This window comes from Procambarus clarkii, chromosome 90, assembly GCF_040958095.1.
Source record: "Procambarus clarkii isolate CNS0578487 chromosome 90, FALCON_Pclarkii_2.0, whole genome shotgun sequence".
Lineage (NCBI taxonomy): Eukaryota > Metazoa > Arthropoda > Malacostraca > Decapoda > Cambaridae > Procambarus > Procambarus clarkii.
The window spans coordinates 13,242,382-13,314,470 of NC_091239.1; the positions used below are offsets into that span (position 1 = coordinate 13,242,382).

Sequence of the window (72,089 nt, forward strand, 5' to 3'; positions counted from 1 at the left end):
TCTCTTACCCCTACCCTAGCACTACTCCCTGCCCATTTCCCCCCCTCCCTTCCCTCCCCAAACCCCATGCTCCCCCTTCCCCACTTCTCACACATCATCTACCTTCCCCTCCCTCATTAAACCCCCTCCCTTCCTTACCCCAGCACGGTAATTTTGATATGAAAGGTAGTGAATGATTTCACGTTCAACTCGTTCTCAGACCAGTGGGTGCTGGGTCAGTACCAGTGGGTGCTGGGTCAGTACCAGTGGGTGCTGGGTCAGTACCAGTGGGTGCTGGGTCAGTACCAGTGGCTGCTGGGTCAGTCTTACAGATACCTTGGTGTCCCCATTAACGACCCTGGGTACCATTAACGACCCTGGGTACCATTAACGCCCCTGGGTACCTTTCGTCTCTCAGGAGGAGACTTTGGGAGAGATTAAAGCCCTTGCGGGTCCTTGTTGGTGTCAATCATGGACTTAACGTGAGACTTGCTAGAATGTTTTATGTATCATTTATACGCTCTGTGATTGACTACAATGCTCTACATCTCACACTGTATACTGACAAAGAGCTGAAATCTCTTGAAACCTTGCAAAATGAAGCTATGCGTCTCATCCTTGGGGCTCCAAAGTCCACGAGAATAGTTAATGTGAGAGCAGAGTTAAAATTACCTACCATAAGTGAGAGAATTTTGTCTATTAGCACAGTTTTCGGCGTGAAGGCATTGAGTAGATCTAGACAACACATGAAGTTTCAAGCTAAACTTTCTAATATGCTACACTCACCTGAGGTCTATAGAAGAAGAACGAAATCTTATTATGTATATTGGTTCTACAAGGTAGCCAACTCCATCAAAATATTAAATATGTACCCAACTCGACTAATGATTAATCAGCCAATTACTCCATGGGATAACTGGGATCTATCAGTTGATTTTGTAAATGCGCCCAAGAAAGATAGTGTGCACTCTACATTATTAAAACAGTTAACACTGAAAAGCATCACTGAAAGTACTCAGAGTATGGGTAACGATGTTTATCAGTGCTATACCGACGGCTCTGTAGAAGAAGGTGGACGATGTACCGGATGTGCATGTAACATATTTGAACAATCTTCTCTCGTACATACAGCAATGAAGCGCGTCAATGACTGGGCAAGTACAACTCAAACCGAACTTGCAGGCATATACCTTGCCACTGAATTTTTTAAAGACAAAGGCAGTGGACTTATATACTGTGACTCGCAGAGTGCACTCCTGGCACTGAACGCACATAGTTGTGACACCCAGAAAATAGTCAGTGATATTCGAATGAATGTTTTAGCTGCTAAAGAAAACAGATTTGAGATTAAATTCCTATGGATACCATCACATGTTGGCATCTCAAGGCATGACACTGTTGATATGCTTGCTAAGTCAGCCTGCAGAAAACCAGTGGTACAAATTGATATGGGTGTTTCATTAGCAGTGACAAAGAGAATACTTAAACAAATATCTAATGAAAATCTCACCGACCTAACAAATTCACAAAGACCTGAAAGTTGTAGCATTAAATATTATGATAGATATCGTGAGGAGACATTCACATATGGGACTAATAGAACAAGAACCCGGCAATGTGATGTTATAGTGGCCAGAATACGCCTGGGATATAGACGTATCTGGCAGCTTTCTCATAACCCAAATGTCGAGTACACAATGTGTCAACTTTGTGAAAGAGAAAACATGCACTCTCTTGAACATTATATTGTAGAATGTCCTATATTGACTGACTTTCGCCCTCCTGGGCTAAGGTATGCTGAACTGTGTAGTTACTATATGAGTACTGGAACACTTGATGATATATTGGACTTGTACCCAAGATTGACCATGTAATGTATCAATTATACAATGTATATATATGATGTAATTATATAACCTGAGCTTGTAAAAGCACCTTAATCACCTTCAGTGATTAAGTGCTTAATTGCACACTAGTTTCTCTGTCAGCTATCTCACCCTGTCAGAGTAAAAGAGACAAATGTATGTGAATGCATGTGTGTATATATGTATGTATATATATGTATATGTACGTATATGTGTGTGTGTATGTATATGTATGTGTATAAAGTATATATGGAAGCTGATCAGAATTGCATTTCACCTTTGTAAATGCACATTAATGACACATCAAACACTTTATGTAGGGCATACGTAAATCTGTGTATCTATGTATTTACGTATGTAGGTTAGCTTAGCATTTTAAAAGCACCGAATCACCTTCTGTGGTTGATTGTTCAATAAACCCTTGAACTATATGTTTAACCCATCTCTAACCCTGTCCATGGAGGACAGAAGAAAATGTATATATTCTGGTTAGCATTGTAAATGTCTGGCCACGTCTGTGGTAGAAAATAATAATAATAAAAAAACGAGTCCATTCCATCCAGCGGTCGACCCCAAAAGGCTCATTCATCAATTTTAACATGATGTTCATTCGAAATAGTAATTTTCTCAAATATAAATTAATATTATAATATATTAGCATATTGTGCATATATAGACATAGGTTAGGTTAGGTGTTTAGGTTCTGTTGGCGATTATTTGTATTTGTAGTACGTGGGTGAAGCATTTACAGCGTTGTGGTTCGAACACAAGTCGTCAGTGAAGCACTTGTTCCGGAAGTGTTCGAACGTCATCAGTTGTGAGTCGTGTGTAAACCGTTTTTCATTCATAAACAGCAGGGAGGGGTTTGGTGGGTGGATGAAATGGACTTTGGATCCTTGTTTAAAGGCCGGGCTGTCACATGAGCTTCAACAATCTGTGTATCAGTAATCACCTTGTTAGAGTGATCATTGCGAGCAATATATCATAATAGAACGTTATCTTGGTGGTAGTTATCATAACTACCCCCAATTAGGGGGGGGAGAGGTTAGCAGATTGACCTCGTAACTAAATTCATTGAAATTCATTGAGTAAGGTTTCCACAGTGATCTAGATCAACCAGTCTGTGGTAAGATGTAGATTTATAATCGGGTGCTAAGCCTTCCAGTTTAGGATCCTATGATTTGCTAGTTAGCGAAAGCTGCTATATTTAGCGAGGCGCTCCTGCTAAACTACCAGTGCTAGGTTAACGAGCTGCTATAGTTAGCGCTCAGCCGGTCTCACTATAATATACGACCTGGATGGATACGAGGACAAGGAGTGAGAGATCACATGTAAGAGAGTTGGATCCCATGTAAGAGAGTTGGATCCCATGTAAGAGAGAGTTGGATCACATGTAAGAGAGAGTTGGATCCCATGTAAGAGAGAGTTGGATCCCATATAAGAGAGAGTTGGATCCCATGTAAGAGAGTTGGATCCCATGTAAGAGAGAGTTGGATCACGTGTAAGAGAGAGTTGGATCCCATGTAAGAGAGAGTTGGATCCCATGTAAGAGAGAGTTGGATCCCATGTAAGAGAGAGAGTTGGATCCCATGTAAGAGAGAGTTAGATCCCATGTAGGAGAGAGTTGGATCCCATATAAGAGAGAGTTGGATCCCATATAAGAGAGAGAGTTGGATCCCATGTAAGAGAGAGTTAGATCCCATGTAGGAGAGAGTTGGATCCCATATAAGAGAGAGTTGGATCCCATATAAGAGAGAGAGTTGGATCCCATGTAAGAGAGAGAGTTGGATCCCATGTAAGAGAGAGTTAGATCCCATGTAGGAGAGAGTTGGATCCCATATAAGAGAGAGTTGGATCCCATATAAGAGAGAGGTGGACCACATATGAGATAGTTAACTCCCCCCAACGCACTGAAGGAAATCAAACATCACATTGCTGTTCAAATTTAAACTCATCATCCTCCTATATACATATATTTCCCCTAATCCCTTGCCCCAACATAGGTGCCTAGGAGGCTGGGAGCTAGGCTACTTAGCATGTTTGCAAACCTACATATAATCCTAGCAATTTGTGTGACATATATATGGCGACTCTCCCTATTTGCAAACGTTCATCGCCGTTCAAAAATTCAAATTTCCGCTACTGGTCACGGCGTCTATCGAAAGTGCCACATTTAGCTTTCGATCCTCTTAAGTAATTGCCAGTGGGTGGCAATTTGCTTATAACCACAGTACGCGGTTACTGGAAGCATGTATAGAATTGATGATAAGTGAACGCGCGGCCGCAAACAACTGACTGACGGCCCATTCATGCAAAACAAGTGAAAGTCTTCAGCACTGACCGCTGACACGTGAGGGTCACGTGACTCCGGAGAAATGACGTCATCAAATGGTTGTCGCTATGAATTATTAATAATATCAAGAATAAGAACCTCGCATCAGTTGCTTTAAAAAAACATAAGCTAACAAGTTTAAAGTAGGAGTTATATACGATATAGTATATAATAATATAAATAAACAAATTATCTTGGCACATTTCAATAAAATAGATGTAGGAAAATACACATCTGGCAACACTGTGCGTCCAGTTGCTCACTGGAAGATTTCGCGCCAAATTGAGACGGAAGTTGGTTAGTAATGCTGGGAATAATTTGCCGCCAATATTGATCGCCGTGTTGTTATGACCCGACGCCCGCGGGCTGCGTGGGAAAAAAAAAACGAAGCTGTTTGTCAGTCTAGCCACTTGGGGTGGACGGTAGAGCGACGGTCTCGCTTCATGCAGGTCGGCGTTCAATCCCCCGACCGTCCACAAGTGGTTGCGCACCATTCCTTTCCCTCCGTCCCATCCCAAATGCTTATCCTAACCCCTACCCAGTGCTATATAGTCGTAATAGCTTGGCGCTTTCCCCTGGTAGTACCATTCCCGTTTCTTTACGAATGGCGGATTCATTTCTATATCTTCCCGCCATTTCTGTGTTTACACTCTGGTGTAATTGTTCCATTATATTTCAAAATGGCGCCCAAAACAAATAAAAAATCGAATTTATATTGTCATTTAACTTATAACTTTTCTTCCATAAGAAGAGGTAATTTGTATGGTGATTTGTTAACAGGCCTTAATAACCCTCCAGAGGTTGATAGGCCTTAATAACCCTCCAGAGGTTGATAGGCCTTAATAACCCTCCAGAGGTTGATAGGTCTTAATAACCCTCCAGAGGTTGATAGGCCTTAATAACCCTCCAGAGGTTGATAGGCCTTAATAACCTTCCAGAGGTTGATAGGTCTTAATAACCTTCCAGAGGTTGATAGGTCTTAATAACCCTCCAGAGGTTGATAGGTCTTAATAACCCTCCAGAGGTTGATAGGCCTTAATAACCCTCCAGAGGTTGATAGGCCTTAATAACCCTCCAGAGGTTGATAGGTCTTAATAACCCTCCAGAGGTTGATAGGCCTTAATAACCCTCCAGAGGTTGATAGGCCTTAATAACCCTCCAGAGGTTGATAGGCCTTAATAACCCTCCAGAGGTTGATAGGCCTTAATAACCCTCCAGAGGTTGATAGGCCTTAATAACCCTCCAGAGGTTGATAGGTCTTAATAACCCTCCAGAGGTTGATAGGTCTTAATAACCCTCCAGAGGTTGATAGGCCTTAATAACCCTCCAGAGGTTGATAGGCCTTAATAACCCTCCAGAGGTTGATAGGCCTTAATAACCCTCCAGAGGTTGATAGGCCTTAATAACCCTCCAGAGGTTGATAGGCCTTAATAACCCTCCAGAGGTTGATAGGTCTTAATAACCCTCCAGAGGTTGATAGGTCTTAATAACCCTCCAGAGGTTGATAGGCCTTAATAACCCTCCAGAGGTTGATAGGTCTTAATAACCCTCCAGAGGTTGATAGGTCTTAATAACCCTCCAGAGGTTGATAGGCCTTAATAACCCTCCAGAGGTTGATAGGCCTTAATAACCCTCAAGAGGTTGATAGGTCTTAATAACCCTCCAGAGGTTGATAGGTCTTAATAACCCTCCAGAGGTTGATAGGTCTTAATAACCCTCCAGAGGTTGATAGGCCTTAATAACCCTCCAGAGGTTGATAGGCCCTAATAACCCTCCAGAGGTTGATAGGCCTTAATAACCCTCCAGAGGTTGATAGGCCTTAATAACCCTCCAGAGGTTGATAGGCCTTAATAACCCTCCAGAGGTTGATAGGCCTTAATAACCTTCCAGAGGTTGATAGGCCTTAATAACCCTCCAGAGGTTGATAGGCCTTAATAACCCTCCAGAGGTTGATAGGCCTTAATAACCCTCCAGAGGTTGATAGGCCTTAATAACCCTCCAGAGGTTGATAGGCCTTAATAACCCTCCAGAGGTTGATAGGCCTTAATAACCCTCCAGAGGTTGATAGGCCTTAATAACCCTCCAGAGGTTGATAGGTCTTAATAACCCTCCAGAGGTTGAGAGGCCTTAATAACCCTCCAGAGGTTGATAGGCCTTAATAACCCTCCAGAGGCTGATAGGCCTTAATAACCCTCCAGAGGTTGATAGGCCTTAATAACCCTCCAGAGGTTGATAGGCCTTAATAACCCTCCAGAGGCTGATAGGCCTTAATAACCCTCCAGAGGTTGATAGGCCTTAATAACCCTCCAGAGGTTGATAGGCCTTAATAACCCTCCAGAGGTTAATAGGCCTTAATAAACCTCCAGAGGTTGATAGGCCTTAATAACCCTCCAGAGGTTGATGGGCCTTAATAACCCTCCAGAGGTTGATAGGCCTTAATAACCCTCCAGAGGTTGATAGGCCTTAATAACCCTCCAGAGGTTGATAGGCTACAAGCCCAACACCAAACAAGTGAAAAAGGAAATAGCCTCGTTAATTTTCAATACGTACAAACGTTACAGAAATAATACCTTATATATATTTTTTAAGAGCTTCTGGAAGTTTCTTTCCTCTCCCCCCCCCCCATCAAGGAGTCCATATCTTGTCAAGCATAAGCCTAAACTGGAGAAGGTTAGGTTAGGTTAGCCACCAGACTAGTACCCGAGCTGAGAGGTATGAGCTACGAGGAGAGACTACGGGAACTAAACCTCACGTCGCTGGAAGACAGAAGAGTTAGGGGGGGACATGATCACCACATACAAGATTCTCATAGGAATTGACTGGGTAGATAGAGACTTTATTTAACACAAGGGGCACACGCACTAGGGGACACAGGTGGAAATTGAGAGTCCAAATGAGCCATAGAGATATTAGAAAGAACTTTTTCAGTGTCAGAGTTGTTAACAAATGGAATGCATTAGGCAGTGATGTGGTGGAGGCTGACTCCATACACAGTTTCAAGTGTAGATATGATAGAGCCCAATAGGCTCAGGAACCTGTACACCTGTTGATTGACGGTTGAGAGGCGGGACCAAAGAGCCAGAGCTCAACCCCCACAAGCACAACTAGGTGAGTACACTTATATCAGAGAACACAAAAAGGTCTGGAAGAAAAGAGGGTGAAGCGAAGTCCAGAGACCCCTCTGTTGGGGAGAGAGAGAGAGAGAGAGAGAGAGAGAGAGAGAGAGAGAGAGAGAGAGAGAGAGAGAGAGAGAGAGAGAGAGAGAGAGAGAGAGAGAGAGAGAGAGAGAGAGAGAGAAACAGAGAAAGAGAGAGAGAGAGAGAGAGAGAGAGAGAGAGAGAGAGAGAGAAAGAGAGAGAGAGAGAGAGAGAGAGAGAGAGAGAGAGAGAGAGAGAGAGAGAGAGAGAGAGAGAGAGAGAGAGAGTTGAAATCGAACACCGAGTAACTCTCTCTCTCTCTCTCTCTCTCTCTCTCTCTCTCTCTCTCTCTCTCTCTCTCTCTCTCTCTCCACACCCCCTCTTTCACCTCTTTCTCCTTTCACCCCCCTCCCCCCCATTTCCCCCCACCTTCCCCCCCCCCCAACACAATCAGTTTTTTTTTTTTTTACACAATCAGTGAAGGTGGTGTCAAGGTCACCGTCTAACGACCCATAATTGGCAGTTAAGTACAAACCAGCTGCTGGTCAGCTCTGTTGCTTTATTGAACCTTTCACACTTACACCAAGAAATTTTTAATATATATATATATATATATATATATATATATATATATATATATATATATATATATATATATATATGTCGTACCTAGTAGCCAGAACTCACTTTTCAGCCTACAATGCAAGGCCCGATTTGCCTAATAAGCCAAGTTTTCATGAATTAATATATTTTCTCTAATTTTTTTCTTATGAAATGATAAAGCAACCCATTTCATTATGTAAGAGGTCAATTTTTTTTAATTGGAGTTAAAATTAACGTAGAAATATGACCAAACCTAACCAACCCTACCTAACCTAACCTAACCTATCTCTATAGGTTAGGTTCGGTTAGGTAGCCGAAAAAGTTAGGTTAGGTTAGGTTAGGTAGGTTAGGTAGTCGAAAAGCAATTAATTCATGAAAACTTGGCTTATTAGGCAAATCGGGCCTTGCATAGTAGGCTCAGAAGTGAGTTCTGGCTACTAGGTACGACATATATATATATATATATATATATATATATATATATATATATATATATATATATATATATATATATATGTCGTACCTAGTAGCCAGAACTCACTTCTCAGCCTACTATTCAAGGCCCGATTTGCCTAATAAGCCAAGTTTTCATGAATTAATGTTTTTTCGTTTACCTAACCTACCTAACCTAACCTAACCTAGCTTTTTTGGCTACCTAACCTAACCTTACCTATAAATATAGGTTAGGTTAGGTTAGGTAGGGTTGGTTAGGTTCGGTCATATATCTACGTTAATTTTAACTCCAATAAAAAAAATTTGACCTCATACATAGAGAAAAGGGTTGCTTTATCATTTCATAAGAAAAAAATTATAGTAAATATATTAATTCAGGAAAACTTGGCTTATTAGGCAAATCGGGCCTTGAATAGTAGGCTGAGAAGTGAGTTCTGGCTACTAGGTACGACATATATATATATATATATATATATATATATATATATATATATATATATATATATATATATATATATATATATATATATATATATATATATATATATATATATATATATATATATATATATATATAAATGCGAAAGTATATTGTCTGGAAAGCATTTAAACACCGTCGGATTTATATTAAATTTATATATAGCAGGATGGCCGGAAGGGTCTTAGAAGAGTAGATCGTAAGATGAGGTTTCATCACAGATCGTAAGACCTGAGAGGCCGTATTAATGTACGATATTACGATACTGAAGGTCAGGGTGGACCCCGCGGGCACCGGACCTTATCCGGATCAACAAAAGCCGTTTTAACGGGTTCCCCCTTAAAGGAACCACGAGATAATGGATAGGAGTGAATTTTTTTACTACATTATCTTCACTAGGACATATTGCAGGCTTCCTGTCCCCCGTCGAGGCTAGTGAAGAGGTGAAACGGATAGGCGCTATCCGGAAGCGAAGGCGTTTTCCAGCAGAGCGCAGACGGCCTTCTGCAGTGTACCGGAGATCAGGGCGTGGAGCTCCCCTACCAGTGTGTTCGCCAGTAGGTTGTACAAGGGCGTGTCCAAAGGTCCCGCTCCCTTCTCCTTGAAGTGTACGGGTCTGTAGGGCGGCATGAGGAGCGGTTATCACGGTATAAGGGTGAGTTATCGTGTTATCATGTATACACACACACTCATGTTTCACATCCACACCTCTATAATCACCTTTGTTCTCAACCTATTTCCCATTTACCAACTTCCACTGATGCCCCAAATACCCCCCCCCCCCCCACTCCCCATCTCCACCCCATGCTCTCATACTGCCCACAACCTCCATACCCCTCACTTACATCTCCACTCTCTCTCTCTCTCTCCCTCACACGCTTTTCTGCTAACCCCTATCACCCAATCCCTATCCATCCACGTGCACCCACTACCCGTCCACCTCCACTACCTACCCCAACTCGGAGATGTTACAGTAGGCGAAGGTCAGCTCTGACTGGTGGAGGAAGACATCAGTCTCGAAGCTCAAGTGGACGAAAGCCATCTTCAGAACGTACTCCAACTCCTTCCCGAAGAGCGCCAACCACAGACGGAATGAGTATTCCACCTGAAGTGGGAATTAAAATGGGTTAGGCTTCCTTAGCTTCCACCTCCTGGCTTGAACCCCGTAGTTTGGACGTCCTGGCTTCCTCAGACGTGGCTTCCCCGCCGTGCTGTGGGGCGGCGTTGAGCAAGGGCGCTGTAGTAGGGAACTGCGATAAGTGCCAACAATTCACAACACATTAGGACCGTGCGTCAATAAATTCAAGCGTAATTGACGCCGGTGTTATGTATTTGACGCCCAATTGTCGCCTGATCGCGCGTCAGGGCGTATTCACTTCGATAAAACGAACGCGGATCGGATTATCGGACGACTGGATCGTAAACAAAGATCGAAATCTACATGAACGCCGCGTTCGTGTAAGGAGATGTTGAATCCGGATGTGAATCCAAACTCACAGCGGCTTGTATGTGTATGTTGATGGGTGAGTATAGCGGGTCCGTTCGGCTTGATGAGGTTTCCGTGAGTTGTACTCATCTGTGTGCGGTGAGTTACGACCCATCAAGCTTCCGGTCTATGCGACAATATATAGAAATTGGCAAAAATTTATTCATTACGTGAATAAAAATGTAGCAATCACCTCGCTATTGCGAACACCGCCACGATTCAGGGGATCCGTTCAAGCCCTTCTTAGGGTTAGATAAACATTAGATATTTTAGGATAGAGTTTCAGACGCCAGCGGTCAGATCAGAGCCTGAAAATGACTCCTTCAGAGAAGTCAAGTCACCGTCTGAACGCGCCCATAGGCGCCAAATGACCGCGCTCACGACGGACCGTTCAGAGCGATCAAAGAAAATGAGGGTTTGACACGATTTTGATTTAGACATTTATTGACGCTATTGTTAACTCTAACTGGCCATTTTACCCACAGCCAAACCACCCGGCATCACTTATGGAAGCCAGGAATCATATACACCCTCGTTCAACTGCTAATATCGCCTTTATTGCAGAGTTTCCAAATGTGAAAAGAAAATGCAGTAATAGATTGCTTTAGTAATAGATGTAGTCACGTAAGCACGTTCAAACCGCTCAATAATGACAGTTATAATTGCGTAACGATTTGGTTTTTATAATATTTGGAATTATTTTTGATTATTATTTTTTGGGGTTTTGTAACATTTGCAAATTTCTCGCTCAAAGGTAATGGTCAATTAGGCCTACCTGTAGGTCAATTAGGCCTACCTGTAGGTCAATTAGGCCTACCTGTAGGTCAATGAGACCCTACCTGTAGGTCAATTAGGCCTACCTGTAGGTCAATGAGCCCTACCTGTAGGTCAATTAGGGTTGCCTGTAGGTCAATGAGCCCTACCTGTAGGTCAATTAGGCCTGCCTGTAGGTCAATGAGACCCTACCTGTAGGTCAATGAGACCCTACCTGTAGGTCAATGAGACCCTACCTGTAGGTCAATGAGACCCTACCTGTAGGTCAATGAGACCTACATGTAGGTCAATGAGACCTACCTTGAAGATTGTACCTGCTCAGATTGTATTCTGGGATCCATATTTCACCATCAAGGTAGTCCTTTGTGTGAGTTTCCGTTAGGGCTGCAAACATTGACCTACCTGTAGGTCAATGAGACCCTACCTGTAGGTCAATGAGACCCTACCTGTAGGTCAATGAGACCTACCTGTAGGTCAATGAGCCCCTACCTGTAGGTCAATGAGCCCTACCTGTAGGTCAATGAGACCCTACCTGTAGGTCAATGAGACCCTACCTGTAGGTCAATGAGACCCTACCTGTAGGTCAATGAGACCTACCTGTAGGTCAATGAGACCTACCTGTAGGTCAATGAGACCCTACCTGTAGGTCAATGAGACCCTACCTGTAGGTCAATGAGACCTACCTGTAGGTCAATGAGACCCTACCTGTAGGTCAATGAGACCCTACCTGTAGGTCAATGAGACCTACCTGTAGGTCAATGAGCCCCTACCTGTAGGTCAATGAGACCTACCTGTAGGTCAATGAGCCCTACCTGTAGGTCAATGAGACCTACCTGTAGGTCAATGAGACCTACCTGTAGGTCAATGAGACCCTACCTGTAGGTCAATGAGACCCTACCTGTAGGTCAATGAGACCTACCTGTAGGTCAATGAGACCCTACCTGTAGGTCAATGAGACCCTACCTGTAGGTCAATGAGACCCTACCTGTAGGTCAATGAGACCCTACCTGTAGGTCAATGAGACCCTACCTGTAGGTCAATGAGACCTACCTGTAGGTCAATGAGACCGACTTCGCCTCTCCAAACGGCTTCGTCCTCGTCCCCAACATACAGGAGCGTCATGTTCCCTGCTCGGTGGATAGTTGACAGACCTCCCAGTCGACCCCCGTCCACCTCTATCTGTCCTTCCAACGTTGTGTTGAAGAGCTGCAGAGATAAGGTGACATGAGAGACAATCAGAGACAGAGAGACAGACAGACAGAGACCGACAGAGAGAGAGAGACAGAGAGAGAGAGACAGAGAGAGAGAGAGAGACAGAGAGAGACAGAGACAGAATGCCTTCCCGGAAATCCGATTAGCCACCAACATCATAATTGACTGATCGTGTTGTCAAGTGGCTTGACAAGTGTCAGTGGCTTGACAGGTAGGTCTCTGTCGGTCTCTGTCTTGTCAGTGGCTTGACAAGTGTCAAGCGGCTTGACAAGTGTCAGTGGCTTGACAAGTGTCATGTCACGAGTCTCTCGTTATCAAGATACTTGCTGTCAAATTCCAATATCAGGAATTGGTAATATCTGCTTTACATGTGGACTAAGAGACCAGCAGACTCGTGGACTAGCAGACTCCCACAAGTTAACTCCCGGGTACCTATTTACTACTAGGTGAACAGGGACCATTAGGTGATAGGAAACGCGTCCAACCATGTCTATCCAGCCGGGGATTCGAGCCCGGAATTCCCGATTTGAGAGTCGAGAGCGAACCCCACTTTTTAACTGGGACCCCGGGACCCGAAGACGTCCCTTACACATATAGGTAAACTCTATGTGTTTGACAAAACTGTTGTGTTAGTAACTTTGCAAAGATATAACAATTATTTGGCTAAATTTGTATTAACACAATCCAATTTAACAACTTTATATTGAACGAAAAAAGTAATACAAACTAGCTGCGGTACGATGACCAGACCACACACTAGAAGGTGAAGGGACGACGACGTTTCGGTCCGTCCTGGACCATTCCCAAGTCGACCCCGGGCACAATCGACTTGAGAATGGTCCAGGACGGACCGAAACGTCGTCGTCCCTTCACCTTCTAGTGTGTGATCTGGTCATCATACTTCAGCCACGTTATTGTGACTCCTCGCTAGCTGCGGTACCTGGCGGTGCCCGGGTCGACCCCCAAGAGATGAACTTACGGAAACAGTGAAGTTACCGCTGTCGCCTGGCAGGCCCAGAGGATCTTCGCCGTTTTCTATGATTTGGCGACGCATATTAGCGAAAACGTAATCAAAATATTCGTTAACTGAGTCATCCTTGAAGTTCTTTCTCCTGTGGAGAATTATGTATATATATATATTACTTAAATATATGTAAAGCGTCAAGAAAACATATTAAAAAGCAGAAAAAAGACCCATGAAACCCCCCTCCTACCCGCCAAAGCCTTGAATGCAAAGACATTTGTCTCAAATTCAAAATCTAATTCGTGGTAAAAAATCCACAGGAACATTAGGAGGAATACAGCGACCTTTGACAAGTCTCTGTATTCCTGTCCCCTGTCCTGGCCACTAGAGGGATAATTAACCCGCGGGTAAATTTGTGTCAATTTACATCAGTTTTGGGTTTTTGAAAAAACTCGTTCGTTTAAATGTCATGAAATATTTCATGAGCAAATATATATAAAATCATTTAATAATTAATAATTGAATAATAATAAACATATAATATAAAAAGGGTAGGAGAGAGAGAGAGAGAGAGAGAGAGAGAGAGAGAGAGAGAGAGAGAGAGAGAGAGAGGAGAGAGAGGAGAGAGAGAGAGAGGAGAGAGAGAGAGAGGAGAGAGAGAGAGAGGAGAGAGAGGAGAGAGAGAGAGAGGAGAGAGAGAGAGAGGAGAGAGAGAGAGAGGAGAGAGAGAGAGAGAGAGAGAGAGAGAGAGAGAGAGAGAGAGAGAGAGAGAGAGAGAGAGAGAGAGAGAGAGAGAGAGAGAGAGAGAGAGAGAGAGAGAGAGAGAGAGAGAGAGAGAGAGAGAGAGAGAGACAGAGAGACAGAGAAAGGGACAGAGAGACAGAGAAAGGGACAGAGAGACAGAGAAAGGGACAGAGAGACAGAGAAAGGGACAGAGAGACAGAGAAAGGGACAGAGAGACAGAGAAAGGGACAGAGAGACTGAAAGAGACAGAGAGAGAAAGAGAGAGTGAAAGAGAGAAAAAAAAAGAAAGACAGACAGGCACACAGACAGACAGACAAACAAGTCAACACAACCCCCACCCTCCATGAAGGATGGTGTTAATCTCGTGCTTGAGGGCCTCTTCCATCAGCGGCATGTACTCGTCCTCCAAGGCCCTCAGAATATCGGGCGCCAGCGAACTCAACACCCCATTGACGAAGTCCGCCATGTTCCCGCCCCCCATAACGTTCTCGAAGTCCACCTGACGAACCAACAAGACACAAACCCATAAGATTTCTTTTAAATAATTGACGATTTTCTATGCTACAATCTGTATTTACCTTTGTAACAGAGAGCTATGTACCGTGTGTATATATATATGTGGAGTTGAGATATATTAAAAGCAACAGAGAGTCTTATGCGATAATTTTAGCAAAATATGTTCAGTAATTGGCAGCTGTTTTGTTGTTAATTAAATTATATTTCTCGATGAATGGTGTAGATGATGAGTCCACACGGGAGACATCTCCCGTCACGCAGGGTGCAGTCGCACCTCCACAGATCTCCAGTATCATCTATTGATACTGGAAATGGCTCAAAAGGGCCACCACTTATGGGCTATTCATGCCCATGCCACCTTTTGGGTGGCTTAATCTTCATCATCATAATCAGATGATGAGTCGAGGGACTCAGGTCAGCACTACTCACCTCAGTGGTGTTAAAGTCTGCGTAGATGGTGAGTTCTGAGACGCCCAATTCATCGTATTCATCAACGCCCAGCGCCACTTCGATGCTCAAGTTCGAGTCGAAAGCGTCCAGCCTGTAGGCGAGAAGTCTGTATCTGAAGTACTACCTGGCACTGCCCAAACGCTTCCTGGTCCCTTACACACACTACATACCACCTTCCCTACGTATGGGGCCTGACGGCTGAGTGGACAGCGCTCGGGATTCGTAGTCCTAAGGCTCCGGGTTCGATCCCAAGTGGAAACGGAAACAAACGGGCAGAGTTTCTTTCACCCAGATGCCCATGATCACCTAGCAGTAAATAGGTACCTGGGAGTTAGACAACTGCTACGGGCTGCTTCCTGGGGGGTGTGTAACAAAAAAGGAGGCCTGGTCGAGGACCGGGCCGCGGGGACGCTAAGCCCCGAAATCTAAACCATGTCTAAACTACGAGCTCCAAGTGGGATTTATTTTTTGTTAGCTATAAATTGCAACATGATCTGGTTTCTTGTTCTTTATTTAGGACTATTGTCCTATATGGGTTACTCTGTGGGGCTACAGGCTATGAAGGGGCTGTTCTGATAGGTCACAGAGTGTAGGTTATGTACTCTGTGAGGACAACAGAGCCCCAATGGGGCTCTACACTAAACGAGGCTCTCTGCGGGGGCTAAAGGCTATCAGTTCGCTACACTGTCGGTTTAGGCTACAGGCTGTAGGATACAGGCTGTAGGCTACAGGCTGTAGGCTACAGGCTGTAGGCTACAGGCTGTAGGCTACAGACTCTGGCGAGATTCTACAGGGGTCTCGGTGTATAGGTGGGGCTACGCTCTGTCTCTACACTCAATTGATCTGATACTCTGTGGTATTATATTCTGTGAGTAAGGCATATGATGTTTAACTACAAGTTGTGCGCCTTCTGATTCTCTACTGTCTCTTCCATCTCTATCCCCTTTTCCCCCTTTCCTTTTCCCCTCTTCTACCTCCCATCTTTCTTCTGCATTCCTGTCCTTTCAACAGTTCCATTTTCTCTCTTCTTCCATTATTAGGAAGAGGATTCACATCCATTATTTTCCCCCCATTATCTTTTGCTCTCTTATCTTCGTATCAGATATTCTACCTTTCTCTCCCTCTTCTATTTCCTTCTGTGCATCTCTCCCTCTCTCACCTGAATGGTCCGTCGCCGAAGATAGGGAAGATCCCAATAGCTCCGAAGATATCGTAAGCGCCATCGATGTCGAGGAGCTGGAGGCCGAGAACGATGTCAACCTTGAGGAAGAGCAGGTTACTGTCGACCAGATCGATGCTGAAGTTGGACAGGTTTTTGATCGAAACCTCAGTCAGGTTCCCGTAGAAGCTGCCCGGACGAAACAGAGTAAGAAGAGGATGGGACACACGTCACTGCTGATTAGTTTATGAGTTCACTGTGCACAAAGAATTATATGAGTCTGCTTACTTAGTCTCCCCTGAGGTGATGTTTAGGGGCAGGCTAGCCAGGAGGAAGGGGTCGAGGGGCGGTATCCCTAGGTCCGGCCATCCGATGCTCATCTGTTCTCTGAAGTTTTCCAGCGCCTCGACGATCTGGTCGTCGATCACGTTCCCGGGCGAAGGGAGGGAGTCGACAGCGCTCGAATCCCACGGTAAGAAGATCAAGTCATCCTGTATCGATGCTTGAACTCCTGGAGGGACAAGCGCCTCATGAAAACATTGAGTTCCCAACGCGTAAGTCAAACACTGTATTACTAAGTCAGTATTTGACTAAAAGTCCGGTTGACCAGATTCGAAACGATGACCCGAAACGTGCTTCGTTCTTTCTCCATTCTACACTGCCTATATTTTCCTTAGTTAGGCCTATGTATAAGCCCCCAATACATAACTACATTAAATTGAAATTGAGAAAAGAATTTCTCATACTGAATGGAAGATTTATCCTTCCATTTCTACGAAGATTCATCCTAGGAGACTCGAACCGCTCCCCCCCCCCCACGGGCGTGAAGCAGAAACTCTACCACTGAGCTATTCACGTAGCCACAATATGAAAGATTTCAGAGGCAGCAAACTGCTGCCCAACTGAAATCTTGTATTCCCCGGCTCCTATACCCACGCCCATCCCGTGGGCGGAAGTGGAAAGACTTACAGGGGTAAACAATGAGTTCAGGAACTAAATCCAATGATTCATTTAGCTAAACAAGGTACAGTCTTCATGAACCTGTTAGGTTAATGTATATACCGACAATGGGTTCAAGAGCCGGAGCTCAACAGACTGTAAGCCACACCTCACTGTTGTGGACAGTTACTTGACGGTCAGCAGCAGGAGTTGACAGTTAATATTGGCCTAATTAGAAAAATTGACAGTTAATATTGGCCTAATTAGAAAAATTGACAGTTAATATTGGCCTAATTAGAAAAATTGACAGTTAATATTGGCCTAATTAGAAAAATTGACAGTTAATATTGGCCTAATTAGAAAAATTGACAGTTAATATTGGCCTAATTAGAAAAATTGACAGTTAATATTGGCCTAATTAGAAAAATTGACAGTTAATATTGGCCTAATTAGAAAAGGAATTAATTCTTATTGATCCCCACTAGTACAGAGCTAGGAAATAACTCCATCTTAACAATGGTAATCATCTAATTTGATTTATTCATTATTAACTCATAATTCCCATTTTCTTTTCAGGGATATTCCTGCGCGGGCCCCTAGGCCTATATAATTCCCATTAACGGGGTTAGGAACTAGCTTCTAGCTTAGAGATGTCCCCCCCCCCTAGAATACAACCCCACAACAGTTGGCTAACTCCCTGGTACTTATTCTCTGCTAGGTGAACAGGTGCATGAGGTGACAGGAACACCTTGCAAGAACAATTACCCCAGAACTAAGTCTTTCGGAACGGTTAAGGGTCTCAGGGTTGACAATACTGCGAACCTAACATGTTCTCAACCTGTCTTCTCATCCCGCTTTCCCATCCTCATCCTGTCTACCTGTCCCCAAGTATGGGAAACAAAATTAGGGCATATCTCACCACAACCAGAGGACGCCAATGCTGACAAAAGCCACACCACCAAACGTGCAGCCATTGTCGCTGATTTGAACACACTGGACCTCTCGTCTAATGCATTCCCCCCTCTCCATAACCCCCCTCCTCACTCACAACTCCTCCCCCCACCCCACAACACCATCCCCACCCCTCTCCACCCAATAAAAGACTCCTAATATACCCGCAAAAACCACCTACGAAACGCCAGGTTTAAGAGAAAACCTACGCGCGTTTAAAAGAAAACGGAGGAGTATTTGGGAAAGCCTAAACATAACATATTGAATAATATATATATTATATATATATAATATATAATTGAAAGTTGTGGCAGTATATCAAATGAGTGTGGGAACACTTGCCAGTCCCAGATGCACCTGGCTGAGCCATGTGGACCTGCTCTCACGAACGCCAAGCGCGGATTCTCACACTCCTGATAGCACAGCACCTTAAATTGAAAACAAACTATACGTGACTTAATACAATATACTGTATTCAAAATACAACTGCCACCTTGCACCAACTGACACATATAACTGCAACACAGCACATATAATAAATTGTATACTGTTACGGATATAGATTCTTTATTCTGTTGTATTATTCTGTATGAAGGAATACAGTATGTTGTATTATCCACCCAGAGTATTACTGCTTAGAAATACAACTTCATCCGTTTAATTCTATCATTTTATGTTTAGGTAGTTATCAAGTGAATTCAAATTTTGCTGCAATGTGCATTTTAAATTATATTTTATATATATATATATATATATATATATATATATATATATATATATATATATATATATATATATATATATATATATATATATATATATATGTCGTACCTAGTAGCCAGAACGCACTTCTCAGCCTACTATGCAAGGCCCGATTTGCCTAATAAGCCAAGTTTTCCTGAATTAATATATTTTCTCTAATTTTTTCTTATGAAATGATAAAGCTACCCATTTTATTATGTATGAGGTCAAATTTTTTTTATTGGAGTTAAAATTAACGTAGATATATGACCGAACGTAACCAACCCTACCTAACCTAACCTAACCTATCTTTATAGGTTAGGTTAGGTTAGGGAGCCGAAAAAGTTAGGTTAGGTTAGGTTATGTAGGTTAGGTAGTCGAAAAAACATTAATTCATGAAAACTTGGCTTATTAGGCAAATCGGGCCTTGCATAGTAGGCTGAGAAGTGCGTTCTGGCTACTAGGTACGACATATATATATATATATATATATATATATATATATATATATATATATATATATATATATATATATATATATATATATATATATATATATATATTGGGTTTATGAGAGAACATAGCATTGATGTTTTTACATGGTTGTAAAGCCTCTGTCTAGAACAGTGTTTCGGGCAGGTCCTTAATTCATTCATTTATTCATTTTATTCATTTAATCTAACAGATAATATTAAGTAGGTAATTTGTACCAAAATTGAAGACTGTTATCAGGTACATTTTAAGAAATTTTGAAGAAAATTAATTGGTTTCATTATACTAAAATTTGAGGATTATCAATAGGTACATTGTAGTATAATATCATTCGATATATATTGATATGTATATCAATGTTGATATATTAGCATATTTTGGTAGCAGTCTTTCCTGTAGAGATATATTATTAAATATGACAGAAAAAGTAAGATTAATAATTCTAACACGAATTTTTCTCTATCTTTCTTACGTTTCTTTTCACTGTTGATGGTAATTCAAAAATTACTTTGAAAATGTAATAAGTTTTACGAAACGCGCTCAAGTGTCGCGTCAGACTAGAAATAAAAATGAATTTTGGAGAATTGATCTTTGAATTACCACCAACAGTGAAAAGAAACGTAAGAAAGATAGAGAAAATTCGTGTTAGAATTATTAATCTTACTTTTTCGGTCATATTTAACAATGTTGATATGTATATCTATAATGATATGTATACATATCTATAATGATATGTATACATATCTATGTTGATATATATACATCTATCAGCTTGAGCACCTGCCCGAAACGTTATGTGTGACCTGTTTTTACATAACCACCAACATATTTACCTGAGTTTACCTGAGAGCCATTAACACTAGTGGCCTCGACGAGGACAGGAAGCCGGTGGCTTGTCAAAGGTCCCCCCCACCCCTATAAGTGCTTTAACAACCCATTGGGTCGTCTGGTATATTTACCTGAATTTACCTGAGTGCTACTATCTCACTAATAGCCTCGACGAGGACAGGAAGCCGATGGCTTGTCATGGGTCCTCCCATTCGACCTGATGATGTTATCTATTTGAATCTTATTAAATCAAATAAATAGTTCAAGATAAAATTGTGGATAGAGGGGGAGCCGGTCGGCCGAGCGGACAGCACGCTGTACTTGTGATCCTGTGGTCCCGGGTTGGATCCCAGGCGCCGGCGAGAAACAATGGGCAGAGTTTCTTTCACCCTATGCCCCTGTTACCTAGCAGTAAAATAGGTACCTGGGTGTTAGTTAGCTGTCAAAGCTGCTTCCTGGGGGTGGAGGCCTGGTCGAGGACCGGGCCGCGGGGATACTAAAGCCCCGAAATCATCTCAAGATAACCTCAAGATAACCTCAAGATAGAGCACAAGAATATCGTCCAATATTCTTGAGTGTATTAAGTAGTAACTGAACTCAAAGAATGTCATACTATTTGGAGCCCAACCACTTGGGCTGGACGGTAGAGCGACGGTCTCGCTTCATGCAGGTCGGCGTTCAATCCCCCGACCGTCCATACAAGTGGTTGGGGCACCATTCCTTTCCCTCCGTCCCACCCCAAATCCTTATCCTGACCCCTTCCCAGTGCTATATAGTCGTAATGGCTTGGCGCTTTCCCCCCTGGTAATTCCCTTCCCTTCATGCTATTTGGCCTGAAACCATCGCTAACAAGTCAATCACAAATTGTTGGAGTGAGTCCTTGTTCAAGTTTATTGAGACAAGAAAAAAATACATCTCAAAGGAATAGAGTAGCTTAGGCTATTTCTACCCCCCCCCCCCCTGAGTCCTTGGGCCAGATTCAGGAAGCAGTTACGCAAGTACTTACGAACGTGTACATCTTTCCTCAATCTTTGACGGCTTTGGTTACATTTATTAAACAGTTTACGAACATGAAAACTTGCCAATCAACTGTTATTATTGTTATAAACAGCCTCCTGGTGCTTCGGAGCTCATTAACTGTTTAATAATTGTAAACAAAGCCGCCAAAGATTGAGAATAGATGTACAGGTTCGTAAATGCTTGCGTAAGTACCTTCGTGAATCTGGCCCCTTGTCTTGTTCGGCAAGCAAGCTTATTTCAATTTCAATTTCAAGGTTCGGCAAGCTTACAATCTGATGAGTTCAGTACTGAGGGATTCATCACCTGCAGCCACCTGCCGCAGGTGATGAATCAACACAGCCTAATTTGGCAATTAGAATGTCACACACTCAATATTAGGCAATTTTGCAGCCTAATTCTGGCAATTAGAATGTCACACTCTCTGGTGATTGTTAAGTCTTTAACACTAAGCGTAGTTATCGTTTCTAAACATATCATAACCCTTCATAACACCCTTTCAGAGTCTGTGATATCCTCGTTTTCTAATTCCCTGAAACAGTGTGATTTTGACGCCATATTGGAATTCCTAGATCCTGTTCAATTTCAACTTTGTCACAGGCATTTTTAGCATCCTTACCCGTATAATTACGCTTCTCAACACCTTATATGAGATGGAATCAATACAAATGAGATTCTGAAACTCTGTCCACCAATCATGGCGATAAATATGGGTGTTACAGCATTCTTAATACCTATTTTGCATGTTGGGTTTCAAGGGCTTGAAGAGCTGACTTGGAATTACAGAATCCATACATACTACAGTATGTTTCAGTGTGTTAGTGACGATTTATTGTGTAGATAATTCTGTATGTGTGAAGCTACAAGTCTAACACTGGAAATCTGTGTATATCTTTTGTCTTTGTATATCTTAACTTTTAGGGAACAATGTTGCTACAATGTTTCCTGTTATCGTACAGTGTACTGGGATAACGACACGTGTTATCTCCCACGCTCAGCTTCATTGTATATCCTCAGGGATAGCATGTATACCTTCCAACTCTGTGTTTGGGCTGGAGTACTGTTTACAAGAATTTACCTGAGGTCCGACATCTCTGATTTACCAGATTTACCTGGTTTCTAACTTGGTAAATCTGGTAAATCATAGATATCTCTAGTGGTTTCGATCGGGAGAGTCGAATCACTAAAATTATTTATTTTGATTCAAAGGCGGCGCCCAGGAGATAGAATTCGTTCCTTGCTATTATAGGATACTTAATATATTGCCGATTTATACACACGAAAATAAAAAAAATCATATTTTTCGAATCAAATCAAATCAATTTTTCAAGTCAATGACATCATCAAGAGAAGTCTGGCTACAGCTGGGTGTCCAGCACAAAGAGAACCCCAGTTGTGCAGACCTGACAACAGCCAAAAACGCCCAGATGGAGTCACCTTGCAGCCATGGAGGGAAGGTAAACAGGTCGTATGGGACTACACCTGTGCATCTACATTGGCTGATACCTATCTACCTTACAGCACAGCTGAGGGAGGCGGGGCGGCCACCTTCAGAGAGACCCAGAAAACCAACAAGTACAGAGACCTAGAACGTTGTTACAGGTTCGTGCCGATAGGCTCTGAGACTCTGGGCGCCTGGGGGTAAATGTGCACTTAAGTTCCTAAAGGAGGTGGGTGAGGAACTCATTGGGTAAACTAGAGACTCAAGAGCGGCCAGTTTCTTGTTCCAGCGCCTGAGTGTCGCGATCCAGAGAGGAAATGCGTGCTGTATCTTGGGCACGCACCCAACCTCCGAAGAACTGTATAAGTTCTTCCCACATTGATTGCTATATGTGTGTGTTCTATAAACTGTAACATAATGTAATAAAATTGATATAAAAGTCATATTATATATATAAAAAAATAGGAATGGTAGGAGAAAATATTAAAGTGTTCAGTGAGAATCCACAAGGTCTTCTTTGGATACTCTTTATTTTCTTCTCCGAGGCTATGGGTCCCCCTGCATATTTATAAGATATTCAATATTTTATAATAAGGAACATTTGTATTTATTTTTTGTAATCCCTTAGTGTATAAGTTTGCTTTAGTAATTGATATATATATATATATAGGGGGGTACCACCACTGGTGTAATTATAGGGACCCACAGCCTCAGAGAAGGGAACACAGAGCACTCAGGGAAAAACTTGACATTTAACTCTGAATACGAAAGAGTGTATATATATATATATATATATATATATATATATATATATATATATATATATATATGTATATATATATATTAGTATATTTTGGTAGCAGTCTTTCCTGTAGACATATATTATTAAATATGACCGATAAAGTAAGATTAATAATTCTAACACGAATTTTCTCAATCTTTCGTACATTACGCTTCACTGTTGGAGGTAAATCAAAAATCACTTCTCCAAAATTCATTTTTATTTCTAGTCTGACGCGACACGGGCGCGTTTCGTAAAACTTATTACATTTTCAAAGACTTCACAAATACACAACTGATTAGAACTTGCGTTTCCCTGATTTTATATCTACATTTGAGCGAGGTGGGAAGGGTGATGTGGCATTACATTTGAGTGAGGTGGGAAGGGTGATGTGGCATTAACACAAGACAGAACACTAGGGGATATTAATAGGGTATTAAAAGTATCAACACAAGACAGAACAGAAACAATGGGTATTGAATAGAAGTGTTTGTAGAAAGCCTATTGGTCCATATTTCTTGATGCTTCTATATTGGAGCGGAGTCTTGAGGAGCGGAGCGGAGCCTATTAATATCCCCTAGTGTTCTGTCTTGTGTTAATGCCACATCATCCTTCCCACCTCACTCAAATGTAATGCCACATCACCCTTCCCACCTCACTCAAATGTAGATATAAAATCAGGGAAACGCAAGTTCTAATCAGTTGTGTATTTGTGAAGTCTTTGAAAATGTAATAAGTTTTACGAAACGCGCCCGTGTCGCGTCAGACTAGAAATAAAAATGAATTTTGGAGAAGTGATTTTTGATTTACCTCCAACAGTGAAGCGTAATGTACGAAAGATTGAGAAAATTCGTGTTAGAATTATTAATTTTACTTTTTCGGTCATATTTAATAATAATATATATATATATATATATATATATATATATATATATATATATATATATATATATATATATATATATATATATATATATATATATATATATATGTATATATATATATATATATGTATAGGGGGAGGCATATATTAAAAGGTGGGAGGGAGGCGGAAATGTACAGGAAGTAGTCTTAGGGGGTCGATGCTCTCTCACTCTCACCTCTGGTATCATGATATATATACCATATTTATTATATATACAATATATAAATATAACCTGTGCATGTTCTTTAAACGGGAGGGGGCGGAGGCTCGCGCAGCAGCGGCACTACAGCTGTATAATTGAGTGTATAATACATTATAGACGGTCAATGGACAAGGGAGGTACGGACCAATCGACCATGCCTGTCATACTCAAGTCCCCCCCTACCCCTCCACACTGATATATAACCATATATCCTGCCATATATGGTATATTTGGTCAACCTAGCTAGCCCGCGACATACTCTACACTACAAACCACTATATAAACCAGAGTAGCCATACCTTGTTGCTAAATTAACCTTGTTATCCATTCAAATGAAAATGCCTTCCTTGGGCGTTTAAACTTCCCGCGTTAAACCAAGCCTCGATATCTTCCCGGCCTTTAAACCCAATTTCAGCCCAAACTACATATATTCCAAGCGAGAATTCATTTGAATAATATTCTTCAGCTAAATATACATTTTTATTGGAGCAAATTGGCCGGAATGATGGATTTTTGAAGTTTATTTTCCATTGTGAACGCTGAGGATGTTTGTTTACAAGCTGTTGTGGCCGCCAGCACTCTTATATATTCTTCGATTTTCAATGATTTAGCCATTTTTTTTTCAGCCTTTTTGTACTTTTCTCTAACAGATCATAGAGCTGGTGAGTTTCTGGAGCAGCGGGAGGCCGCAGGGTTGGCGTATATTGTGAAAAAGGCAGCTTATTGGTGCTTTTTTTTCATGGGGGTCGTATTAAGGGGATGAAAATGTGGTGTCAAAGCTTACTTAATATTTACATGACTGGTTCTCACTCGTAAACAATTTACACACTTTTTTACGCCTGTTTACAACGTTCTCTGAGAAATTCGACTCGATGGAATGGGAAATGCCTCGGGTTCAGTCATAAATATGTTATTGAACTAAATTATCTGATTAGTTGTAATGTATTGATCTAATTTCCCCTAGGGGCTAGGTAAGAAAAATCTATGTGTTGTTTAGACTGGCCTCAATATCCCCTTTTAACACCGGAGATGGAACAGGATGAAGGCTTGCTGTTTTAAGTGATCAAACTACATTCTGAAATACCTTCCTGAAGGGACAATAATGTTGTTCTACCAAAGTTTACCGGAGAGCCGCTATCACTAGTGACCTCGACGAGGATGAGAACCCGGCGGCTTATCGAAGGTTCCCCCCTCCCCCATGTGCTTTGATGATCAAAATGATATGATGATCATACTGTTGTTTTAAACAATAGAACAGAACAGAATAGAGAGAGCACTAAGTCACTATGACTATATAATACTTAGAAGGGGGTAGAATGGGGGGGGGGAAGGAATGGTGCCAAATTACTTGGACAGTCGGGGATCGAACGCCGTCCTGAAAGAAGTGAGATTGTTATTGTACCGTCCAGCCCAAGTGGTTTCAAAGCATGATGGAATAATCCCTAAAAGCGGACAGATAAACTATAATTCAGTTTGATTATCAGTCTGGCTTTTATTTTTTTAAAAGATGTGGTCTTATATGAACAATACAATGTTCAGTGATTGAACAATATCCAACTTGTATGAACAGTACAATGTTTTGCCTGAAACACTTTGCATAATAGTGGCTTCATTAGTTTGTGTAACTCTTGTCTCCGCAATTGTACATTACTCTTATGTTCTTTCTATACACATTTTTTTTAATACAAATTTGAATTTGACCTTGAATTTTTGAACAATAACATTGCTGTGAAATTTACACTATGTTAATCTTGTTTCATTGAGAGCTGTTTATCCCTGAAGTCTGTATTCATTGGCTGTTTTGCCTTGCCACGGGTCAGTTTGCCCTACCCCGAGTCTACATTTTATTTTCATTTGTGAATCTTTAAGTAATTGCATCATATAAATAAAGATATGTTGAGAATCAGTGTTGTATGTTATTTTGATTGAAAATACTGAAGGGAAAATATAGCCTTGTTTACTCGAAGTGTTGTGTGCAGTTTATGGTGTATGGGCCTGCAGTCCCTGAGAACATTTTAAGAGCTCTGGCAGCCTTGAAAGTTAATACACAAGCACCATTAGGTATAAGGTGTCTTTACAATGATACCTTTTAAGGTCCAAGCACTGGATCAGTAAGTCAGATGTGTCAATTTCATTAGGAGGGAGATGCCCAGTTTTCTTGTGCTCTTCTTGAGTTTTAGCATCCAGGCTGGAAAGGGCTCGGGTGTTGTATGTCAGGTATCCCCCTTCCCAGTTTGAGCTAGATATCTCCTCAGGTTCTCCCCCACATTGCTTTCTGTTGCTCCATGTGACAGGGGCAGACATACTCGTGCTCCACTGGGTTTTTGTTCTCTCATTCTAATTATCTCATTCCTTCTCTCTAACTCTCCTCCTTCCTGCCTACCTTCTGCTTAGACTAGGTGGGATTTGTTATTTCTGCTGCAAGATAGGGACTATGCATCTAATCTGGATTTCAAGGCCCAATCTGTACTCACCTAATTGTGCTTGCGGGGGTTGAGCTTTGGCTCTTTGGTCCCGCCTCTCAACTGTCAATCAACTGGTGTACAGGTTCCTGAGCCTACTGGGCTCTATCATATCTACATTTGAAACTGTGTATGGAGTCAGCCTCCACCACATCACTTCCTAGTGCATTCCATTTATTAACTACTCTGACACTGAAAAAATGCTTGCCAATGTTTGTAAACTTGTGCTTGCATCGAAGCTGTTTACTCTTCAACTGTGGTCTTAGTTTTCCATCCTGGGCATGGATTCCTTGCCAACCTTGATGTTTCTCTATCTGCCAGCAGCATCTTCATCTAAGTTGTTTGTTCTCCCTATTTTAGTTGGATGTGGTGTATGACTACCTTGCAATGTACATTGCCTGTGGGTGTTCCATGTTGGGCAATTTCCAGGAATTTGCTTCGTCTCTTCTCATTGGTGGTGGCCATTCCTGTTCTCTGAGAAGAATGTGAATCATTTTGAATTTTGCATACGTGCCATTCCAATCTTGTAACTTAATGGGTAAGGATTACTCCACTTTCCATGTTGTTTGATCGAATGGAGCAAACATCTGTTGAGAGATATTGTTAGGACCGTTGTATCAGTTTCTATCGGCACTCTTCTTTGACAGCATAGCGGGGAATATCTGGGCGCCTTTTAGCAGGCATAGATTAGGGTTGCTTAAGCTCTCTGGTTTTCAAAGGCCTCAATTTGGGCTCAGTTCCCTAGCAGCTCCTCAAGTGTCCCTGCATCCTGCCCAGCTATTCTCTCCACATCCATGTGATCTTAGCCAGGAGTGTAATAGTCATTGATATAGTTATAAGTTCTATATGTAGCATAGCCGTGCTACAGTCTTGGTGGGGGTCTTGTACCTTTTTCTGGTGGCCGTGCCAGACACACCCAATCTCAAGATTATTCTCGATCTCATGTGAGCCAATTTTCCCCTTCCCTTACCCAAGATTCTGAATGACCACCAGGTCCTTGGTTTGCCAGGAGGTTGCAGGCCAGTCTTGGATCATTTTCCTGAACCTCAAGGACACCTGCTGACATGTTCTCATCCATTCAAAATTAAGGAATGAGCTGATGTCTTGGGTGATGCATACAGTGTATCACTTTCTGGCTCTTCCCTTTAGGTTTAACCTGGCAACTCCCAAGAATGTTTGCCAAGTTCCACAAGTAGTTCTTTGGAAGCCCTCACTCTTGGATTCCAAGTCCTGGCCTGTATTGATTGGTAGGTTGGTTGGTTTTGATCTCCCAGTCATCAGTTTTCTGTTTATAGTTTGGGTGATATGCATATGTTTGGTTTTCTGGAGAATCGTCTCTTGTCCTAGCTTTCATCCATACAGTTCTGTTGATATTTGGGTGTGAATCAAGATACCATGTCAGCCTCTTTCTCCTTCTTTTGAATGCTCACCAGCTTACTTTCTGTCTCTGTTAGACTGACTTGTTGAGATCTTGAATGTCTGCTTGGAGGCCTGGTCAGAGACCGAGCCACAGGGACATCGATTCCTGGAACTATCACAAGGTAGTTGGCTGACTGAACTGCACCTGAGTTGCTTAACCACTTTGGCTGTAGGCACACAACCACATTCTGCATTGGTCAGTTCTTCATTGGATCGAGGGCCACTGGGCCTTTGGTTTCATTTACTTTGGCATTTTCCTGTTCGGGTCTTTCAGGGGTTCAGTTCTGTGGTGGCCTCTAGTTCTGATGTTTGCCCTGTTTCTTTGTCTGACAGAATGGTGTTTGTCTCCGGTCTTGGCTATGCATAGGAAAGCTTTCAAGAACTCCTCTTCTGTGGGGCTCAGTGATGAGGATATACAGTTCAACTTTGATTATCCTGACCAGTGGAATCAATCATAATTTTTTCTATAAGATCTTTAACAAACATCTATGTTGTTTTACTTTATTTGTGGTGTCATTGAACACCAGGTTACCTTAGCTTACTGGTGTTGAACACAACTTACTCAACATGCAGTCTCCGTGGTGTAGTGGTAAGACACTCGCCTGGCGTTCCGCGAGCGCTATGTCATGGGTTCGTATCCTGGCCGGGGAGGATTTACTGGCCGCAAATCCTTAACTGTAGCCTCTGTTTAACGCAACAGTAAAATGTGTACTTGGATGAAAAAACGATTCTTCGCGGCGGGGATCGTATTCCAGGGACCATAGGATTAAGGACTTGCCCGAAACGCTACGCGTACTAGTGGCTGTACAAGAATGTAACAACTCTTGTATATATCTCAAAAAAAAAAAAAAAAAAAAAAAAAAAAATCAAGCAAGTACAACATAAAGGTGGGAAATGATTGTACATTCATTGAAGATGATTATATGCTCATTGCTTTATGTGATATCAGATAGCAATTGCTTCTTATCTAAGTTGCCTAAAAATATATACTACCAGATATCTTTTAGGATTTTGTATTGAGTGCTTCTGTTGTTGACTTTAGAAAATAGAGGCCCCAAAAAACTGATTCTCAAGAGTATCATAACCTCAACTCTAGTTATCTTCTAGGTTGGGAATTACTCTACCTACATTGGCTGACCAGGAGTTGGTGCAAAAGGAAAAATATGGAACCTTCGGAGGCAAATTTGCGGATACCAGCTGTGCTTATGCCTTCATATCTCAGTGTTATAGGTAAGTCAATTTTTGTTGCTTTACTTTAGCACAATGGTTTACATCCTTGGTTTACAACTGAAGGACCAGGGTTCAATGCCCAAAAGGCAGAAATGGTTGGGCATGTTTTTTTTCACCAGATGTCTCTTGAAATAAGTTTATTGAGGTAAAATACACACAAAGGGATGAGGTAGCTCAAGCTATTCTCACCCCGTTCAGTACATCGTGTTAATACATACATAGACACACATCACAAACAATAAACGTATTACCGAACATTCTGAGAGATAAACATATACATTCCCTGGATGTCTCTTCACTGAGCAGTAAAACAGGTACCCAGGATTTAAGCGACTGTTGTGGTATGCATCCTGTGGGAGGTCAGCAGTTTGCATGGGGAAGAGCTCGACAAACCTAAGTACTGTACTGTTGACCAGACCACACACTAGAAGGTGAAAGGACGACGACGTTTCATCGACTTGAGAATGGTCCAGGACGGACCGAAACGTCGTCGTCGTCCATTCACCTTCTAGTGTGTGGTCTGGTTAACTTACTTCACCCACGTTATTGTGACTCAATGCCTGCATTAGTACTGTTCTGTATAGGTTTCCTGTCCCCAATAATGGGATTTATATATATGTCATAAATTTCTTAATTTAGTTACCCATTATTGAAGACAAGAAACTTGTTATATTTATCTAATCCCATTAGGCCAACAACAGACCTTCCCCATTTTAGCTGCCTTATAACTGTCAACTTGCAAATAAAACTAAATAGTAACAGCTGAACAAATATCACAAACATTTCTTACTGGTAATTAACTATTCAGTATAACTTGTCATAAAAAAAATACAATTTGATTGTATGAAGTTTCACACACGCATGAGACATTATCAAACAGTAGACCTTGAAGATGGCTGGAACAACCCTCGATTCACAGGTTATCTCATCTCCGGAGGACTTCAACCATGCAGGCTTCGAAGGCTTTGGTGCCAAGAAAATAAGAGTAAAATATAAAACAGCATCTTGCTTATGTTTTGGAATAATATCCCCAGAATTGATCACAGGTATTCTTAAGAGGCAAGCAAATCATTGTGATATTTCAGTAAGCCTAACAGATACAGTGACAAAAAATTTCAAGACAATCTCCCTCCCTCAATTTCCCTGAAATTTCAAAAATTTCAGGGAAATTTTGAAGGCATATGATGGGATCAAACTCGCCTCCCTGGTCTCTCATTATATGGCCTCAGTATTTTTCGATAGATACATCACAGAGGCCAAGAAAAAACTAGGGCACCAATGATTGGCCACTCGAATCCAAATGTAACTCAGTTCAGTGAACTGCAAGAAAAGGCTGAGGCAGAAAGCAATCGAAGGCAAGCAGGCTCAATCCAGAGGTCACTGATATAACTGGGAAATGTGTTAGGATCAAGGAAAACCCTCTTGCTCCAACACATGCTACGGGGGGCCTCGTAGCCTGGTGGATAGCGCGCAGGACTCGTAATTCTGTGGCGTGGGTTCGATTCCCACACGAGGCAGAAACAAATGGGCAAAGTTTCTTTCACCCTGAATGCCCCTGTTACCTAGCAGTAAATAGGTACCTGGGAGTTAGTCAGCTGTCATGGGCTGCTTCCTGGTGTGTGTGTGTGTGTGGTGTGGGAAAAAAAAAGTAGTTAGTAAAACAGTTGATTGACAGTTGAGAGGTGGGCCGAAAGAGCAAAGCTCAACCCCCGTAAACACAACAAGGTGAATACATATTCAAGGCATACCCAAATTTATTCTAATTCAGCCACCGATAGGACAAGATGAGAGAGAGAGAGAGAGCAATACGGGGAGCTGAAAACACGGCAGGGCCATAAATAACATAAAATAACAATGCATATATCAGGTGTTGCCAAACTAAACCCAATAGATACTAAACAAAGACAAGGCAAGGGCAGGAAACAGCTGGAGGCATGAGGGCTAAATGCAGGTAGTGTCGCTCTGCAGACTTAAATGATCCTCATGTCGAGGACACGGCGAATCTTTCCTTGAGAAGGGGACGCACTGATTGGTTTGTGTTCAGAAACTGCTTTTCACATTTACTCAAAGTTGTATTTTTTTTTAAGTCCAGAGGTTTGGAGATACAGTATTTACATTTTCACAAAATAATTTTACTTGCAGGTACAGAAGAAGGAAAAGCCGCCTCAAAAAGAGTAAGAGTTAATTGTGGAATTTGCAAGGAAACTCGGTACTATTCAATCCACAGAGGAGTAACGCGTATGGGTGGAACTGTGGTAGCGTGTGAGGCGTGCCGACATTGCTATCAGAAGTTCAAAAGGCAGCCATTTATATTACGTTGTAAAGAAGACTGCAGGTGTGCATTGCCAGAATATTTGTATTTTGAATGCTTTGATTATGGACTGTATTACATTAAGTTGAAAGTAGGGTGTGTTTAGTGTTTGGCAATTTGTGCACTAATTTCAGGTTAGTAGGTTAGAAAGTGCTTATATAACACTTCTTGGGATAGATTGTGAAACTTGTTATAGTCACTCTTGGGACTGCCAAAGTGGTTAATTTGTAGAGATTGCCAGTTATTCTAAGCATTAAACCAGGATGTAAGAATTTTCCCCCTTCACCAGAGTCACTGTGCTTACCCTGTTACTTTAATAAATGATGTCCATGCCTCCACTTGTTCTGACGTCTCCCAAACGACATTACCCTCAGTTGGCAGCTCATCTTCAAGCACTTATGAACTATTTCTTTCCATTATTATCTCATTCATCATAACTATCCAGCTTTTCTATAGTCTATCCTTCAAGCTTATTCTTCTTGGTCATATGGAAGTCTTTTTCTCATAACATATTAACATCATGAATAAATCTTGAAGCTGTATGAGGTATGAACCTGATCACAAGCCGGTCGGCCGAGCGGACAGCACGCTGGACTTGTGATCCTGTGGTCTCGGGTTCGATCCCAGGCGCCAGCGAGAAACAATGGGCAGAGTTTCTTTCACCCTATGCCCCTGTTACCTAGCAGTAAAATAGGTACCTGGGTGTTGGTCAGCTGTCACGGGCTGCTTCCTGGGGGTGGAGGCCTGGTCGAGGACCGGGCTGCGGGGACACTAAAAAAGCCCCAAAATCATCTCAAGATAACCTCAAGATAACATAAGGCACATGAACTACCGACTGGACTATGACGGGCTTAAGCGCATCTCAATCAAAAGTACTGTACTACTTGTATGAAGTTTGAAAGGCACCATCCAGTACCACAAGTCAAGTTTTACGAAATCACTATCGACACTTGAGTGTGGGCAAGGTATCTCATATACCTTGGCTTGTGGTACCAGACAGTGCCTTCCAAACATCGTATAAGTCAAGTAGTCTATCTGGTTGAGATCCGCTTAAGCCCATCGTAGTACGTAGTAAGTGTGCCTTATGTAATCAGAGTCGTGGGTTCGATACCCTCATATAGCCTCAATATTTATTCATTTTTCATCACACTGTTGTGATTTTCATTGCGTATTAACACTTCTGCTGCCCAATGACGTCATTATGCAGGAATTAGGAATATCTAGTTCTATTTTTTTAATTTGATATTATATCTTGTAATTATAGATTTACTTGCTTAATGGACTTATTTTGCCTCCATCTGTTCACTTTATCACCCCAACTGACTCATTCTTTTACTGTATATAAAAACCTTTTAATGTGCTGTGAACATTTTCTTATTTTCAGTTGTTATGTGCTTGGAGATAACTCCAAAAACAGGTGCAAAGCTTGTTGGATTGCATATATTCTTGGTCGTTGTCCCGTAGGAGAAGACTTGTATCACCATCTTGTAAATCATCTGCCCCCAAAACTCAAAGTAAGTTTTAGTGATGTGTCAGTGCCAGGGATTGGACCAACTAATCTTGGATATCCTCTAAAATATTTTTTTTTCAGCATGTGCTCTCCATGTTCCTCTGATAAGAATAGAAATTAAAGCCATAAAACGGAATCGAACTCGCACCTCTAAACTCTGGCACCGCACTGTCATTGTCCAGTTGATAGTGCATGTGCTTGCTTGATGAGTTTAGGGACGTGGATTTAATAAAATCACAGAATCTTCAATAAGATTCTTGGATTTTATCACTGAGTTTGTGTTCTCCATTAATGTGCAATCAAGTGTTGCATATAGTAAGTTCTCATCGAATCTGTCTTCTCCATTACCATGCATATCAAGGGGCTGTTGAAGTTTTATTTAATAAGATACATATTTTTAGATACATGTTTAATTGCTATAATTTTGCAGGCAAAGATGCCTGAGAAAGCTCCAGTATCAGAAGAAGTGCCTGAGAGTGAGCGTGGAGCACTAGGCCTCGAGGTAATGAAAGACGATGAGTGGGTGGACATGACGCAAGTACCCGAAGTCAAACCTTCTCCACATTGCAGTGAAGATGAGGAGGACAGTAATGTTTATGAACAAGAATTTGGCGCATCACTGGAAAATGAGGAACATTTGGAGCAATTTGAGGTGGGTTTTGCTTATATTATAGCAGCATGTCTCCTACGCTAAATTTAACTGAATATCAGTCGATTAAAAACAAATACTGTACTATAATTGCCAAATCCCTTTGTCTGCCATATGCCATGCCTTGTAGTCTGCAGTGTGCAAGGGTAGGATTTAGTACCAGCAGACATTGAGCAATCGTGTTGTTGAGCGCTAAAGTAATATGTCAATGAGTCGATAAAATGAACACACACTCTTAAATGATGTTGAGTAATGTTAACCCAATATTGGATCAGTGTTTGCCATGAAGAGATCACAGCAAGGCATTTTGCCTTGATATGCGTGTAAACAGTGTGATATGCAAGTAATATATGTCTGTATATTACTTCCTATTGGCTGCAGTGTTTTTATATACAGTATTGTATTCTCATTCTAATAATTCATTGTTCTTATGTTCTGATTTTTTTTTCAGCTGAATGTACATATTTTATTATACATTTTTTCTCTTGTAGATGGCTCACACGTCAGATACATATGATGAATATACGTCTGATTACACCGAGAACAGAGATACAGCACCTCAGAATGCAAATGGACTTACCAGAGAGGAAAAGGAAAACGTGCTTGATCAACAAGTGTGTACCTGATCTTTCCTTGTCGTTCATCAAATAAATAAGTATACAGTATCCAAATCATCTCAAGATAACCTCAAGTATGCACAAAAAAATCACAAAAATGTGACATATATGTGAGATAATATTGAATCTGCATGAAGAGATCAACATTGAGGTTACCTTGAGGTGCTTCCGGGGCTTAGCGTCCCCGCGGCCCAGTCGTCGACCAGGCCTCCCTGCATTCATGTACTCCTCAGGAACACCCACTACCAACTGGACCATAATGGCCTCATAAGTATTTCAACCAGAAGTAGAGATACTTTCAGACCATCATGGTTCATTCGGTAGTGCATGTGCCTGAGGAGTTTAGGGATACAGGTTCAATCCCATTATATAAATGTATACATTATAGGAATGCACAAAATATTTGTTAATGTTATATTACATATAGTCCAGTTGTTCTATTGGTTAAGCAGAGTGCAAAGTTAGTATAAAAAAAGGCACAAATAAAATAATTGACATTTTTTTTGCATTTTCTCTGCTCTTGCTGAGCGGAGAGCCTGCAAGATGACACTCTAGACGTCAACTGGTAACAGCAGGTGTACCTGTTATTTTGATCTGGGTAGTGGTCAACATGTCTGACGTTCATCAGCATTACATTATGATTGGAGACAAGATTAAATTATTTTTTCCATGTGATATATAATCACAAGTAAGGAGTATATGTGCAAAAGTAAAAAGAATGCCAGAATAAATTTGTACGGTACAGAAAAGATCTTTATGTGGGCCCCAGGTAAATGCTACGATCGTATTATTAGAGACCAGGGGCCAGATTCACACAAGCACTTACGAACCTGTACATCTTTTCTGAATCTTTGGCGGCTTTGTTTCCAATTATTAAACAGTTAATGAGCTCCGAAGCACCAGGAAGCTGTTTATAACAATAACAACAGTTGAATGGGATGTTTTCATGCTTGTAAACTGTTTAATAAATGTAACCAAAGCGGTCAAAGATTGAGGAAAGATGTACACGTTCGTAAGTACTTGCGTAAGTGCTTTCATGAATCTGGGGTCAGGAACTGAAATCCAACTCCAAATTGTTTCTTGACATACTCGTGACTCCTCAGAGACACCACTAAGGGATTGGGACCATGTGGGCAGCAATGGTATTTGAACATTTATGAAGACTATTGGCAAGATGAGCAACACGTGGTGATGACCACACTTTCAGGGTTATATCTTGAGGTTATCTTGAGTTGATTTCGGGGCTTTGTTTTTAGTGTCCCCGCGGCCCGGTCCTCGACGAGGCCTCCACCCCCAGGAAGCAGCCCGTGACAGCTGACTAACACCCAGGTACCTATTTACTGCTAGGTAACAGGGGCATAGGGTGAAAGAAACTCTGCCCATCGTTTCTCGCTGGCACCCGGGATCGAACCCGGGACCACAGGATCGCAAGTCCAGTGTGCTGTCCGCTCGGCCGGCCGGCTCCCTAAGGAAATCCCTAAGGGTTAAGGAAATCTTTATATATATACATTCTGTACCACATTGTAACAGCATTCTTCACACCTATTCAATAAAACCATTTTAAGCATAATTAAGGATATGAAATGCCTGTTACGATGGTAGTAAAGATTACTCTTTAGTCGTTTCTTGATTAGAATTCCACTCTGTTATTCTGTACTTACTATAAATCAACTTCTCAGACGGTGCGATGGTGGATGCAACCGGAAACTAGCTCAACTTACACCGTCCTACAAAATGACAGTGGTCAGTCATACTTCAATATGTAAGTTATCAATTATTTTGCATTAAAGTAAGCATCTTTATTGATCTCTTTAAATGCCAACTACTACATTTGAATAATGAGTGTGAAAATCTGAGCACTTTCAGATTGTCTTTAATCATTTGACAAAAGATTGGAGACAATCTCAGATCAAGCTCTTTCTCTCAGATCTGACAGACAAGCTCTCAGATCTTCACACTAATTTTTCAAATGTAGTAGTCAGCATATTAGATATATATTTGATTGTATACTGTATACACAGTTCATGTTTCTAAGACCCATTGGTCGCACCCCTTGGCAAGTCTCACCTCAATATGTGAATCTGATGTTTGCAGCTTTCAGGAGTGGTCTTTTTTTCTTTTTTTTTGCCTTGACGGTCACTCATGTTGACTCCAACATACCTCTTGTTGGGTCCAAGGTCTTTCACCTGCAGAACAGTGCAGGAGTGTGATGTTTGTTAATGGCAGATGTCAACTTTAAGTGAGCCTTCATCCCGGAGAGCTTATGTGGCAGCATCTCGTATGCATTCCTCTGTACCAAGAACCGACCTTCCCAAAAATGCAACCCAGAACAGTTGCCTAGCTCCCAGGTACCTAGTACTGACGCTTCTCAGGATGCAAGCCACAACAGTTGTTTAACTCACAGATATCTCTTTACTGCTAGGTGAACAGAGGCAATCAGGTGTAGGTTAATGTGCCCATATAAATACAGTATTTGTACTTTAGTGCTATTTGGTTTTATTCCTATTTCAAGATGGGTGGGTATGTAATTGTAGCCACTAGAAGCTATTCATTTAATAAGTCTTGATTAAAAACATGAATTTTCAAGATTGTCTTTGGTGTTAGACCAAAAATATATTGAAAAATATAATTTAACACTTCATCATTGTATTGTGTAGGATAACACAAAATATTGTGTTGTGTAGGATAACACGAGATATTGTATCTGTTGAATACAGAATTATTCTCTCGGGTTTTCTCAATCACAGGTGGGTAAAGATTTCTTATACCAATGTTGAAATAAAAAAGGTTCAATGGTTTAAAGTTTAAACCAATTTCCCTCAGGGATGCTGTCAACCCTTCAGATGGGCTGACGGCCCTGACGCCCATGCAACCGGCCCAGCCTGTCGACGCCTTTACCACCTTGACACCTATGCAGGTTGCCCCAGTCCACCAAAACCACCATAATGGCTTCCACGATTCAGAAATAGCATTACTTGGGTAAGTTTTGTAATTTCTCCATTTTTAACATGTACTCAGTGGGCATAATATTCAAGAATGCCCTTAGTTTGACACTAAATTAAGGTTGAAAACATTTATTCCGTGTTGAATTAATGTTGATTTGACATTGAATTTGGGTTATTCATAGATATTGTGCCCACTGGGTATCCTTGTAAGTAGAAGATAGTTTTTATTTGTTGAGGTAATGGAAGACGAAAGTCTCACTATGCAGAGAGGGAGCTACAATAATATGGCTGAAAATTGATAACCCAACTCATGCATATGAAATGAAAGTGATAGTGTTTAGGTTCACCCTGGACCCTTATCACCTTATCACATTCTATGGACGTGATTTTCATCCAGGATGGCCTGAAACATCATTGTGTGATTAGGATTCAGGATGGCCCAAAATGTCATCACTGTCCTGTCTTTTTATGTGTGGATTAAGTCATTATTTTCAACAGTTTAGATTATATCACTGTCCACTTTATGCTTGTGTTCATATTTAAATCCTTGTGGAAACACCATCCCACAGTGGTCGGGTAACCTAGAGGTTATCTCCCTACCCAACATGAACCTTAGTCCTGCTTTGTTGCTGTTGACTCTTCCCTTTCCCAGTACATACAGTACTCAAATGTTTTAAACTTTCTAACAAACGTGACCTAACATAAGCCTACCTATCGTTTTTTCTCTTCTTACGTTCCCATTCTTACTCCTATTATTACCCCTTACACCATTTATTTTACCTATCCCTTCCATACCTTTTGCCTTGCTCTTACCTTCCTCTAAGGTCTCCTCCTCCTTACCTCTCTTGGCTTACTTATACCCGTGCCTCCCTCGTCTCATCACAATCAACCTGATAATGGTCCAGGACGAACTGAAACGTCAGCGTCTTTTCATCTTCTAGTGTGTGGTTTGGTTAACAATCTAGAGGTTATTTTAACCCTTAAATGTAAGTACCTCCTGTGCTCGAAACCCCCCAATGACATTTTGTGTACCTTCATTTGTTACCAGGTAAGTATCCTTATTCATGTGTGACTTTATCTGTGCCATTTAAGGATTAATGCATGTGAGATCATGTCAAGAGACATGGTTTATTCCAGTTAATAAACCATGAAGTTTTGACTGGATTATCCATACACTATATCCTGATTGTAAATATAGATTCACTTACCCAGGGGTCAATCCAAATTTACTCTACTAGTATACAGTTTTCATAATAGAGTTTTCAATTTATGTTTTGTCATATTTCATAACCCAAATGTGTGTGTGTGTCTCATTCTCGTTTCTCATTTAACAGCGTAAAGCAAGAGAAGTGTGACTGGCAAGATGGGGTGAGTCAGGAAGCAAAACTGTTTCAAAATATCTGCGTTAAACAAGAGTATTATCCTCAACACGAGCAAGTTGATCTTCGGATGCATACTAGTCCGTACTTTGGTCATGGCGATGTTGGTAATCAACTAAATATTGCAATGTTTGGTCAAGGTCATGGTCTTATGAATGGGGCTGGAGGCTGGAAGGTTGAGGGCCACTCTATGGATGGTATTGACAGAGGCTCGCCACTGCAGGAAAATGCAGACGTTTCCAAAGTCAAGAAAAAACGAAAGCCGAGAATCAAGCGTGAGGGCGACGAGTGAGTTAATCATTTTGTTATTTGTACTTTATTTCATCGCTTTGGCTGAAATAGTTTAGAGTTATTCTCAAGGGGGTTTCAGTTTGTCTGCAGACAGTAGTTGATTGGTGGGATTACCCATTTCATAGTCACTAAAAAAATATATTGAATAGCTTTTTCTGTGTGTGGATGGTTAGTGCACCCAATCAACCAGACTATGATTCATACATCAGGCTGTGAGCAGCTGTATCCAACAGTCTGGTTGACCAGACCACCAACTGGTCACAGACTGGGCCGCAGGGATGTTGATCCTTTGAACCAACACAAGGTAACCTGTATCCTATACCTGGCTGCTTATGACTCATACTCATTAGATGCTATTTAGGCAAATTAATACTTCTGGTTTACTTACAACCAATTAAAAAAGAAACCTGCACTATGCACCTGTTTTATGTAACAACTTCCTTGGGCCAGGGTTAATTATTTACTAAAATTAACTAAAATTTAAAAAAAAAAATAAAAATGTCATATTGTTAACTCAAGATTTTTCATTTCAAATCACAAAGAATGAAAAAACATTAAGAAAACATAAAAATATTGCTAAATTCAAAAATATTTTGCACTACCTGTCAAATGCCTTAAGGTGCTATATCACTGTAGGGGTTAGAGAACTCATTTGTAAACTTTTTGATACCAAATTTATAGTTATAACCCAAGAAATAACTTAGAAAACATGAAATGATTGTAAAAAAGTTTTCACATCACTGAATGGCCCCCAAAACCCAGGAAATTTACGGTGTGGAACATATGGAGAGGCCAGACTTCCATATTGTTAAAATACATGGCTGTTTGGCTATGTGGAGCAAACTTGATCATGAAATGTACCACATCCCACAACACTCTTGACTCACATAAGTCAAGCCTGGTCTCGGGGCGGGCTTGGGGAGTAGAAGAGCTCCCAGAACCCCATCAACCAGGTAACAATGACGCCGGTCTCCTGTATACTGTGCACCACTGGAAAGACGTGATTTAAGACCCTTTTGTGGGGTCTTAAATCCCCATTTAAGACCCCTAAATCCCTAAATTAAGACCCTTAGCTACCAATGCTAAGCTAATATTTAGCATTTGTTACTCGAGTGATTTCACAGCAATTTTAATTTTGAGAATTTGTTTTAATCCCACAATACTGTATACAGAACTGATATAAATGCAGAAAATGTGAATCTGAAATATCAAATGAATACATAATACAATACTGTAAAGAAGTTATATGCATATGGAAATAATAAATCATATTTTTTAGAAATGGCAACTTATCAATTTTTGCAGATTAAAATCAAGTAAAAAATCACCGGGTGAAAAAAACAAGAGGTCTGCACCTGAAATAGGACCCGATGGTTTACCTCTTCCGTCTCCTCAAAAGCAGAGAAAGAAGGTGGAGCGTTTTGATGGCTTACCTGAGGAGGAAGTAGCCAAAAAGACCTTACCTGACCATTTGGGACCCAATATGGACATACTCATTGTAAGTTGTCATAACACTTTACTTTTAAATTATATATTCCCCAGTTCTATGATATACCGTACAGTATAGTTAATCTGGTATTCAACCCATCCTCGGGAAATGACAGCATATATAGCAAGTATTAGTGATAGCCATTATGGTGGTTTTGGTGGACTGGGGCAACCTGCATAGGTGTCAAGGTGGTAAAGGCGTCGACAGGCTGGGCCGGTTGCATGGGCGTCAGGGCCGTCAGCCCATCTGAAGGGTTGACAGCATCAACCAGTCCGTACAGCAACGGACTGTTGCAGATAACAATGATTATGAACTATTAGTTTTGTAGTGGGCAAAAAAACAGAAATCCTTCATGAACTTTAGTACAACAATGTGCCATGTTGAGCTTAAATTAGGCCTAAGATAATAAATAGTAGGCCTTGGACAGGTTAGGTTCTTTAGCTTTTGTTCCATTTAGCATATTATGTGGGGTAATTCAGTAGTGCAAAACATAAACATTTTTTGGGCCCAACTGTTTGTTGTTTGACAACTGTTCTATGTTTGGTCAAATTGTTGTTATAAGTACACTACTATTGTTGTTGGAAGATGGGCTGTAGTGTTATATGTGGCTGTATTGCAAACAAAGTGATGATAATTCAAATGATAACTTTTCTGAAATTTTGTTGTTCAGGAACAACAACAAATGTGAAAATAATTAAAGATGATTGTAGAGTGTTTGTGGTATTTACTTATAGATTAGATCTGTTCTGAACTCCATGTTCCTAGTACTATTTATAATTTATAATTATTATTATTGATGATAATTGATGTATAATTTGCCAAAGTAGTTACAATACCACACTGTACATTGAAGTGTCGACTGTGTTCCTAGATTGGCATAAATCCAGGGCTTTTCGCGGCTCACAAGGGACATCATTATGCTGGACCTGGCAACCATTTCTGTGAGTACCATCAACTTTTAAGTAAAATATGTAATACATGATATAATAATGATAAATAATACCTAATATGAAAAAATAAGTTTTTATGTAAATGTGTTCATGCAAAATTGTTAATGTTGAACTGCTCCTGATGATGTTTGGTCACTGAAAAATGCCCTACGAGTCTCAAAATATATCTGAAGCAAAATTGTACCTATTTGTGTCACACCATTTAACAGTAAAGCGTTTAGACGCGTAACCCACAAAGCTGAAAATAAAGTAAGTGATGATGTTTTGATGTCCAAACCACACACCAGATGAAGAGATGACGACGTTTTGGTCCATCCTGGACCATTATCAAGCCTATTGTGATAATGGTCCAGGACGGACCAAAACATGGTCTCTTCATCTTTTGGTGTGTGGTTTAGTCATCGTATCTTCAGCCACATTAATGTGACTCATTGTCTGCCGATGATGTTTTGGTCCATCCTGGACCGTTATTAAGTGGTATAAAGAAAGAGTGGCAAAGTCATTATATAAGGTAAAAATATGAGGTGAAAGGCAAAAAGGTTGAAGTAACTTTCTTACCTCATAAAATGACTTTCTTTACTGCTCATTCTTTTACATAACTTGGTCTAAGATGGGCTGAAACATTGTCACGTTCTTTATATTCAGATTTGCAGGTTGTCTAAATTTTCAGCCGAGTTATTGTGACATACATTATGCGACGCTGTTTTAATGTTTCTGTTCCCATCAACTCATTATCATGGTTTATGTGCATGATTTAAGAAAATCTTTTATAATTATTGTTGAGGAAATTTTTTTTAGTCTGTATTTTCCATAAAGCTAATTTGAATCCATATTCTTCATAAATGCCAGATTTTTTAAAGTATATAGTTACAGTATGTGTAAATAATTTGTGTGACTTGCTTACCATCAACTGTAACTTCTTTACCTCACATTTATTATTATTATTTTTTCAGGGAAGTGCATGTATTTATCAGGACTCATCCCAGAACCCTTCAACGCATATGATGACTTTCGGTTACTGGAATATGGTATTGGTTTTACAAACATGGTCGCTCGCACAACAAAAGGCTCTGCGGATCTTTCACGCCAAGAGATCAAAGAAGGTTTGCTGCTTATATTTTTGTTTAGTTCTAAATTTGTGGAAAAAGACATTAGTAAGATGAATCGGGAAGGAATAGTATAATCAGAAATCAGTTTTTATGACGTGTTAGAAAGTTGTTACAACTTGCTAGATACTTGTTACTACTTGTTAAAAGGTGTTTACAAGCTGTTCGAACACTGTAGCAATGTCATAGTTTTGGTGGGAGTATGACAAGTTTGTTGAAGAAAAGTTGTTTTGAAAGGGAATAGCATATGGCTTAAAGCAGTACCTGACTCAATTTTTTTTATTTAACGAACATGTTGACTGTTGTTTAGAATTATGAAATTCACATTTAATTAAACTATTTTTCTTAAAAAGTAAATGTTTGTTGTATAGGTTGTTACCTACTAATGTTTCTGATTATGATAATAACAATGTTTAGATGTCAAAGTAGAATAAATTTACCATGTATTCTGCTCTGTAGGAAATGTATCAAATGAACATTAATCCTGTAATTTTTGTTTTTGTTTGCAGGTGGCAAGATTTTGCGAGCCAAGTTAAAGAAATATAAGCCTCTTATAGCCGTGTTTAATGGGAAAGGTATATACGAAATATATTCTGGTAAGAAGCAGTTCTGCTTTGGAAAGCAACCGGAAAAGGTTGAAGGAACTAATACTGTGAGTTATATGGTTTTTGTTTTTTCCTTTATTATAATATTATAGTATAGTTGTCAATTGCACTTTGTAAAGATGGGAATTCACAAAGTTTATCTTACAGTTTTGGCTAACCTTATCACTGCTTCGGTCCCTATCTGAAATTTCCTCTTGTGCTCCAGTCATTATCTGAAATTTCCTCCTTGTGTTTCAATCACTATCTGAAATTTTTTCTTGTGTTCCAATCACTATCTGCAATTTCCTCTTGTGTTCCAATCACTAACTGCAATTTCCTGCAAATTGCACTAACTACAATTTGATTTTGATTTGCCTAGTGTTATGGCAAATAGTGTTTGAGGTGAAGAAAAAGTTCTCATATAATTTGCAGATGCAAATGACCAGATAATGAGAGTGTGAGTGATTTACTGTAATGTTAAACCAGTTCATGTGTATGCAGCACAATGAAATTACGAAAATGGGATGAATCTTTGAGAATTATTGAAGCTGCATAATGGGATCGTACCCATGTCCGTGTCCTCGGGCATGTGGCCGAGGAGTTCAGGAATGCGGGTTCAGTCTCATTGTACAGCTTCAGTACAATGTTTAATGTTTATCAAAGTATATCAAAGAGTATGTGTATTCTGTGTTTTAAGATCACTTCTATCTCTTTACAGCATATATGGGTCATGCCGTCTTCATCAGCTAGATGTGCTCAGTTACCAAGAGCTTTAGACAAAGTCCCGTTCTATTCAGCTCTCCGCAAATTTCGCGACTATCTTAAGGGTATTCTCACAGAACTAGATGATGAAGAAGTTGTGTTTACTCATGTAAAACTTACAAATTACAAGTCTCCTACCAAAGCTGAACCCAAAACAGAGCCTAAAACAGAGCCCACTGACGGCATCTCTGAATCAGCTCATGTGGTTAAACCTGCCAGAAGGAAATTAGAAAGTGAGCGGACAAAGGGGCAGAAATCATCACCAAAGAAAAAATAACATCTGTGAAAACTGAAAAAGGGTCTTAATATTATTTGTTTTTGTAAAGTGTAATTTTAATATGCAGTAGGCATTGGCTAGTGCACTTGGTTATGTTCCTGGACCTGCCTTGTACTTTGGATTCGTATAAAGGTGTTACATTTGTTAAGGAACTTAAGGGGGAAGAATATATAGTGGAACCTTTGGGATCTCTTCCCCACCTCATCATACAGTCATTGTACCAAATGTCAGTGTGTGTACAATGGAATCTAAAGTTCTAGTGTTAACAATTACCTCCTGGCAATTGGCTATCATATTGGAGATAAGGTTATTTCATTTTTGACTGCTTCCTGGTACCTTATGCAGGCCTCCAGAAAAGTCTACAGCCTACCTTGAGGTTACCTTGAGGTGCTTCCGTGGGCTTAGCGTCCCCGCGGCCCGGTCGTCGACCAGGCCTCCTGGTTGCTGGACTGATCAACCAGGCTGTTGGACGCGGCTGCTCGCAGCCTGACGTACGAGTCACAGCCTGGTTTGATCAGGTATCCTTTGGAGGTGCTTATCCAGTTCTCTCTTGAACACTGTGAGGGGTCGGCCAGCCTGCTGATATTATTAAATACCACAGATACACATCTGATGTGGGCTGTTGCCTGCTAGTCCAGTTTACCCGTATTTTCCTTTATACCAGAAATGCCAGATTGGTTCTTACTGGTGTTAAGTGGACATATTTAAGCTTTCAAAAACAGCATGAAGGTAAGGTAATTATTAGGAGAATGCACTAAGTCAGTACAGCTATATAGCAAAAATGGCAGAAAGGTAAGGCACAAAACATGGAGTGATTACCATTATTTAAGCATATATCGAGCAGTGTTCAGTGCATGACAAATACTCGAGTGAGCATGTAGACGACAGACGAAGGTCTTGAAGGCATGATACTGGGAACTAAGATAACAATATTAATTTAAGTAACTGTACTAGGCAATTCATGAACAGCGGATGCAATATACTAGCTAGTGTCTACTCTATTGCTAAAATTTAGTATTATAAATTAATAATTTATTAAAGGATATAATTATTCATGCGTATGATGTATAAACCAATTATTTACTCCAGCAATCATAAATATTCTTATGTTGTTTGAAAGTATTACATGGTTGTATGAGCATTTTAGATTTTGAAAGAATTACCAATTTTCTGTGAAAAATGGATGATACCCCAATTGTCTAGTAATCTTACTCATGAAACTGATTTAATTCAGTTTTAACTCTCAATGCTTCAAACATTTATTTTGTTGCATTTTCCCAGATAGTGTTATTGTTTAAATATTATTTGCTTTTCAGCTAACATATCTGCGTGGCTGTGGGTATGAATCAATCGTTATCTATTACAAGAAAGGACCAGCAAGGGTGACACATGGTATCCTACCAAACAACGTAATACAAGAAGAGGACAAGAAGATCTTCACCACTAACTTCTTTTTGTGTAAGTAGTTCACATAATATATAAATATATCACCACCTATTATTTTCTCTCATATATATATATATATATACATATGTATATATATATATATATATATACATATGTATATATATATATATATATATATATATATATATATATATATATATATATATATATATATATATATATATGTATATATATATATATGTATATATATATATATATATATATATATATATATATATATATATATATATATATATATATATATATATATATATATATATAATTTCAATTCAATCATCTCTGTCGTTGATGTATATGGCAAAAAGTGTGTGGCCCAATACAGCACTATGTCTTAACGTAATGGGTCCAAGGGCCCATAAGGTCTCGACAGCATTAAGGGCCCTTTGGCAAACCAGTGTGCTGGTGCCCCTATGACACCCATGACGTCTTTGTATCATTTCAAGTTTGTACATGTACTTCTTAAGATATGGGCACCATACAACTGCTGCATATTCTAGCTTTTGTCTAAAAAAATCATGAACAATTTATTTATTATTTATCCATGAATGCCAGAACTAAACCCTGTGGTACTCCACTCGTGACATTTCTCCAGTCCAATACATTGCCTCTGATTACTGCCCTCATTTTTCTATCAGTTTGAAATTTTTTAATCCATGTTAGAAGCTTACCTGTCACCCCTCCAATATGTTCCAGTTTCCAGAACAAACTCTTATGTGGAATTCTATTGAATGCCTCTTTTAGGTCCAGATAGACCAACCCAACCATATCTTTCCTGTAAAATTTCTGCGGCTCGATCATAGTAACTGATTAAATTTGTTACACAGGATCTTCCATTTCAAAATTTTTTATTTTTTATTTTTATTTTTTTCCAGCACGCACAAGGAAGCTTGATGCAGATAATCTTACATTAGGATCAGAAGGTGATAGCGATAATGCCCTGGAAAAAAATCCTGACGAGCTACAAGTGCAGCAGGTGCATAAAGTCCAAAAAGTACCGCAGGTGCAAGAAATTCAACAATTACAAAAAGTTCCGCAGGTGGAACATTTACAAAAAGTTCCGCCGGTGCAACAAGGGCTACCATTAGCAATCCTTCAGAAACAGCAAGAAGTACAAGTAGTAAAATTTGAACCACAGGGAACTACACCAGGAAAACAGTGTAGTAACAACGGAATGGGAATTTTAAAATACCTGAGGAAACAGGTAAAAAAGGACAAACAATAGAAATGGTTCCTTACACATTATTTGGTAGTTTATAGGTATTTTACTTATAATACTTTATATTATGTCTACAGTTTATAATTTAGTTTACAGTTAATTTACTTTTCAACTTCCATATCTTACATGAAGGATTTTTACTGTTTTTCATTTTTAAAACCTTATTAGTATCATTTATAGTTTAGTGTCAATTCACTTATAATACAATATATGGAATAATTTACTAAATTCATTTAACTATAATAAATTTAAATAAACATTTTTACCCCAGGATGAGTTTCAGTCACCCTACCCAAAAAATTAATGTTTCTTTATTACTAATCTTGTGAGAGGTAGCTTATTGTGCAGCCCATACTCATTCTGTGAGTGTTAGTTTATTGTGCACCCCATAGTCATCATGTCACCCAAGCCTGCTGCAGCTGCACCTGAGGGGTGGTGTAGGGAACCATTAGTGTACTATTATGATTTGAGAGAGAGAATGCTCTGTGGACAGAGCATCAATATGGCTTAAGGCATTGAGCTTTGCCTCAAGATGAAGCTTGGGCTGATCTCTGATTTGCTTCTTGGGAGTCTTCATTTACGTGCACCCCATACTCAACCACTTTGTAGTAATTAATTGTGCAACCCATACTCATCCTGTTACCAGTAGTTTGTGCAACCCATACTTATCCTGTGATCCCTATCCCTCTACTTCAAGTCCCTCAAGGGGCGCACGAATTCAGTTTGGCATACTGCATCCTGCCTTCCCATCCCTAGCTACTGACCCATCACAATATTTTATTTTATTTTATTTATATATATACAAGTAGGTACATTGGGGTTGTGAGAATACATTGAATAGTACAGTATTTACAATCTTGTAAAGCCACTAGTATGCGCAGCGTTTCAGGCAGGTCCTTAATCTAACAGATAATTTTAAGTAGGTAATTTCTATCAGAATTGATAAATGATAATAAATACATTGTTTACATACATACATTACAAATACATACATATAAGCTCAAAAGCTTCATTGAAGGTTGTAACAGAACCCATGAGCACCACACCAGAAAAAAATACAGTTTTGATATTCCAAGAATACGACTTAATCAAACTAGAAATGCTCTACAAATCAAGGGACCCAGAATGTGGAATGATCTTCCCAACCATGTTAAAGACTGTACCTCTCTCAACCAGTTTAAGATAAAAACTAAACACTACCTAATAAATTCACTAACCTACCTTACCCCTCTATTGTCAACCCATGTCTGTTATTTTTTTTTTTTTTTAATCAACACTGTTTGTCAACCTATTGTATTTGTGCTGCTTTTTCAGTCATGTTCCCTCTTTTTTTTATCTTTATTTGTATTTGTTCTCAACACATTTTATTCTTTATGCTCAATTAGTATTAAGTTCTAGATATTAATGTTTTTCCTGCCCGAAACGCGTTGCGTAATAGTGGCTTTAGGCATTGTATGTACTAGCTCTATCTATATATCGATCCATTAATGTAACATTACTTGTATGTATGTACCTTACCTGAATAAACATATTTATTTATTTATTTATACAAGTTTAACTCTGGGGATATCAAAGAGATATTTATTTCTGGTGTGGTGATAATGGGTCCTATTACATCTGTCCAGGAAGAGTTTCAGAGCAGGATTTGCATTTAAGAACAGGGTTTTGTAAATGTAGTTGACACAAGAGAATTTATGGAGTGAGATTATGTTTAGCATGTTTAGGGAGTTAAACAAGGGGGCTGTGTGTTGTCTGAAAGCAGAATTTGATATTATTCTGATAGCAGATTTTTGCTGGGTGATGATGGACTTGAGGTGGTTTGCAGTGGTTGAACCCCATGCACAGATACCATAGTTGAGATAGGGATAGATTAGTGTATAATATAGAGAGATGAGAGCAGGGTTAGGTACATAATATCTGATTTTGGAGAGTATACCAACTGTTTTAGAGACTTTCTTAGTTATGTATTGTATGTGGGTACTGAAGTTGAGTCTCTTGTCTAAGAATAGACCAAGAAACTTTCCATCATTGTTATTGCTAATGTTTACATTGTCATCTGAAGCTGAATTGCATTTGTAGATTTGCTTCCAAATAAGATGTAGTAGGTCTTTTCTATGTTAAGTGTTAGTTTGTTGGTTGACATCCATAAGTGGACTTTTTTTAGTTCATTATTAACAACATTACAGTATTTAGTGTATGTGGGTTGGGGTTGGAGTAGATGAGTGTAGTATCATCAGCAAACAATATAGGTTTCAGAATGTTAAGAACATATACATCCTGCCTTCCCATCCCTAGCTACTGACCCATCACAATATACATCCTGCCTTCCCATCCCTAGCTACTGACCCATCACAATATACATCCTGCCTTCCCATCCCTAGCTACTGACCCATCACAATATACATGTAGTAGAGTGTTTTCTGTAGGCAATTTTCTAATTATACAATCATATGTTGCCCTCAGCTCTCCTATTTCATACATACTTTTTTTCTTTTGCAAGGGAGTAATTACTACATCTACATTACAATCCTCCCATGGTGGTGTAAATTTTCTCTTGGGCACAGCAATACACTCTGAAATAACATCATACTTAATAACATTAGAACATAAGGTATTCATATATGCTCTTTTCTTCATCATACATTGTTCAGTACTTCCCACCTTTTGAACTGAGAGGACCAATTCATTAGCTCCCCCACCTCTCATTAATCTAATGGCAGAAGCTACATTTATCTCTGCAATTCTATCCCCAATACTCTGCAGATTCAACTCCATCCTGATTTTCTCAATCATAGCATTTCTTGGGCATCCTAAGATAATTCTCATGGCTTCATTTTGTACCTGTGGGAGGTTGGTGCTGGGGTTACTGTGGGAGGTGTACTGTGTGAGGTTGGTGTTGGGGTTACCTGTAGGAGGTGTACTGTGGGAGGTTGGTGCTGGGGTTACCTGTGGGATGTGTACTGTGGGAGGTTGGTGTTGTGTACTGTGGGAGGTTGGTGCTGGGGTTACCTGTGGGAGGTGTACTGTGGGAGGTTGGTGTTGTGTACTGTGGGAGGTTGGTGTTGGGGTTACCTGTGGGAGGTGTACTGTGGGAGGTTGGTGCTGGGGTTACCTGTGGGATGTGTACTGTGGGAGGTTGGTGTTGTGTACTGTGGGAGGTTGGTGTTGGGGTTACTGTGGGAGGTTGGTGCTGGGGTTACTGTGGGAGGTGTACTGTGTGAGGTTGGTGTTGGGGTTACCTGTAGGAGGTGTACTGTGGGAGGTTGGTGCTGGGGTTACCTGTGGGAGGTGTACTGTGGGAGGTTGGTGTTGTGTACTGTGGGAGGTTGGTGCTGGGGTTACCTGTGGGATGTGTACTGTGGGAGGTTGGTGTTGTGTACTGTGGGAGGTTGGTGCTGGGGTTACCTGTGGGAGGTGTACTGTGGGAGGTTGGTGTTGTGTACTGTGGGAGGTTGGTGTTGGGGTTACCTGTGGGAGGTGTACTGTGGGAGGTTGGTGTTGTGTACTGTAGGAGGTTGGTGTTAGGGTATTCACCTAGTATATCTTGTTTCTGGGTGTACTAACTTAGTATATGTTGCGTGTGTGTGTATACTCACCTAGTCTCACCTAGAATATCTTGTGTGTAAGTACTCAACTAGTACTCACCTAGTATACCTTGTATGTGTGTATTCACCTAGTATATCTTGTTTCTGGGTGTACTAACTTAGTATATGTTGCGTGTGTGTGTATACTCACCTAGTCTCACCTAGAATATCTTGTGTGTAAGTACTCAACTAGTACTCACCTAGTATACCTTGTATGTGTGTATTCACCTAGTATATCTTGTTTCTGGGTGTACTAACTTAGTATATGTTGCGTGTGTGTGTATACTCACCTAGTCTCACCTAGAATATCTTGTGTGTAAGTACTCAACTAGTACTCACCTAGTATACCTTGTATGTGTGTATTCACCTAGTATATCTTGTTTCTGGGTGTACTAACTTAGTATATGTTGCGTGTGTGTGTATACTCACCTAGTCTCACCTAGAATATCTTGTGTGTAAGTACTCAACTAGTACTCACCTAGTATACCTTGTATGTGTGTATTCACCTAGTATATCTTGTTTCTGGGTGTACTAACTTAGTATATGTTGCGTGTGTGTGTATACTCACCTAGTCTCACCTAGAATATCTTGTGTGTAAGTACTCAACTAGTACTCACCTAGTATACCTTGTATGTGTGTATTCACCTAGTATATCTTGTTTCTGGGTGTACTAACTTAGTATATGTTGCGTGTGTGTGTATACTCACCTAGTCTCACCTAGAATATCTTGTGTGTAAGTACTCAACTAGTACTCACCTAGTATACCTTGTATGTGTGTATTCACCTAGTATATCTTGTTTCTGGGTGTACTAACTTAGTATATGTTGCGTGTGTGTGTATACTCACCTAGTCTCACCTAGAATATCTTGTGTGTAAGTACTCAACTAGTACTCACCTAGTATACCTTGTATGTGTGTATTCACCTAGTATATCTTGTTTCTGGGTGTACTAACTTAGTATATGTTGCGTGTGTGTGTATACTCACCTAGTCTCACCTAGAATATCTTGTGTGTAAGTACTCAACTAGTACTCACCTAGTATACCTTGTATGTGTGTATTCACCTAGTATATCTTGTTTCTGGGTGTACTAACTTAGTATATGTTGCGTGTGTGTGTATACTCACCTAGTCTCACCTAGAATATCTTGTGTGTAAGTACTCAACTAGTACTCACCTAGTATACCTTGTATGTGTGTATTCACCTAGTATATCTTGTTTCTGGGTGTACTAACTTAGTATATGTTGCGTGTGTGTGTATACTCACCTAGTCTCACCTAGAATATCTTGTGTGTAAGTACTCAACTAGTACTCACCTAGTATACCTTGTATGTGTGTATTCACCTAGTATATCTTGTTTCTGGGTGTACTAACTTAGTATATGTTGCGTGTGTGTGTATACTCACCTAGTCTCACCTAGAATATCTTGTGTGTAAGTACTCAACTAGTACTCACCTAGTATACCTTGTATGTGTGTATTCACCTAGTATATCTTGTTTCTGGGTGTACTAACTTAGTATATGTTGCGTGTGTGTGTATACTCACCTAGTCTCACCTAGAATATCTTGTGTGTAAGTACTCAACTAGTACTCACCTAGTATACCTTGTCAGACCTTGCCTATACCCTATACAGACCTTGTGTGTGTGTACGATCATATGTGGCATTCTTCCAAGAAAAGGAGTTAGAAATGAAACGGTATAATCAGATCCTTTTATACAACACATTGAGAAAGAATAAAGGTTAAGTGTGGTATCAGTAAGATTTACACACTAGTCCACACTTGCGTGGTGTACAATATGTGTGTGTACAATGTAAGTCGAGGCAGAGTTGGAGGGAGGGAAATGTAGTTGGTGGACCTGTGGTCAGGGTGGCTCCAGAGGTAGGGTGTCAAATTTCAGTGTTTATGGCAGGGTAAGGGAATGGTCGTCGTTGGTCTTGTGATTCAATATTTTCTTGTTGTCGCTAAGTTACACTTTTTCAGGTCTATATAGTACAATGGCCAGTCCTCATGTACCTAGTAATTATGTACCTTAAATTATGTACGTAAATTATGTAATTATGTTCATGTACCTAGTAGCTAGTAGTTATAGTGTCAGTTGGGGGTTAATGGGCCAGGCCGAGTGTGCCTGTGCCCCACAAATATCACCCTTATTGCTGACTAGTTGGTATAACGGCTTTTCCCAAACCTCTCTCTCGCCAGAATTATACTGACATGTGAATATCTTTGGCAGTTGATGAATCCTAAATATAAATAATAAATAAATAAATGTTTATTTAGGTAAGGTACATCCACACAAGAAATTTTTACAAAGATTGGTGGACTTATAGATAGATTCATACATTGCATAACTGCATGGCATAACTGGCAATCCCCTCACAGTGTTCAAGTGAGAACTGGATAAGCACCTCCAAAGGATACCCAAGTATGCCAAGTATGCTGCCCTGAGGAACACCAATGTTGATGGGTAGGGTGGGAGAAATTGAATTATTCACAGAAACATACTGGAGCCTGTCAGTGAGGTACGTAGGATTTGAGGTATTGCAGGGGATACAAGACACTGATCACTGGTCTCCCATTTGGTCCTCATTGCTTTATCTTACTATTATTGAATGTCAATAACCGTATTATGCAATTTCAATTTCTTCTATTGCTTTCTTTATTATGCACCCCATACCCATCCCGTGGGCCGTGGTGTAAAGGATTACAGAGGCACATAATCGGTTCAGGACCGGAACCCTCTAGTTCGTTTAGCTAAGCAAATAACAATGTTTGACGCTAGTTACAAAATTATTAATGTTGTATACACATGTACACACACACTCATACATACATATATATATATATATATATATATATATATATATATATATATATATATATATATATATATATATATACCGCTCAAGGGATGAGTAATTGGGGCATAATAAAGGAACTAAGCTGATAAAATGAAAGATGGGAAAACAACATTAGAAAGATAAACTCGAGAGACGTTTTCATGTTAACCCGAAAATTATTTGAGGAGCAAGACAGACTGCGGGTCAAGCAATTGGTCTTTATGCTATCGTGATGGGGGATCAGCCATTACACGTGTTAATGACTCTTGTATAGTTGTGTAGTTAAGGACATCAGGGTAAAGGGGTAATGGGCATTGTGGTTGATTGTTCTACCTGGGAATCCTCCACTGTTTTATATCTTATGTATGTATGTATGTACTAACCTAGTTGTGGTTGCAAGGGTTGAACTTTGGCTCTTTGGTCCCGCCACTTGAATACATACACTTTCCATACACTTGAAACTGTGTATGGAATCAGCCTCCACCACATTACTGCCTAAAGCATTCCATTTATTAACTACTCTGACACTGAAAAGTTCTTTCTATAATCTCTCTGTGGCTCATTTGGGTACTCAGCTTCCACCTGTGTCCCCTTGTGCGTGTACCACATGTGTTAAATAAATGTATGTATGTATGTATGTATGTATGTACGTATGTATGTATGTACGTATGTATGTATGTATGTATGTATGTATGTATGTATGTATGTATGTATGTATGTATGTATGTATGTATGTATGTATGTATGTATGTAAGGAGAGAGAGAGAGGGAGAGAGAGAGAGAGAGAGAGAGAGAGAGAGAGAGAGAGAGAGAGAGAGAGAGAGAGAGAGAGAGAGAGAGAGAGAGAGAGAGAGAGAGAGAGAGAGAGAGAGAGAGAGAGAGAGAGAGAAAGAGAGAGAGAGAGAGAGAGAGAGAGAGAGAGAGAGAGAGAGAGAGAGAGAGAGAGAGAGAGAGAGAGAGAGAGAGAGAGAGAGAGAGAGAGAGAGAGAGAAAGAGAGAGAGAGAGAGAGAGAGAGAGAGAGAGAGAGAGAGAGAGAGAGAGAGAGAGAGAGAGAGAGAGAGAGAGAGAGAGAGAGAGAGAGAGAGAGAGAGAGAGAGAGATGAAGATCGAGACAGAGAAATAGATATAGACAGAGTCAGGGAGAGAATGTTAGACACAGAGACGTATAGATAAGGATATGCAAAGTCAGTGAGAGAATGACAGAGATAGAGCGAGGAAAGAGACAGAGAGATAGGCTGACACAGAGAATGTCAGAAACGAGGAGAGGCAGAGACAGAGGGACAGGGACAGACGGACAGGGCCAGAGGAGGGACGGGGGAACAGAGGGGGAGCAGTGGGACAGGGAGGGAGACAGGGACAGAGAGGGGGACATGGACAGAGACAGAGACAGAGGGACAGGGTCAGAGAGGGGGACCGGGGGACAGAGGGAGGAGAGGGGGGCAGGAGACCAAGAGAGAGGGGACAGAGGAGAGACAGGGACAAGGGGACAGAGATGGATAGGGGGACTGGAGGAAAGGGAGGGGGACAGATGATGGACAGCGGACAGAAAGAGTGGGCAGGGGGACAGAGAGGTACAGGGGACAGAGAGATGGACAGGGGGACATAGAGGAACAGGGGGACAGAGAGTGACAGGGGGACAGAGAGAGGAACAGGAGGACAGAGAAGAACAGGGAGACAGAGAGAGACAGGGGGGACAGAGACAGGGACAATGGGATAGAGAGGGACAGGGGGACAGAGAGATGGAAAGGGGGGACAGGGGGACAGAGAGGGGGAAAGGGATCTGGGACAGAGGACAGAAAATGTGGGCAAGGGGACAAAGTGAGGGACAGGGGACAAAGATGGACAGGGGGACAAAGATGGACAAGGGGGACAGGAGGAAAGGGGGGAGATGTATGAGGGGAAATGTTTGCGGAAGATGGAGAAGGGGTATTTAGAACGGTAAGTTAGAGAGGGGGCAACTAAGGCCCATCATTGAAAAACAAATGAGCATCATTGCAATAGCAGGAGCCACGCACATCTTTAGCCTGCGTTGTTGAGACATTGTCAATTAAGCGGTGTCCAATAGCAGTATCTTCGGTATTTAAGCGTTACCTTAAAAATACTGGAAATATTGAAAGCTATTAATCCAGATATTAATCCCCTTGTGCAACGCACACAAGAGGCAACAGCTTCTAGCTCTACAAGCCGCAATATAAAATAGAGAATAGGCGATTGTTTTCACTCACAGTGTAATAAACCCACGGACCCACCCACCCGCTGAAGCCGTAAATGCCAAGACATTACTTCCGTTTAAAATTAAGCCGGAATAATCCTCAGGTATGTGGAGGATGTGGGAGGCCTTTGATCAACCACCGACTTCCTGCCCCGTCGACGGGGCCATCAGCCCTCAGTGTGCCCTCAGCCAAAATAATGTGAAACATGTATGTGGGTGTATTAAATATTTTAATTTATTATTTCCAAGATTTAGCTGTTAGCTCTTGGACCCCGCCTTTCTAAGCGTCGGTTGTCTAATGTACCGACTCTCGGCCTCTTTTCCTCCATCATATCTAAACAACATATATTTTTATCTAACACACTCACACATCCCCAAGATGCAGCCTTTAGCAGCTTCCTGACTTTCAGGTTCCTATTTACTGCAAGGTGAATAGAGGCATTAGTGTGTGTATGTTTGTGTCTGTGTGTGTGTGTGTGTGTGTACGTGTGTGTGTGTGTGTGTATACTCACCTAGTTGTGGTTGCGGGGGGTTGAGCTCTGGCTCTTTGGTCCCACCTCTCAACTGGCAATCAACTGATGTACAGATTCCTGAGCCTACTGGGCTCTATCATATCTGCATTTGAAACTGTGTATGGAGTCAGCCTCCACCACATCACTGCCTAATGCATTCCATCTATTAACTACTCTGACACTGAAAAAGTTCTTTCTAACATCCTAGTGGTTCATTTGGGTACTAAGTTTCCACCTGTGTCCCCTTGTTCGCCTACCACCCGTGTTAAACAGTTTATCTTTATGTACCCTATCAATTGCATTTCTCGCAGCCTGTCCTCGTAACTCATGCCTCTTAGTCCTGGGACTAGCCTATTGGCATACCACTAAACTTTTTCAAGCTTCGTCTTGTGCTTTTTTTTTTTTTTTTTTTTTTTTTGAGATATATACAAGAGTTGTTATATTCTTGTACAGCCTAGTACTAAGTATATGGTGTTTGGCTAGATAAGAGTAAAACTGCTTGTAGATTAGTTTTTCAAAAAATGTTGACAAGTTAGGCAGGATTGATATAGGTCTGTAGTTGTTAACATCTGTGAGATCACCACATTTGTGTACAGGGGTAACTCGCTTTTTTAGGATAACTGGAAAGGTTTGGAGTTCAAGTTCAAGTAGCTTTTCAAAAAATGTTGACAAGTTAGGCAGGATTGATATAGGTCTGTAATTGTTAACATCTGTGAGATCACCACATTTGTGTACAGGGGTAACTCGCTTTTTTTAGGATAACTGGAAAGGTTTGGAGTTCAAGTGACCTGTTGAAGAGCATGAGAATTCTTTGGAGACAATTCCTAACCTATACTTCTTCTCAAGGTCATGTTTTTTATTAATGGGTTTAAGTATTCCCTTTGTAAGCAAGGGATTGTTAAGCCTTTTGGTTATGCTTACAAAAAAGTCACAGGACAGACATTATCAGCAGCAGTTATAAAATTGTCAATAGCAGTTTCATTGTGCAGCCTAAAACTTAACTCCCTTGACTCTAGAGGTATATATATTAGGTTTAGGTTAGGTTTTTTTAATTAAACCAGCCAGGATGAGTGAAGCCATGAAGGGCGTTTTTATTAATTAAAACACCCAAATGTTGGGTGCTTCAGGTGTTGTTCCTCTTGGATGATCTTGTACCTCTCTGTCTCACACCTGTAAGAATGAGTGATATGGTTAAGGGGGAAACAAAGTGCAGGCAAGGCAATGGAGGCCAGTAGTATTCTTAGGGCTAGGATAATTAGAAATTAGAGAAATTAAGTAAGAGAAATTAGCAAGAGAAATCAGGTAAAATTTATTATACTTAACTTTTGTATCATCAGTTTAGTAGTAATTCTTCATCTTCATCATCATCATCTTCACTGTCACAAAGCTCCAGGTAGGGCTCGGAAACATCAACATCCTCTTCCTGGTATCCAAATAAACGCTTTGCATCACTCAGCTTGTCAGAACACAACTTTTGCCCTTGCTTCAAAAGAGCCAAGATTCCACTCTTATTTTTGGTTGATAGGTGCTTCTCTTCAATAGTGTACTTGTTAGGATCCTGTAATATATAGACTATTTAATGGGGTTTAAGACATTTACAAATTTCCCTGAAAATACTAAAGAAATTAGAATAAATAAATAAAGTTTTCGGTAAAAGTTCAAATATATGTAAAACACACCAGTACAGTATATGAAAACCATGGAATTGTCTACCTGTCAAAGTTGTAAATAGCAAGACTTTACTCAAGTATAAAATTCTGCTGGATAAATGTTTATGAAGAACTGAATTGCAACACACATTTAGGCTGTTAGCTTACCTTGCTTAGATATGAAGGAAAAATTCCACATAACAACTCTTCAGTATGTTCGGTTAAAATCTCTCTCTTATTCTTGTAATATGCGAGATAATGCAGCATTTCTTGAACAGTGTGTTGTTGCTCTTCTCTGGATCTCTTCTGAAGCTCCACATCTTCTACTGCCTTCTTTTTTTGAGCAAGGGACACTAATAAAAGAGGAAAATTATATTTACTGCAAGTAAACTACAACTCAATTTAATGTAATTACAGTTTAGGTACTTGCATTATACATACTATACATAGTTTATTGTGCAGTATCAACCTGATAAAAACCTACGGATTATGATACTGCACCTATTTTACAAACAGTAGTGATGATATTTTACTTCAAAAATAAGTAAAGCTTATCCATTATGCATGCTAAATGTTAGTTATCTTGATAAGGCCGAATTGTAACCCCTGATAAAATGAGATGTAGTTACATACCATTTTGGCTATGATGAGGCAATAAATTGTGCCATGGCAGGATACCTTCTATTGCATCCTTTTCACTGAGAATTTCAGAGTTTTCACTATTGTAGATTTTTATGAAGCCTTGAAGCTTTTTCCTATCACACTCATTTCTGTGCCGGAGTGAAGAGCGCATTTTACTGGATGCTGCAAATAAAGTTTTTTGGCTGAAAGTTTTAAAGTTGTTAAAAAAATTTCCTCATCATTTACCTACATAGAAATTATAGACAAGAGCTAAATAGAAATTGCTTCAGAGTTAACAAAGAAATAGTAAGCCTACCTGCATCAGTGGCAATCAGATTTTTGCGATGCCTGATAGAGTCTGCAACTGCCTCGATAGAATATTTTATGTTCTTCGAGGTTGTTCCAGTGTTTAACTCTAACTCCTTACAAATCATTTGTAGGTCAGATCGCCATTCTTGAATCAATGACTTTTGAACATCAAGTTTGTCGATCTCATTTGAAACTGTTATTTCCGTCTCTCTGGCCTATTTGAAAATATAATAAATTTAATGAACAAATCACATTAACCATGATGAGTGGTTCGAACCTATGGGCTTGGCATTCCCAGATGCTTGCTGTAGTTGAATGCGCCACAACATGGTCAAAAGAATTGCAACCTAGGGTACTAATGAACCCACAATTCAATTTTTGTTAATTATGCACCCCCATACCCATTCCATGGGCGGTTGTGCATGCAGTTTCCCATGTACTTGGTCTGTGTCCTCCAGTAGTTTTACCTCTGATGGCCCTTTCAATACACATAGAATTCATATTATTGTGATATATCAATACATGGAGAAAGACATTGAAATGGGGGCATCAAAGGCAGAACTACTGAATGACAGAGACCGAGTTCATGGGGGAATTGTGTGAAACCTGGTTTGGCTTCAGTGGAAGCCTTGGCATCCTTGTGGGTGCAGTAGTACTCCAAGTTGCAATTCATCTGACCATGTCGTGGCGTAGTGAACTAGAGCATGCATCTGAGAGCACTCAGTGCATGGGGTTCAAACCCTCATCACAGTTCCCGTGATATATCACGATACTGTGATTTCTCTGTGAACACATTTGATATATCTCGGAATCATACATTTAGGTTAATTAAATACTATATACTTTATACAAATTAACCTTATTGATATATTGAAAAAGTTCAAGCAGTTAATTCAAGGAAATGGTCGCTAATTTATAATGGAAAATATATGTAGTACATGATCTGAACACATAACTAACCTATAAATGCATTATAATACCTTTCACATATAAATGCATTATAATAAGTTTCAAAATAAATACAAATAAATAAAATAAATATATATTATTTTTAGTACCTTTCTGAGTCGAGTAACTAATGCACGAGCCAGTCCATCAATTTTTCGATGGTTCCAAAAGACTGCACCCTCTGTGAGTTCTTCTGTTCTTTCTGAGAAAAATATTTATAGCAATGAACATCTTGAAGAGCATAGATTAATAACAGTTTCATAACATACCTTTACTCACCACGACCAACTCAAGTTTGACCAATATGTTTTCATTCTTTTATTGATTATTTGAGGGAGTTGATACTTATTGAATACTGAATACAAATCGCATTATACTGATTACAGGGCAGGTAAAATAATAAAAAACTTGATCAGATGAACCATATAAACAAATACCAGCTTTCAGCATGTTTTTAGTTGTAGAAACCAGACTTGTGCATGGTCTTGCCTAGTTGTTGATGCTCATATCCACAGTGGCATGTATAGATTGGAGTATAGAGGTCATACCTTCCTGTAGTTTAAAATACAGTGCATTGAGTGGTGTGGCGACTTGCTAAAATAGTGATGTAAAAATTAACATTTATAGCAACAAAAATTTCAAAATGTATTGTGATTCAGGAATATCCGGTAATGGAAATAAAAGGGTAAATTTTAAAGTTTATTTACCCATTATAGTGATGAAGATGCAGAGATTGCTGGAGCTTGAAATTTTAAACTTGCAATCTGTGCAGTTGGGGCAAGAATTTGGTGGTTGGGCTGGTACAACAGGTTCTGGTAACAAAGAAAAGGAAGACAGTTTGACAAAATGAGTTTTATGGAAAAGAATTTCAGACTGAATATTTCATTGTTTCTTGATTGTACAAAATATTGACATTATTCTCCAGATAATGACTGAGAAATTCACAGAAAAGAAACAATCAGACGATTAAATCAATCTATAAAACCAAGTGTCAGGTTTAAACTTTAAGACTTCTCCAAATGTTGTAATGACTGAAATGAAACATTTATTCATTTTATTTTGTTATACCAAGATAATCGTAGCTCTAGACTGGGATTGGGAAGTAGAAGTAATCTCGGAACAAAGTACGGATTTTATACAGGTATCGTATACTTACTCCAGTGAAAGATATTTCCTTCAGGGCACACAGTTTGTGTCGGGTCTAATGGCTCATAAAAGCCATTTTTCCAATATAATCTGTGGTGGAAAGGCATGAGAAAATGTTGCATTTGGTCACAAATGTGACACAAAAATGCAAAACAGTCTTCACATTTGATGCTTGCCTCACAATTTGTACATTGTACACAAACTTTACCTGATGAAAAAAGGGGTAATTATTTATACTAATTTTAAATACTGTATACCTAACATTTTAAACAATCTGAAGTCTAAATGTATTAATAGAGTGTCATTAATTTGCATATGATGCTTATTATACAGTATAACCTTAATGAACACAGCAATATTTAATTTACCTTTATCTGGAACACCCAACTCAGACAATGTCCAATCGAACAGCATTGCCCTGCTTTCTCCTCAATTAATCTCTGCATTTTTTCTTCTTTTTTGCCAGTCAGAAACACTTGGCTGAGAATCTTTAATTTGTTCAAGTTCTGCAGCAAGTACTTTGAAATATGGGATTACAAATTAGTAAGAAAAATTTGTAAGTGAAAGGAATGATTAGTATAATATGTTAAACAAAATTTCATAGGCATTAAGCACAATTTTGGTACATAATATTTATGACGTGTGTCCATTAAATAAACCCTCATTTAAATACCAACAAATGATGTTGGGACATACCAACATCAAATGATTCCAAAGTTTCTTCACCAGCTGCCAAATAACTTTGAGTGTACGTTCTGCCACTAGTAGAATAGCCCGCATTTTGAATGTGTGGTGGTGAAAGTATAGCAGGCAGAATGTCTGGGTGGCACATTTGAAGATTTAAGCATGGTACATAATTGCAAATTGTATACAAGTATTAATATTTTCAGACAAATCTCAAGATATTACTATAACTAACTTTATGCTACCAAGTTGTTCAGTGTTATAGTAATTTAATCTCCATAATTGTCTAGCATACACTTAAAAATAGGCAACAAATATTATTGGAAAGTACACAAATAACAGCTGTAGAAATATTGTTAAAAAAATAATAGAAGATTACCATCAGATTGGGGTGCAGCTGGTCTTTGTTTTGAATTAATGTGTGATACATCCTGTATGTTATCTTTTTTCTGTTTCTTGTTTGTCACCTTTATTGAGTTTGGTTCCTCCACGTTTAAGAGTCTCTTCAAGTACTCATTTCTTTGTATCATTGCAGCACGTGCTTTCTGGTACTCACGTTCAAGATGTTCTCTAGTCATCACTGCTATTCTCCGGTGAAATTCTGAAGAGAAAATAATAGTGTTCGAAGGAAAAGTACAAGAACAAAACAAGAAAATTATGCTTATGCAAAATTATGCTACAATGTACCTATTAATAATCTTAAAATTTGCTACAAATTACCTACTTATAATTATGTGTTAAATTATGGACTTTCCCATAATGATATGCATGTTAGTGGCATTACCTATACTGCCTACCTGGAGCCCCCTAGAGAGATAGTGACACAAGTTAAGGTAATCCCTTTAGTAAGGTGCTGGGTCAACATAAATAAGCTATAACTTTATTTATTTATTTATTTATTTATTTATTTATGCATATACAAGAATGTACATAAGGAATGTGAGGATACAATTATGGTAATTACAGTCTTGTAAAGCCACTAGCACGCGCAGCGTTTCGGGCAGGTCCTTAATCTAAGAAAATTTTAAGGAGGTAAATACTTGCAAAATTTATAGACAAAAAAATGATAACAGATTACATGGAATGAAAAAAAAAAAAAGATGAGAGAAAATTATAGGTACAGTATATTAAAGCACATAGGTAGCTATGATTGATTGCAATGACAGCTTAAAATGGTAGTTGACAACAAATTGGTAGGCACAATACAGCAGAAACAATATAAGATTGATTGCAATGACAGCTTGAATGGTAGTTGACAAAAATTGGTAGTCACAATACAGCATATGGCTAGCACATAAAAGAAGACAGCAATGAACACAATGATAAGGTTGTTTGATATTACATAAAAATTAGGAGATTGGGTACCACTAGGTACAGAGCAAATTAAAGCTCAGTGTAGGAAACTAAATAGATGAAATTAGGTACTTTTTGGTTTTGCTTTTAAATAAGGCAAAAGTTTTACAGTTTTTCAATTCACTAGGGAGTGAGTTCCATAGACTAGGTCCCTTAATTTGCATAGAGTGTTTACACAGATTAAGTTTGACCCTGGGGATATCAAAGAGATATTTATTTCTGGTGTGGTGATAATGGGTCCTATTACATCTGTCCAGGGAGAGTTTCAGAGCATGGTTTGCATTTAAGAACAGGGTTTTGTAAATGTAGTTGACACAAGAGAATGTGTGGAGGGAGTTAATATTTAGCAAGTTTAGAGATTTAAACAAGGGAGCTGAGTGTTGTCTGAAAGCAGAGTTAGTTATTATTCTGATAGCAGATTTTTGCTGTGTGATGATGGGCTTAAGGTGGTTTGCAGTGGTAGACCCCCATGCACAGATACCATAATTAAGATAGGGGTAGATTAGTGCATAATATAGTGAGAGGAGAGCAGAGTTAGGAACATAATATCTGATTTTGGAGAGTATACCAACTGTCTTAGAGACTTTCTTAGTTATGTGTTGAATGTGGGTGCTGAAGTTGAGTCTCTTGTCTAGGAATAGGCCAAGAAACTTGCCATCATTTTTATTACTGATGTTAATGTTGTCTATCTGTAGCTGAATTGCATTTGATGATTTGTTTCCAAATAAGATGTAGTAAGTCTTTTCGATGTTTAATGTTAGTTTGTTCGTTGACATCCATAAGTGGACTTTTTTTAATTCATTATTCACAACATTATTTAGTGTATGTGGGTTGAGGTTTGAGTAGATAAGGGTAGTATCGTCAGCAAACAATATAGGTTTGAGAATATTAGAGACATTAGGCAGATCGTTTATATATATAAGAAATAGAAGAGGTCCTAAGATGCTGCCCTGTGGCACTCCAACGGTAATTGGTAGAGTGGAAGAAGTTGTATCATTGATGGTTACATATTGGTGTCTGTCACTAAGATAGGATCGGATGTAGTCAAGGGCAAGGCCTCGGATTCCATAATGCTGGAGTTTAAATAAGAGGTAGTTGTGATTAACAGTATCAAAGGCTTTTCTTAGGTCAATGAAGAGTCCAATCGGAAACTCATTTTTGTCAAGGGCTGAGTAGATAATGTCAAGGAGACTAATGATTGCATCATTGGTACTCTTTTGGGACCGGAAGCCAAACTGGCAGGGGCTGAGTATGTCGAATTTTACGAGGTAGGAATAGAGCTGTTTGTAAATAATTTTTTCAAATATTTTTGATAGAATGGGTAGATTTGATATTGGTCTATAATTGTTTATGTCCGCCGGATTGCCTCCTTTATGGACTGGCGTTACTCTTGCTTTTTTGAGGATATCAGGGAAGGTGTGACACTCTATAGATTTGTTGAACAGTAGTGCTATGGGTGGGGCAAGGGCATGGGAGGCTCTCTTGTACACAATGGACGGAATTTCACTGGTGTTCCCTGCCTTGGTTTTTAGAGAGTGTATGATGGACACAACATCTGCCGGGCTGATTGGTGAAAGGAGAAGAGAGTTTGGATAGCTGCCTGAGAGATATGTGTTAATATGTGTCTGAGTCTGTGGGATTTTACTGGCAAGATTAGCACCAACCGATGAAAAGAAACTATTAAATTCATTTGCCATTTCTAAATCAGTTGACGGTATATCCCCATCCTTGTAGAGTTTTATTTGGTTATGTGAGTGTTGTTTAGTTCCTAGGATACTAGAGATAGTTTTCCAAGTGTTTTTCATGTTACCTTTTGCTTCATTGAATCTATTCACATAATATGCAAGTTTTGCCTTTCTTATGATACTGGTAAGCATTGATGAGTACCTTTTAGCTACTTCCCTTGAAACTAGGCCAATCCTAACTTTCTTTTCATATTCATGTTTCTTGTTGATTGAGTTGAGAATGCCATTTGTGAGCCATGGATTGTTTAATCTTTTGTCAGTTACTTGCTTTGTAAGAAGGGGACAATGAAGGTTGTAGAGGCTTAGAGTTTTGGAGAGGAAGAGGTTAGCTAATGAATTTATATCATGGGTATTAATGAATTCAGAATCCCAGTTAATATTGTGAAGTGCCTCTGTAAGATTGTCTAAAGCTGATTCACTATGTAGCCTAAATGAAAATTTCTTGCTTTTTGGTGGTGTTATGTCCATGTTCACTATGAGAAAGGTAGGATAGTGGTCAGTTGTTCTGTCATAGATTATACCAGATACAAGGGGAGCTGTTATGTTTGTCCATATGTGGTCCAAGGTAGTGGCTGATGTTTGAGTGACTCGGGTAGGTTTGGTGATAGTGGGGATTAGCATACAGGAGTTCATGCTGTTAAGGAAATAGTCAACTTGAGAGCAGTTTTGTTGACCCAGGTCAATATTAAAGTCTCCTCCCAGAATGATGTGGTTTTTGTTGAGATTGTTGTTTATAATAAGATTCCTTAGGTTGTCTGAGAAAGAAGCTATGTTAGTATTAGGAAATCTATAGATGGCTCCAATAGTCAAAGAGGATTTAAGGGATTTAATTGTAAACTGAGCAAAAGTATATTCACAGTAGTCATCTCTGTCACTAATAACACTGTTGCAGATAAATGTATCTCGGTAATATATAGCTGTGCCACCACCTTTTTTATTAGGCCTACAGTTATGAATGGCTTTATAACCAGCTAAGTTGTAGAGTTGGGTATAGTCTTTATTTAGCCAAGTTTCTGTTAAAATAATGAACGATAGGTTAGTACCTAGTGCTGTGAGTAGTGCATTTAAATCGTCAAAATGTTTACCAAGTGATCTAACATTTTGGTTATAAACTGATAGATAGGTGCTATTTTGGAGTTTGTTTTTAGCCTGGTGTGCTGTGAAATACTTACAATAATGATGATCAATGTGCTGGTTGGTATAGATATGAGACAGAAGATTTTGATCAGGATCAATATCAGTGTGCATAGAGATGCAGAGGGATCACGATACAAGATACACGATAAAGCAAAACACAAGAATAAGAGCAGATACAATAAAATAGTAACAATTTAGAAGTAAAATAAAGATCCAATAGATAGCCAGGGAGGACACAGAAGTTACATAAAATAAAACACAAAAAATCAGTAGAGACTGACAATATAAATGTAAAATAAAAAATAATAAGAAAAATAATAATCATAAAAAAATGATCTTGAAGATAATTAGCTTAGTAATGGTTAATTAACAGGGTAATAAAAAGCCCTAGGTTTAGTGACAAGGGGATTAACTAAGAACAAATAATTAAGAGTATAAAACAGGCAAAGATGACAAACAAAAAATAAAGTAAAAATAAAAATAAAAATAAAAATAAACACCTTTGGAAAGGAAAGGCAGAGCTTAAGTACACTTTGGTTGTATGTGAGACTACAAATTATGTTCTGGTTATTCAGCTGATATCCCACAGTCATCCAGGAAAGAAGTGAGGTGTGCCTCAGTGGTTATGACATAAGTTTTTCCAGAGTCAGTCTTCCTAGCTATTATTTTACCATCGCGCACAAAACAATGTTTAATAGCAGTGGATCTATTGCGAATTCCACGTAGTTTAAATAAGAGATTTTGTCTGAATCTGGTAAGACATTCGTTCACATAAACCTTGGATTTCCTAGCGACTGCAGCAGTGATGAGGTCTGACTTGCGGGAGCAGCTATCCAACTTCACGCGTATCCTTCTGTTGTTTGCACCAGATGATTTGGTACCCACTCTATAAGCTGACTTAATGTCTCTTGCTTCGATTGAATAATTCAACTTAGTACGCAATTCCTGGATCACGATGGCAGTACAGTCTTCTCTGTCAGTTTCATGGGGAAAATCCTGTGATGAGATGATGACAGAATCAAGGAGCTTAAGTTGGTCTGATTCGTCTTGGGTTGCAGTTTGTTGCTGTTGTAGGGAGTTAAAGTGGTTCTCTAACTTTTGTAACATCTCTTCTTGCTTCTTAGAGGTTTCTGCTGGTTTAAAGTTAGTAACCGAGATCCGAAGAGAGCTTAATTCATGTTCGAGGTGGCCGACTCTGGCCACCTCGAACCACCTGGCTTATAACTAATAAGGACACAAATCAATATGTTCATTTAACAGTGGTATTAACATTTATATAAATATAGCTAAGAATAAGTTTTTACAAGTGTAACAAAGTGAAAGAAATGTATGAAAATTTTGATGATATATTAAAATGCTCATTGATTGAACTTGTCTTCCTATATATAAAGTATAAAAATAGTAAACACAGTACCATTATTGTTGTCTGTAGTTATTTTTGGAACATCTGGTATGTACAGCATACTGTCAAAATCCGATGATCTATCTGAAAAATTGATTGGTAGCGTAAATATTTGAATTCATTGCATAGCCTTTTATACAAACAAAAAAAAAAAATTGTACAGAAAAGCTAACACAACATTATAACACCTTTCTGTGGTACTTTCTATGGTACAAAAGAAAACAAACCTTAATTATAAAGGAAAATAAACTGACAGAAGAACTATGAATACTGCTGAAAATACTTTCCACAAAATATCTGAACCAAGGGATAGTACCCCGAGATTTGAAATATGAAAATTTCACCCTTACAGTATTTAAAAAAAAAGCAGAAAGAGTTAAGCACAAAACTAATGTCCGATCAGCTAGGTATAACACATCTGCAAGCTCATGGCGAAAATCCTAAGGGAGGGAATCATTTACCATCTTTCAGTGAAAAATCTTATTCAATCGACACACCATGGTCTTCTTAAAAACAGATGCTACCTTATAAACCTCCTCACTTTTGGGACATGGTAACATGGTACTCAGATAAAGGGTTTCCGGTGGATGTAGTATACATGGATTATGCTAAAGACTTTAATAAGGTACCACATGGAAGACTAGCAAGGAAATTACAGGTTCATGAAAAAAATTGTAAAGTGCACAAAACAATAGTTAAAACAAAGAGAGCAAAAGGTCATACTAAATGGGAATGAATATGAAGAAATGTGTTAAGTTGAGTACCTCAGGGGTCCATTTTTAAGTCTAAAATATTTTTCATATATTGAACATCTATGATATAGAAAAGAATATAATCTAATCAACCACATCCTCATATTTGCAAATGCCTGGCATTTCACGAGCACTTTGTCCGGGGTTTATATTCTAGCCGGGGAGGATTTACTGGGTTAGGCTAACCTAACCTAACTTAACCAAACCAAACCAAGTATCTCAAGTTACAAATATCTCTGGGAATTCATATTATCTGCTGTTGTAGAATTGACAAAATGGACAGTGTCAACAAAATTATTCCCACATACTCCGTCACTATGTGATGGAGTACACATAGAATAGGGACTGAATTGTCCCTGACAGGGACAATTCTGTAACAAATGTTCTAGCATAAAACTTTGTACAGTTTAGTAATTCCTTACCATTTGATGTACTAGGTAGATCCATGTTTGGTGAAGTTTTATAGCTGGAGCTGGAAGATCCTGTCGAGATGACTTCTTCAAAGAGAATAGCTTCAACACATTGTGTCTTGAGTCTTCCAGTACTTGGCCTACAGTTACCAGATCTGATTTACAGAAACTAGTGAACTATGGAGATAAGATTGTTAATAATATACTTTTTTTGAGATTCATATGACTTGCAGCTTAAAAACCAACCTTATTTTAAAATAGTACACTAAAGTACATAGCAAATTGCGAAATTCGTAGTTTTTTAACTACTTTAAAGCTAAATTCTCAAGCTTTGAAAATAAGCACAATTTGCTATTTTAAGCGGAATCTGGCAACTCTGATTTAGCATGTAAACATTGACTTGCATTCACAATGTAGTTATTTATTTTTCAACAATTTAAAACGAGTTATGAAAATACACACATTGGTACATTATTGCAAAGGCACTATACTATATATATATATATATAAATTGTTGCAAGTCGAGCAACAAATATTTTACATTGAACAACAAATGAGATTGGAAAAGCAGTATTGCCAAAATAGACCCCAGACACACCCTGTGGGTAGTAATGGACCCCCATACCGACCCTATGAGGGGTAGTGGACCCCATAATAACACTATGGGCGATAGTGGACACTATACAAACACTATGGGCGGTAGTTGACTTCATAGAGACCCTGTGGGCGGTAAGGGACCCCCTATCGACCCTGTGGGCGGCAGTGGACCCCCTATCGATCCTGTGGGCGGCAGTGGACCCCCTACCGACCCTGTGGGCGGCAGTGGACCCCTACCGAACGTGTGGGCGGCAGTGGACCCCCTACCGACCCTCTGGGCGGCAGTGGACCCCCTATCGATCCTGTGGGCGGTAGTGGACCCCCCCCCATATCGACCCTGTGGGCGGCAGTGGACCCCCTATCGATCCTGTGGGCGGCAGTGGACCCCCTACCGACCCAGTGGGTGGCAGTGGACCCCCTGCCGACCCTGTGGGCGGTAGTGGACCCCTACCGACCCTGTGGACGGTAGTTGACTTCATAGCGACCCTGTGGGCGGTAGTGGACCCCATACCGACCCTGTGGGTGGCGGTGGACCCCATACCGACTCTGTGGGCGGCAGTGAACCCTATATACTAATCCTGTGGGCGATACTGTACCCTATAGTCATCCTGTGGGGGCAATGGATGCCATACATATCCAGTGGGTGTTATTGTACCCCATACTTATTCTGTGGGTGGTTGGAGCCCCATACCCATCCTGTGGGTTATAGTGGACCCCATACTCATCCTGTGGGTGGTATTGGACCCCATACCTATCCTGTGGGTGGTTGTGAGCCCATACCCATCCTGTCGGTGGTAGTGGACGCAATACACATCCAGTGGATGGTATTGGATCCCATACCCTTCCTGTGGGTGGAAGTGATCCCCATACCATTCCTGTGGGTGGATGTGACCCCCATACTCATCCTGCGGGTGTTATTGGACCCCTTACCCACCTAACAGGTGGTAGTGGACCCTATACTAATCCTATAGTTTCCAATAATCCACACCATACCATCCTGTTTGCAGTAGTTTACCCTATATACATTCCAACATAACATCGTTTTCTGTTAGCGTTCCTACAAAACATTCTTTAAAGATTTCTAAAGCACAAACTATGGTATATAATATTGATTGGTGAAGCACTTATTCTATGTAATAATTTATTGTGCTTATTATAATTTACTAAGAACAACTAATATTTCTCAAAACAAAACTACGAGCCTTCAATAGGATGTAGCTGATCTGTAATATTATAAGAGCATGGACAATAGTAGGTGAATTTCACAACCCATGTGGGACCTGAAAACTACAATTTTCGTTATAATTGAACCAATCACGACTATTCAGCTATCTACGTTGATGGACGAGTACTGTGAGACGTAAATTGGTACGTGAGGAAGAGTTTGAGCCTTGGTAAAAAAGTTAACTGGGAATATATCACATATGTACTAAATCACATTCCACATATTGACTTTAAGCACTAGTCATATATGTACTGTCTTGTGTGAGAACGGGTTGCGTAATGGAGCCAGAAAGGGAACGAAGTCCCAAACCTGAACTCGGACGGATCCATTTCCGAGGCATAATCCGGGTCATGCAGGAGGTAAGCTGTAAGGGCCGCTCGCACCACACCAGGTTGGATGCGATAACCTGAAAACCTCCGGAAAGACGGAACCAACGCACCCGGGGGAACACGGAACCGAACCCGGGGAGGGGGCCGACACCAAATCTAACTCATACACAGAGAGGGGGGGGGAAAAGAATACCCTACACCTTGTAACAATAAGCCCTGCTCTATTAAAAATACAATTTGGCCTTCTGCCATATTCTTCCCCATGTGAAAATTAATATTAAATGCTAAACAAGTCACCAACTTATTGGCTTAAGCATCATGAAAGTTTCATCCCAATATTTTCAAAAACCAGCGTTGAATGTAATGAAACGCCATTTTCTGGGTGAGACCCGGAGGCTCCCCGGAGCTTTACCGGCTGATATGCTAATGTCAGACTTTGGCATCAGTCATGTGTATGGAGTTCTAGGGCCTACCGGGGACCACGGCCAGAACCAGGCCCCCTCAGAGAGGCAAGGGAAGCAATGGCCTATAGAAACCCCCGTGTGGTTGGAAGCATTCTATGTCTGCCATCGACCGGGTCAAGCATCCAGAAAGGTAAGCATTCCAAAACAAACCCCTATTCTGGTGAAAATTGCTACCTAAAGCCGAACTAGTGGATAGAATTCTTCAACAGAAAACAAGGAAACTAGTATGACATCATACGTCACCGCGCCGCTATCTGCGCAGCTCCCCCCTCCCCGGGAGGGGGAAGGGGGAGCCCCAGACCTCCCACGCCGGCTATCCACCCATCAGTTCTGAGGCTGGATGTCAAAACACGCGAAAAACGCCGACCGGAGGGAGGGAGGGTTGCCGGGAGCCTCCGGGTCTCACCCAGAAAATGGCGTTTCATTACATTCAACGCTAGTTTTCTAGGGGGAGCCCCGTCGGCTCCCCGGAGCTAACTACCCACAGAGGAAGGTCAAAGGACAGAACCGGGAGGCGGACACCACGTACCCCCCAAGGAGGCGAGACAACTGGCAGCAAACGCCAACCCAATGCGCCACAGCCCCGAAAATCCCGGGAACAACACGAGAACCACGAGCAGCAAGGCCCCTGCACGAACACCAAAAATCCCTGCCCGAAAGACCGCAAGGCCACGTCGCCCAGACGGCAGAGAGAGCAGCGAAGCCACGAACGCCACAGGCATGAGGGAAGAACACAGGCAGCTTAGCCGCAAGAACACGGCTGACCACCCTGGACACTATCACCCGCGAACCGGGAAGAACAAAACCGGATCAACGCAAAACGCGCTCTGGACCCAAACGCCATGGCACGCAAACAACAGCAGAGGGCCGCCACTGAACACAAAAACGACACACCCCCGGCCCGACCAACGAAGCACCAACAAACCCTGGACCCCTCCAGAATGCAGCAGCCCCACCCCCGCGCCAGAAAAGATGGAGACTGCTGCCACCAAACAACCAAAACGCTAAAACCGAAGGAGCAAGAAAACTCAGCGACTCGAC

General features: G+C 40.1%; 3 protein-coding genes and 1 long non-coding RNA gene across 5 annotated transcripts in view; 2 read left to right on the plus strand and 2 right to left on the minus strand.

Moving 5' to 3' along the window:
• LOC138359407 (LIM domain-binding protein 3-like) overlaps window positions 1-351 on the plus strand; it is a 42,616-nt gene extending 42,265 nt beyond the window's left edge. Inside the window, exon 4 of the mRNA XM_069318543.1 lies at window positions 200-351. Within this exon, the coding sequence (XP_069174644.1) occupies window positions 200-351 (152 nt within the window). The remainder of the gene's footprint in view (window positions 1-199) is intronic.
• Window positions 352-8,987: 8,636 nt separating this feature from the next.
• LOC123746560 (uncharacterized) lies at window positions 8,988-18,106 on the minus strand. 2 transcript variants are annotated; one of them, XM_045728145.2, is made up of 9 exons: window positions 18,011-18,106; window positions 16,441-16,663; window positions 16,153-16,341; window positions 14,973-15,084; window positions 14,366-14,526; window positions 13,299-13,431; window positions 12,158-12,313; window positions 9,801-9,952; window positions 8,988-9,463 (listed from the first exon to the last, which is right to left on the minus strand). In XM_045728145.2, the coding sequence occupies exons 1-9, from the start codon at window positions 18,063-18,065 to the stop codon at window positions 9,307-9,309; spliced, it is 1,338 nt and encodes a 445-aa protein (XP_045584101.1). In that variant the 5' UTR covers window positions 18,066-18,106; the 3' UTR covers window positions 8,988-9,306. The 2 variants fall into 2 exon arrangements, with proteins under 2 accessions (XP_045584101.1, XP_045584100.1); XM_045728144.2 differs by having other exon boundaries at window positions 14,973-15,099.
• A 6,901-nt stretch (window positions 18,107-25,007) lies between these two features.
• LOC138359266 (uncharacterized) lies at window positions 25,008-44,473 on the plus strand. The gene is made up of 14 exons (XM_069318356.1): window positions 25,008-25,131; window positions 29,458-29,580; window positions 31,723-31,915; window positions 33,276-33,405; window positions 33,832-34,053; window positions 34,542-34,664; window positions 36,347-36,429; window positions 37,491-37,646; window positions 38,947-39,279; window positions 40,588-40,780; window positions 41,643-41,712; window positions 42,675-42,824; window positions 43,337-43,479; window positions 44,130-44,473. Exons 2-14 carry the CDS (start codon window positions 29,514-29,516, stop codon window positions 44,448-44,450), a joined length of 2,184 nt encoding a protein of 727 aa, XP_069174457.1. The 5' UTR covers window positions 25,008-25,131; window positions 29,458-29,513; the 3' UTR covers window positions 44,451-44,473.
• A 16,863-nt stretch (window positions 44,474-61,336) lies between these two features.
• On the minus strand, window positions 61,337-62,228 carry LOC138359240 (uncharacterized). Its single transcript, XR_011225858.1, has 3 exons — window positions 62,014-62,228; window positions 61,647-61,769; window positions 61,337-61,468 (listed from the first exon to the last, which is right to left on the minus strand). It is a non-coding gene; the product is annotated as an uncharacterized lncRNA (long non-coding RNA).
• Window positions 62,229-72,089: the final 9,861 nt, after the last annotated feature.

Bases quoted from the DNA above. Each gene is read 5' to 3' on its own strand.
- LOC123746560 (XM_045728144.2), bottom strand. From the start codon at position 18,065: ATGGCTGCACGTTTGGTGGTGTGGCTTTTGTCAGCATTGGCGTCCTCT. The intron at 16,342-16,440 runs GTAAGCAGACTC...TCGTCCGGGCAG, and splicing joins ATCACCTCAGGGGAGACTAA to CTTCTACGGGAACCTGACTG. The intron at 15,100-16,152 runs GTGAGAGAGGGA...CTTCAGATACAG, and splicing joins TTCGGCGACGGACCATTCAG to ACTTCTCGCCTACAGGCTGG.
- LOC138359266 (XM_069318356.1), top strand. From the start codon at position 29,514: ATGGAACCTTCGGAGGCAAATTTGCGGATACCAGCTGTGCTTATGCCT. The intron at 34,054-34,541 runs GTGGGTTTTGCT...TTTCTCTTGTAG, and splicing joins AACATTTGGAGCAATTTGAG to ATGGCTCACACGTCAGATAC. The intron at 36,430-37,490 runs GTAAGTTATCAA...AATTTCCCTCAG, and splicing joins GGTCAGTCATACTTCAATAT to GGATGCTGTCAACCCTTCAG.